The sequence below is a fragment of the Enhydra lutris genome, unplaced genomic scaffold, assembly GCF_002288905.1.
Source record: "Enhydra lutris kenyoni isolate GAN:26980312 unplaced genomic scaffold, ASM228890v2 scaffoldscaffold25, whole genome shotgun sequence".
NCBI lineage: Eukaryota > Metazoa > Chordata > Mammalia > Carnivora > Mustelidae > Enhydra > Enhydra lutris.
In genome coordinates this window covers 20,832,248-20,904,336 of record NW_019154109.1, presented here as the reverse complement: position 1 = coordinate 20,904,336, position 72,089 = coordinate 20,832,248, and the positions used below count along the sequence as shown (strand labels likewise).

General features: G+C 36.9%; 1 protein-coding gene across 5 annotated transcripts; it reads right to left on the bottom strand.

The window, feature by feature from the left end:
* Nucleotides 1-11,552: 11,552 nt before the first annotated feature.
* Nucleotides 11,553-46,595, bottom strand: LOC111151084 (lysophospholipase like 1). Of its 5 annotated transcripts, none has more exons than XM_022508837.1 (6): nucleotides 46,495-46,595; nucleotides 41,283-41,382; nucleotides 41,104-41,130; nucleotides 24,396-24,565; nucleotides 12,887-13,002; nucleotides 11,553-11,874 (listed from the first exon to the last, which is right to left on the bottom strand). In XM_022508837.1, the coding sequence occupies exons 1-6, from the start codon at nucleotides 46,586-46,588 to the stop codon at nucleotides 11,635-11,637; spliced, it is 747 nt and encodes a 248-aa protein (XP_022364545.1). In that variant the 5' UTR covers nucleotides 46,589-46,595; the 3' UTR covers nucleotides 11,553-11,634. The 5 variants fall into 5 exon arrangements, with proteins under 5 accessions (XP_022364545.1, XP_022364547.1, XP_022364544.1 ...); XM_022508839.1 differs by having other exon boundaries at nucleotides 24,396-24,517; XM_022508836.1 differs by lacking the exon at nucleotides 41,104-41,130.
* Nucleotides 46,596-72,089: the final 25,494 nt, after the last annotated feature.

Sequence of the window (72,089 nt, the reverse complement as noted above, 5' to 3'; positions counted from 1 at the left end):
AAGAGATCACAACAGGAGAAGCGGTTCAGGAATGGGCAACAAAGCAATACTTCTCAACGGCTGTGTTGGGTTCTTCACATTAAATTTCATAACAACCCCATTTTACAGCTGGGAGAACAGAAATTGGAGAGATGATGTTTCTTTTTTAACCCCAATCATACATTTGATCAATGTGAACATTTTGCATTGTTTTGAATATATTCAAGGTCTAATAGTCCTATGAAGATATCAAGTAAGATAAAGACTGAACCAGGCTATAAGATTCAGAAATTAGAACCCTGATAAAAACAGTTAATAATCTGAAAAAAACTCTTAAATCTATACAGTGACTTAAAAATTAGGTTGGACTTGCTATTTCATTGGGGCAGAGGGAGAGACCGTTGCATTCTTCTAGCAAAACAGGAAAAATGGAACCCAAAACAGCAGGCGTATGAAATATCTACAAAGGAAAGGAAATGGCTCTGGATCTAAGACATTTGAAATTTATGTGTATTTGTAGCTATACTTTCCGAACGCCAAGGGTGCAGCGTTGCGGCATGGTGAAAAGAGCATCAGAAAGAGGAATCACATTTAAGCCCTCTCAGTTCCTGTAAGTGTAAAATGATAATCTCTGAATTCCCTCCAGCAGTAAGGACTCTTTGATTCTACGGGAGAACTATGGGAGAACAATGCTCAGCAGCTGCTCTCAGGCACACTTCACATTTCACAGGATAATTAAGAAACCTTAAAACAAAACAAAACAAAAACGCATTTCATCTACTATTTGAAATCGATATATTTTTCATTTGCCATTGTAAAACCCTGTTTTTAGACTTAACTAGAGATTTATTGCTATTGAAGTGAAATTTTTAAAGGGAAACATTTATTTGCTTCTGCCAGTCGCAAGCTGTGAACTTTGGTTTTAACACTTCTTTGTTGTTATGTGATAGAGAAACTGGCTTCATGCTTAATGCCCAGGGGAAAGACTTCCGTCTCTCATAGACACCCCCACCCAATTTTTCAATTTCAATAATTTCATTGGCAAAAGAAAGCATACCAGAAGTGGCCAAAATTAATATGTCAAGTAACTAATATGTCAAGTGTATCTCTAGCTACAATTGGACAAGCCAACAACTCACTGGAAGAAATTAGGGTGGGAAGAAAGAGGGAAATAGAAAATGAAAACGGAGTGATTTTTAACTAAGGTAACACTACGCCCGTAAGAGTAGGTAGTGAAACACCAAACCAAACCGAACCAAAACCCCAGTTATTAATTAGTTATAGCAAAAAATGAAGTAACAAGCTATGTTGATATCACTGTTAAAATGAATTTAAAATAAAATGTGAAGGCATTGAAATTTGCTCATCACTTTTTATGACAGAGAAGAAAGAAAGAAGGAAAGGAAGGAAGGAAGGAAGAGGGAAGGAAGGAAGGGAGGGAGGGAGGGAAGGGAGGAAAGGAAAAAATATTCCAGATGCTGTGAACTAAATTATTGGCAAAAACATGTCTCTTATGGGCATTTTTCCCAAAATATTTCTTCAAAACAGGATGTGCACTATTTATCATAGAACCATCAATTCTATTCTCCATATAAAAATATTACATGGCTTTCACAACCAATCCAAAACAAAGGTCTATATAAACTCACAAAGGTAACGCACATAACAGCGTGAGGGCATCACAAAGAAAATATACTTTAAAATAATATTTTACATTTTTGTAAAAGTCCACTCAATATTTCAAATGAAATTTCACTCATTTTTTGAAATACTGGAGTAGTAGAAAGGAATGAGGTTTGCAGGGTGGTTAAACAGCACTTGAAGGAAGTCCATGGAAAGTGGTTGCAAACATATCAGCCAAATCCTGTGGTCAGTTGGGCAATAAATGATCTTCCATCTTTTTTCCTCTTAATGAGGAGAATTTAGGGAAGGGATTATAGGCTGAAGAGAGGGGTCAAAACAACGACCCAAATGCTGTCCTGTTTGTTGCTAATTCTCCTCCAAGTGGGAGGATAGCCTTGGGCCTACCCCTTCAGAATAATGAGTGCTAATAAGTGTTCTGAAGGGTCAGAAGGTTCTGTCCTTTTTCAGAAACAGTGACAGGAATGCACACTTGCGTTGAGTATGAAAGCAGGGAAATTCACCATCCCTACGTGCAGAGACCAGGCCAATCTTTAGAACTATGGCCGATTCGCCTGGAACATGGAGGACATTGGACAGGATGGTCGTTAAGGAGGAACAGAACAACTGGGCCGTCTTATGGTTCAGCCTCTCCTTCAGTCTCTCATGCCAACCTAGATCCATTTGAAGGTGGTGGTAAAAGGTCCCAGAATTTTGTTTTGTTTTTTTTCTGCACTGGGCTCTACCTGCTTTAAGGAAGCTTTGGGCCTCTCGGAAAATTTCCCTGAAATAATTTCCCATGGGAAACCACAGAGAGGGCATTGACTGATATTAAAGCTCTTATTGTCCTGGATTTGGCTTACCATGCTGATGAGGTTGATTCCATGAAGAGTGAGAACCGGAGAACGAAATAATTTTTGCAAGTAACTGCCATGCCTCTCAAAACGGAGACGTGATTTGCTGTGTGGCGTCCTCTTCCTCTCTGCACCCCTGGGAATCCATCCTGTCTCCTTTAACTGACCTCAGCTGGTTTAAGGAGAAAGGAGGCTAGGGTGACATCTCCCTGTTCCCAAAAGGATGAAAGGCTACATTCTATCGAGTGTGTTGGGGAATGTTGGGAAGGAAAGGGATTCACACTGTTGTGGCTCTGGTGGGTACCAACCTCTGAATTACCATTTTACTGGGTCCCATGTGGTGATGAGATGCCCAAATTCAGCTGATGGGATTGGGGCAAGCTCACAGGGGGGAGGGAAGTTAGCATGAACTTGGGGGTGGAGACTCCATGTTAATGCATTGCTTTTCCGGGTTCCAGTGCTGAACGTATAATTGGTATTGGTGTTTTACATGCTTATATGCAATACTCCTAAGTACCAAAGGGGCTTCTCCAGATTGGGAAGAGCCAGGTATAGAGAATACTAATACTTCTGGGGCCCTCCATCTTCAGTGATCGCTTTGAGCTACAAGTCTCCATGACTGACTATGTTGCCAACTGAAGCTTCTGGCAAAGGGGGGTAACCTCCACTCGGTGATGCCCCTTGGGGTTTGGACTCATTGCCTCCTCAACATAGCTACCCGTTTTGCCTCTTTTGAGAAGCAGGTCTTAGTTTGAGAAGGGGCTCTTGTTGAAGCTGAGTGCCTGACCCCTGAAAGAACTGTGACTATAACCTGACATTTCTATTTTGGGGTGGACTGACTCAACCTCAATGACTAACAGAGTCAAAAGGATCCAGTAATGGAAATGGTACATTCAGGAATGCAGCCGGCCTGGCCTCCGAGGCATCTTGGCTCCACATGAGCAGATGGCAGTTGTTCCACTCCAGCACCTGAAGCAAAATCACTGGCTCAGTGAGGCCCTGGGTTCCCAGCGTCTCCCTACAGTGCTGGGGCTTGCTTCACTGATGGTTTGGCTAAGCTGAAATCGGAGGGTGTCCACTGGGCAGCTCCAACCGTTCAGCCTCAGGGCCAACTGTTCAGACCTGAAAATGGCCACAGTCATTCCATTCAGTGGGCAGAACTCAAGCCTGTTCTTACAGCTCTGACAAATCCTACCCTTGGTAAACCTCATTATATTTTTACTAACTCTGAGGTTGTTGCCATGGCCTATTTGGACTATCACTTGGAAAAGTATAGACTGGGAGATTAATGACACCCTCTTTGGCACTGCTCACTGAGGAAACACATAGTGACTGCTGACTGAATGTTCTGGGTCACTCCTGTAGCTGGACCTGTTGACACCGACTGGAATCGAACTGCTGGTTGAGTCTGCCCTACCCAGACTGCCACTGTTGCTTACCCGAACCATCATTATACCAGACATGGTAACCCATCAACCATTCTACTGGGTACAGAGTAAAAGGTTCTGTTTGAAAAGCAGAGGCTACCATTACGTGCCCAATTCTGAGTCCTAACAAAATTTGATCCAGTTGCCTCTCAGGGCAGGTAAACCACACAGCAGGGAGCATTGCCTGAACTTGCTCCCAACACATGAATTACAACTGATCTTCGACCTGTTCTTGGGGTAAGTGGTGCCTTACTGCTGTCAACCCCTTTTCAGGTTGTGTTCCTGTTCCAGTCTGATAAGCCTATACTGGCTGTACTATTGTGGCTTGTGAAAGTAATCTGAGAGATATTTTTGGTTTATATTTCTGGACCACTTCCAACCTGACAATGGTGTGCCTTTTATCACAAAACAATTCAACAATGGGCTGAAAGGTAAGTATTTGATGGACTTTTCGCATTCCCTGCAATTCACTGGGATCTGATCTTCCTGAGCATTGGGGCCTTCTCCTCAAGAACTGACTCAAAAATGTCTGGCTGGGGACGCCTGGGTGGCTCACTTGGTTAAGCAGCTGCCTTCGGCTCAGGTCATGATCCCAGCGTCCTGGGATCGAGTCCCACATCGGGCTCCTTGCTCATCAGGGAGCCTGCTTCTCCCTCTGCCTCTGCCTGCCATTCTGTCTGCCTGTGCTTGCTCTCTCTCCCTCTCTCTCTCTCTGACAAATAAATAAATAAAATCTTGAAAAAAAAAAAAATGTCTGGCTGGCTCTACTTCTGTCACTTTCCTCCAGTCCACATACCTTAGTAAGGCAGTTTGGTCGATGAATGCAACAGTCCTCAAAAAGGGATAATCTCTTCTCTGCTGTTTTATGAATTAGAGTCAAAATGAAAGTGTTGGGAGATTGTATAGAACAGTTTTGAAAATTCAGGATTCCTCCTGATCATTCCTGATTATGATTCATTCTTCTTCTTTTCCCTAATGACAACCTGAGGTTGATTTGTTTGGTCCACTCTCTGGGAAGCTGCTTAACCAAAAGGAGACAAGGGATTCAAATTGATTTTGGCTCACAGATAAGAATTTATTTGTTGCATTGATATGGTCTTAGATCAAAAAGATAATCACTAACTCTTTGAGTACAAGTGCTTACCAAGCCTTGCTACAGTAGTCCATGTGGGGCCAGATTGGGGGGCCCACAATGGGTCTCTAAGTTTTATAAAACGCCCTTGTCCCTCTTGTACCCAGCCCTTCCAGATGAAAGGTCTGGGTATAAGGAGGGAACAACTGGCAAGTAGTGGAATTACAGCTACTGGGATGGGACATAGTTATATATAAATGGAGGGAAAGCAGCAATTCCGGAAACTGAGAATATCTGACCCCAGAAGCTTCTGGGGAAAAAAAGATTTTGAGCACTGTCTTTGAGAATGGCTGGAGCTTTCCTGAAGATGTAGAACAACTTAGTATGGTTTTCCCAAACTGTTACAAGCACCTTAAAATTTAAGTCACTGCTGGGCCTGCCATTTCTCAACAGAGGACTCAAAATTTGATTGCCATTCTTCTTAACATTACTAAGAAGACTTTGGAAACGGTAAAGGATGGCCCGGGTTCTAAATCCTTCCCTTACAAAAAAATAAAAAACACCTATCAACACATCTTTCTTATTTCCCACACCCATTCCCATAGCTGTCACTTGTTCATTTTATGGTGTGGACAAATGCCACCAAGCTGGTGATGTGCACAAACAGCACAGAGTGACTGCCCCCTGGGCATTCTCTATAAAGGCAGGAACTAGACTCAGTTATTGAACAGAACTTGAAACTGTAAGGCTAGACAGCTAGACAGGAATTCACATTGGAGACACTGTCACCTGTGCCCTTGACTGATGGAGGTCCCATTTTAGGAGGGCTAACAATTGTAAAGTAGGTGTTAACTCTTCTTTCTGGAACACATGGTGACTTTCATCCATGTAAGACATTTTCAAGTGTTTTCATGAGTAGCTCATATAGATCCCACATGACTGTAGAGATCGCTCCAAAATGAAGTTACCCCTGTTATTCATGAAAGCTTTCTAGAGAGGATAACCAATTTGCTATTTATGTATAGCCTAAGGGCTCTAATCTTTACAATGGGATCCACTCATCCAATTAAAAAATTCGGTAAGAAATTTGTGCCTGTCTTTAGCTAAAATGCTCAAAGATTACTCCTCGTTTCTGGAAACATTCAGCGCCAATTCAAATCATGGCTATGGGGTTGTAGAGGACACGCTGTCCTAGATGATCTCCTTGTAGACCAAGATGGAGTCCATGTAATTGCTCATATATCCTGTGATGCTTGGACTAATGCTAATGACAAGTGGAAAGGGCAATATAGAAACTTAAGGAGAAGGACAGCTGGCCTCCCAAGGAAAACTCTAAATGGTCATGAGATTTGTTCAGTTGGATGGGACCAGAACCTGGTGGACACAGCTGAGGTCAGTGCTACAGGGGGGCCTCATTCAAGTTTGTAGAGTCCTGTTCATAGCAGTCTTAATTCAGTGTTGTATGGAACAAATGTGGTTACAGCCAAATGGCAGAATTTAACAAATATGACAAGAGACAGCTCATGCATGTAACCCTCAGTGTAGGAATATGCTAAACTTACTTCAGAAGAGTTTACACATGTACACCCACAGAAACCTATTTTTAAGGAGCAAACTGGGACGTAATATTAAAATATGTATGACAGCACATTTCTTCTCTGTAAATACAGTTCTAACTTTTCATGTGTTGAAATTACTCCAAGTCAGTCTTATGAACTGACTTTATGTACCATGTAATCTGAATTTTCTTGAAATATCTGCATGCTTTTCACATTGAAATGTTTGCATGGCTTTGGTAATTCTGTCCTCATATCAAGAAATCCCTTTTATATGATAAAGACTTTCTGCCTAAATACATTCTGGCTAAACGGTATCTGGACATTCTCTTTTACATATCAAAGTACCACACATTATCCATAGCCAAATTGTCATTCTGCTTTATATTTTGCTCTCAGTTCATTTTGTTATACTTCAATTGAAATATTCAACTGCAATTGCACTACTGGGTATTTACCCCAAAGATATAGATGTAGCGAAAAGAAGGGCCATCTGTACCCCAATGTTTATAGCAGCAATAGCCACGGTCGCCAATCTGTAGAAAGAACCAAGATGCCCTTCAACCGACTAATGGATAAGGAAGAGGTGGTCCATATACACTATGGAGTATTATGCCTCCATCAGAAAGGATGAATACCCAACTTTTGTAGCAACATGGACGGGACTGGAAGAGATTATGCTGAGTGAAATAAGTCAAGCAGAGAGATCAATTATCATATGGTTTCACTTATTTGTGGAGCATAACAAATAACATGGAGGACATGGGTGGGGGTGGGAGGTTGGGGGAACAAGGTGGTGAGTATTAGGGAGGGCACGTATTGCATGGAGCACTGGGTGTGGTGCAAAAACAATGAATACTGTTACGCTGAAAAGAAATTAAAAAAAAAAAGAAATTAGCATAAATACTCCCCCAAAAAAGAAATACTCAACTTCCTATAAAAAATACATTTAAGCTCCTTACCACTGATGATGATCTTTCTTATTCCAATTTCAGTTGAGAAAAAATACTACCAATAAACATTTGGCTTCACTTACAGATCATAAAAGTAATAAAGCACACTACAAAAATTCAAACAGAAGAAAGAGTAAAAAGTGCAAGTTTCCATTCACTCGTATCCTAGCTTTCTCTCTCCTTCCTTGCAAAATTCCAATCTCCCCAACATGAAGGTATATAATTCATTGTGATGCTGATTTACATTTTCTTCTTCTTGCCATTTTTCTTCTCCCACAGAAGAAAGGACCACAGCTATTTCAATTCCTTTGCCTTCAAAATGTTTCTGCGGGTAAAGCAACAGCAAGGTTTGGGATGGGACAGGAAAGGAATGACTGAGTGGTTTCCGTAGGAGGACACTTTAAACCCTGGTGTTTCCAGCCTTAGCATATTTTTCTCAGGCTCAAAAACCGGGCTTTAAGAGACCACATGCATATGGACAACAGGGACCTCAAGATTAGTGAGTACTGGAGCCTGGAGGACCTCCCCTGAACATACTGCTCAGGATAACACAATGGATATCTTACTGGCCCAATGGGGAGGGGACCAGAATTGGACTGAAGGTTATAGCCACGTAAAATTTTAGATCTATCCTCCATGCATGGATCTATTTGTGGAGCTGCATTTATAACCATACTAACTAGTACTAGTAATGCCTTGAATTTAATATATATATAACTTAATATATATAATATTTTATATAATATATATTTAATATAATATAATTTATATAATATATATTATATATTTTATAAATATGTATATATAAAATATCATTTAGCCAGAATGTGTTTAGGCAAAAAGTCTTTATCATATAAAAGGGATTTCTTGATATGAGGACAGAATTACCAAAGCCATGCAAACATTTCAATGCCAAAAGCATGCAGATATTTCAAGAAAAAAATATATAACATATAATATTATATTTAATATAATATGTTATGTATATATGATATATATATAATTTTATTTATTTGACAGAAAGAGACACAGCAAGAGAGTACACAAGCAGTGGGAGAGGGAGGAAGGAAAAGCAGGCTTTCCAATGAGCAGGACCCTGAGATCATGACCTGAGCTGAAGGCACACACTTAACCGACTGAGCCACCCAGGCACCTCTGTTTAACTTATATTAAAGACTTTTACATAGACTATATAGCTTGATCTTCAGGCAATAATCTCAAAGAAGAGTATATTGTGGCAGAGGCTGAGGTTTATGCCAGAGTACATGATTAGTAAGTAACAGCCTAAGTATCAAAAAAAAAAAAAAATCTGGATTTCTTTCCTTAGACTCTATCTGGGATGTATACACTTGACACCGTTCTTTTTGCCAGGTGTATGTGGTACTCCCAGGGTAAATGCAGCCATAAGGGGTTTATGTGTGAGTCATACTGTGTATATTCAAGCTGAGACATTTAGAAGTTCAAGGAGTTGAAGGTCGTTAAAAGCTTGGGATAATTAAAACCCTGCACAGTCTTCTGTAAAGGGATTTTTGGATTTTATCAAATTTTATCAGTCTCTTTCTCTCTTCCACCCTCCCTCTTCACATTTAGAGTTGATAACTTTTTTTTTAAAGATTTTATTTATTTATTTGACAGACAGAGATCACAAGTAGGCAGAGAGGCAGGCAGAGAGAGGAGGAAGCAGGCTCCCCAATAAACAGAGAGCCCGATGCGGAGCTCGATCCCAGGACCCTGGGATCATGACCTGAGCCGAAAGCAGAGGCTTTAACCCACTGAGCCACCCAGGTGCCCCTAGAATTGATAACTTTGAATACAAGAAGAGTAAAGGGACTTTCTGCTTATGACCAAGATGGATATATACAAGGACCAGATTTATTCTTCAACCTGAAACAGCTCAACAGCTAAACCACGTGTAGGCTTCCGGATCCCGGACACTGGCAGCACAGGATGGTTCTTACGAAGCACAGATGAGGTGAGGTCTACAGATGCTCAGCTTACTGTGCGAAGGGAGCTTCTGGGCTGCAGTGTGAGGAGGGAGACCCCGAGGGAGCCAGGAGAGCCCGGAGCTTAGAGTTCACAGAGCAGAGTGTGAGAGAGCCACAGATCTACAGAGGTTCAGCCCAACTCCAGCACTAACCATCAGAGAGAGGTGTGGGAGGGGAGGGCAACCCACTGGGAACAGAGGAAACAACCACCGGGGCTCATGTGGTTCGTAGAACACACATGTCCCATGTGTGTTCTACGAACCACACTGTGAAACCTCACAGTCCAGCAAGTGTCAGCTTGAGTACTCACAATGCACTGCTTGAAGAGTGGGGCAAAGTCGGTCCTGGAAAAACAGGGCTCTGGAACCTCCTAAGAAAGCTTGAAGCCTGAAAGGATGAAACTGTTTCTAAGTACTTTCCAGGTAATTTAATTGCACTCAGTGACAAAGCTCCTATTTATAGAAATGCAAATAGCCCACTGCTTAATGAGGTAGAACTTACAATGCTTGGGATCTAATAAAAAAATCACGAGGCCTAGGAAGGAGGCAAGAAAATATCATCCTTAGTGGAAAGAGAGATCAATCAATAGAAACAAACTAACAAATGACCGAGGTGACAGACTCAATAAAGAATAGAACCATTGCTATTTATATCCCATATATTCTAGAAGGAGAATAAAGATATTAAATATAAAATGCAACAAATTAAACAGAACTTCTCTCTCTCTCTTTTTTTTTTTTAATCACAGATGGACAGTACCTTGGATAAAAAGTAAAGTAGGTAGGATTAATGATAAATTAAACATTGCAGAAGATCAATGAACTTGATACACAGTGGTAGAAACTATCCAAAATGAAATGCAGAGTGGAAGACCAAAAAAAAAAAAAAAAAAAGGAAAAGGGGGGAAAAAAAGGAATAAGTACCAATAAGCCTGAAGTCCCCTAAAAAAGAGAAGAGGAAGAGGCAAAAAAATTTTAGAAAATGCAGTGGCCAAAATGTCTCTAAATTTAATGAAAACTATAAATCCACAGATTTCAAAAGCAGAAACTCAACAAACACTTGGCACAAAAAAAAAAAAAAAAGGAGAAAACAACACCAAAGCACACCATAACCAAATTGCTTAAAACTAAAGACAGAAAAAATTGTAAATACAGTCATAGAAAAAAAAAACAGAAAAAATGCAAACTAGAAGATGATAATGTAAGATCTTTACAGTAATAAAAGGAAAAAATACCCTGTGAACCTAGAATTCTACATATCGTTAAAAAATGAAGGCAAAATAAGACTTTTTCAGACATACAAAAGTTGAAAGAATTTAATAGCTGCAGACCTGCATTATCATAAATGTTAAAGTATTTCAGGCAGAAGGAAAATGATATCATATGGAAATCTGGCACTTAAGGAATGAAGAGCGCTGGAAAAAGCAGATATAAAATAATTTTAAAATATTAAGCTTTAAAGGATAATTTAGTGTCACTTCCAGCCATTGATGTAACGTAGGAAATGAATCTATTCTTTCATCTGAAAGAACAACAACAAAAAAGGCAAAATACTGAAAACAAAGTTTTTCAAAGTACTGGACATCGGACAGGAAAGGACAGTGGTCTCTGATGGAAGGGGCAGGGAACAAGGTGAGCCCTATGCCCCAGCTTACTGCCTTCAGAGACCTCGCAGGCCACAGAGTGGAGAGAAAACACTTCATGCAGAGCTCAGAGGACCATATTTACTACTCAAAAGGTCTGCAATCGGAAGGGGAGATGAACCTTGAGAGACTGTGGACTCTGAGAAACTAACTGAGGGTTTTGGAGGGGTGGACGTGGGAGGTTGGGTGAGCCTGGTGGTGGGTATAGTGGAGGGCACGTATTGCATGGAGCACTGGGTGTGGTGCATAAACAATGAACTCTGGAACACTGAAAAGAAATAAAAAATAAATAAAATTTTTTTTAAAAGTCTCCAATTATTTACAAATATATCTGAAAAACAATCCACAGATGTTTGTCTAAATTAATATTTGCCATTGATAAGAGGATGCGACTCTCTGTAGTGCTAAGCATTTCAGTGACTAGTAAATAAATCAGTACACGTGATATTCATTAGTATTTTAATTATCATTTATCAAACTGTAATTTGGCAGTAAAAACCACTTTTCATGGAGACATGACATGTAGATGAGCAAATCTTCCCTGACTCATTCACGTTGCCTTTCCACTTCTCCCGGAAGCTTTGTAAGAATCCATGACTTCAGGTTTTCGAGCTCGGCTCTGCTTAGCTCATGGTAAACACCCGGGAAACTGTGAAACTTCGTGCTCACTCCTAGGGACCTTAACATCGAGTTTGTCTCCTCACCCCAAGAATGAAGAACTAACTCGTCTGCGGCACCGTGGCACTGAAATAATTCAGGGGGCACACCGTCGCCGTCCCGAAGAGCCTGGGAACGGGACACAGAAACGGAAATGTTTAAGAAATTCCCTGGGGCGCCTGGGTGGCTCAGTGGGTTAAGCCTCTGCATTCAACTCAGGTCATGCATGATCCCAGGGTCCTGGGATCGAGCCCCACATCGGGCTCTCTGGGCAGTGGGGAGCCTGCTTCCCCTTCTCTCTCTCTCTGCCTGCTTCTCTGCCTACTTATGATCTCTGTCTGTCAAATAAATAAATAAAAATCTTTAAAAAAAAAAAAAAAGAAATTCCCTAAAGGACATCATTCTGGGAAATCAGACAGGGCAGACAAAGGGCCACTCTACCCAAGCTTTACTGTTCCAAGGGAGAAAAGAGGCGGGCGTGGTGCCGTCTGGGGGATCCAGCTGGTTGCAGGTACCACGGGAGCTACCGTTAGTCCTGTGCAACCAGCAGTGACTCCACAGAGGACTGCCTCAAACATGGCAGAGTGTTTCCTGAAGAAACCGTGTAACTCGAGCAGACACACCTCTTCACGCAGGGTGGAAGGACGGAGGAAGACAGGGACAATTAAGGGAAAAACTACATTGTAGTTTTCATTCCTGTATCCGCCGTTTCTACTGCAGGTATGAAGTTACAGAGCGACGGACTGTATCCCTGTATTAGCCTGTTGCTATGAAACAGGCATCAGGAATGTGAGAGATTCTGTTTTGATTACATTCATGACATAAACAAACCTCGCTACAATCACCCATATTTTTATCATGGTGTAAGGGATACATATATATCATACATACAGATTCTTTTTATTCTTTCACCTTTGACGCTGAGCTTAACAATAGTCTTCCTATGGCATTTCCTGAACATTAATGACCAGCTGGAATTATTATTTAATATGACTATATTAAATAATATAATTGGGGATGGAGTCCCAGCAGTGCTTTGTGCACTGATGGTTACTGCCTAATTAACAATTTCGTCTTAGTTTCAACATGTGAATATTTTATGCTTGTTTGTTTTGTTTTGTTTTTAAAATCTGGAACTTACCTGGTAAACAGCAGATGTTTTATTAAGAAAACTAGAAAGAGCAAATACTCCTGCCACATCTTGATGATTTCTATATGCTAAATGCATTGCCATGCACCCTCCCATAGAAAATCCTCCTAAAGGAAGAAAAAATTCACTTATCAGAAGAAGTTGAATAAATGCGACAATAATTTAAAACAAGATACATCTGGGTCAGGCTTCCATGCATATTGTAAAATATTTGGAGACCTTTACAGAGATACAGTGCTAAAAAGTACAGTCTACTTTCGAGCTCATTAAAAAAATACTTAAAATGAGTAACACTGGTTCATCTAGGTCATCACTGGTAAAGAGACTTGTTGAAAGAGTTGGGGGGCACCTGGGTGGCTCAGTGGGTTAAAGCCTCTGCTTTTGGCTCAGGTCATGATCTCAGGGTCGTGGGATCGAGCCCCGCATCGGGCTCTCTGCTCAGCAGGGAGCCTGCTCCCCACCCCCCACGCCTGCCTCTCTGCCTACTTGTGATCTCTGTCAAATAAATAAAATCTTTTTTTTTTTAAAAAGAGTTGTAATTAAACAAAGAAATCATGCTCATTGACTAAACATATTTATCATAACTCAAAATACGAGTCAGCACAAGTGTTATTTAAACTTCTAATGTCCACTTACGTTTTGCTTATACTTGTATTATAGGAGTCCTCCCACTGCCACCAGAATTAATAACATGCACCTCTCTTACTTGCCAAGCTCCAAGCACCATGAAGAGTGACATTTCTCGTGCCTGCCTTATAAGAGATGTTTAGGGATCTTTTAGGGAAGATAATCAAAAATTTGGTGAGGGGCGCCTGGGTGGCTCAGTGTGTTAAAGCCTCTGCCTTCGGCTTGGGTCATGATTCCAGGGTCTTGGGATCAAGCTACGCCTCGGGCTGTCTGCTCAGCACGGAGCCTGCCTCCCCCCCTCTCTCTGCCAGCCTCTCTACTTATGATCTCTGTCTGTCAAATAAATAAATAAAATCTTAAAAAAATATTCGGTGAGCTAGTTAAAACATCTCTGATTTACAATATTGTTTTGGAAACTGACTTACGATGGTATAATTAAAAGATGTACCTATACAAACTTTTTCAAAAGATTAAAAAAAATAATTCATTTAACAAACTGTTATTGTCTTTCATGTGTCCGAACACTGTGCTAGCCACCGAAGATATGCAGACGAAAATACACAGTCCCGTGCTCCCCTCAGCAGCACACATACTAAATACACAGACCCTTGTCCTCGACGGGGCACCAGGGACATCACAGAATACGGAGCTAAGTATAAGATGTGGGGGCCCAACTTCAGGCTCGAGACCTGGAATGCTACTCCCCTGCTTGAGTGAGAGCTAAAAGGTGTCTTGTTTACATTTTGTGAGAAATAAATATAGTAAGTAAATCACACAGCCACACACTTATGGAAATATAAAAATATATACTGGTGTGGAATCCAGATCTCCTCATTTCCAGCCTCCTGCTTTATTTCACTTAACAAAGTGTAAAGCTGAATGCTTAAAGAAACTATAAATTTAAATTTACTACAATCTCTTTTTACGGATGAAGTGAACCAAGGCCCAAGATTGGGCGACCTGTTTAAGGATGGCGTCCCTAATTCTGGCTGTTAAGCTAGGACTTTTGGAATCCAGATTGTTTATAACAGACCTTAATGTACTCTCCACTATCCTCTAGTATTTATTCAAATAGAACTGCTTTTAAATTTTTTTATATTTTATTTATTTAATAATGTCTAATAATATTATTGGGCAGGGCAATAATATTATTTTGGACGCAGGATACAACGTATGAGTGAAGATTACTGAGGCTTGCGAAGTTTGGATTTTTAAGAAGTACATAATATGTAAATAATGACAATGTACGATGAATATTACATCTCTGGTTTCCAACATACCAGAAAGAAATAACAGGGCCTCAACAGCAGAAGTTCACCATGGATGAGAACCACCTGGAAGGCTCTTTCAAAATAACCCCCCACACCAGCCACAGATGCAGATACGTCTTAGAGATCATGAATGGGCTTGGCAGGGGACGAGCCCCATACACACCTTAAAATTGAGTGTGAAAGTTGCATATATGCATCAGATTCCCAAAAAGGTTAAAAACCACCGGACTGCATTACCTGTGGATGTGTACACTGATCAACAGGACATGCCCCACTTGGATATGCAGAGATTGCTGCAGACAAGATGAGTGTTTTCGGTAAACCCTCATTGCAAGTAAGCAGAGAGAATGTGATTCTTACCGGGTTTTGCTACAGTTCTAGTTATAGACTGCTCTTTTTCTTCTCAAGTTTTTCTATGTGATATAGTACGTGGGTTATAAAGCAAACACTCTGAAATAGAATTCTGACCAAGTTTTAATTTAGCAACTGTAAGTTAGTTCTCTAGATTTTGAAATCCTTGAGGATAAGAACCGTTCTGCCTCCCATGATCACACTGTGTTGCAAGTTTATGAGGAGCTCAGCGAAGTGTCCTCGCCCCCTGTTGCACATGTGCCCAGGAGGTGGCTTCCTCATCTCCTGTGCCCAGTGGTGAGTACACTTCCTGGTACACAGTGGTAACTCAGCAAAAGTCTGTTTAGCTGAGTTCTTAGAAACCATATATTATAGGATGAAAGTAATAAAAAGTTCATGAATGTCTCTTAAATTTATCATATTTAAAGGCACATGAAACTTTTTTTTTTTAAGATTTTATTTATTCATCTGACAGAGATCACAAGTAGGCAGAGAGGCAGGCAGAGAAAGAGAAGAGGAAGCAGGCTCCCTGCTGAGCAGAGAGCCCGATGCGGGGCTCGATCCCGGGATCCTGGGATCATGACCCGAGCCAAAGGCAGAGGCTTTAACCCACTGAGCCACCCAGGCACCCCCACATGAAACATTTTTTAATGTAAAGTCTGGTAGAAAGAGGACCCCAGTGAAATAAAGGGAAACCGAGTTTTAATCCTACGACACTCTAGATGTTGCCTTGGGGTAAATTATTTAAAACCGAGAATCTCATTTCCAGTAAGATTAGATAGTTGGACTAGATGATCTTTAGGGTTTCCACCAAGTTTTTATTTTTCAAAAGTTTTCATTTATTCATTTAAGAGAGAAAGAGAGACAGAGAATGAGAGAGCAAGAGAGAGCAACAGTGAGCACAATTTGGGAGGGGAGGGAGAGGCAGAGGGAGAAGCAGACACCCCACCGAGCAGAGAGCCTGAAGTGGGGCTCAATCCAAGGACCCTGGGATCATGACCTGAGCCGAAGGCAGAGGCTTAACCGACTGAGCCACCTAGGTGCCCCAGGGTTTCCACAAAGTTTTTTAAATCTATTATATACAAATGTTTAATAATCACTTGTAAAAGTCAAACAAAAAGGACTTTCAAAGTTTAGAGTTATTGTAAATACAGAAGTGTACTTTCAGTTTAAGATTAAGAATCTGTATCTCCCAGGATATGACCGCAGACTTCCTTCAAGTTCACAGAACCAATCCTAGCAAATGATTACTTCCTTCATCGCTTCAGATCTCCCCTCTTTTTCCAATTTACTTACAAAATGAATTCCAGGTTGCTTATAACCAAACACACTGTTCACAATAAAACTACAGCTTTAAAATGAGGGGGAAATGTGAGGGAGAGAGAGATGGGTTCCTGGTAGAATGAGAGGTAAAGAACGAAGGAGAGAGAGACACATATAATATGGGAGGGCAGCAGCAATTACGGGTACTTCTGGTCTTCCAACTGCTTCCTTGTAGCAAGACAACATTCTTTAACAGAAGGAATCATGCCAAATCCTACTGGAAACTTCTACTGGCATTGAATTCCTGGGTGGAATTTATCAAGGAGATCTTTATTAAACATCAAACTCAAAATCAGACATTACAATTACAATCAGACAGCTTCTTCTGCTCATGACTTTTATGTAAGTCTGGGACATAAAGCCTTAGCATTCAGTAGTCTATAAGGTTCATGTGAAGAGGGATTTTTGTCTTACTCACTGATGTCCCCTCCCTATGCTTAGAACAAGTGCCTGGCACATAGCAGGCATCTAGTAAGTATCTCATCAAATAAGTGAATAAATATAGGTTGTGGTTCTATAAAATTATATCTATAAGGGGACAAATTTGTATCATCAGGGAATGTGGCTCTTTGGCGATATGACTGGCTATAAAAGTAAAGCTTAGAAAAAAGCAAAAAAGTGTCCCCCAGCCAGATTTCTAAATCTGGCTCCTTAAAATTAAAGATTCCTAGACCCAGCGCCAGACCCTCTAACACAATCTCAAAGTACATGTCTAATTTTTAAAAGCTCTTCTACCTACACATCAAATGTATGAGAATCAGAGTCTTAGAAAAATACCAATGCCTGCAAGGCAGACGATTCAGGATTAGGTATTATGGGGAAGGAAAGAAAGTGAAAATATGGTCTTGATTTAAAAGAAACCGTATGTTATAGATACCAAGGCTGTAGGAACCAAGTTTTTATTTTTTGGAGAAATTCAAGAGCTTGAATTATATTTTTGCCAAATGTACCTAAGGAATATATTAACTATGACCAGTGTGACTAAGGAACTACATGTTTAATTTTATTTAATTTCAGCGAGTTCAAATTTAAGCCTAAATAGTCATGTGTGCTAAGGGCTATCATAGCGGATGATGAAGTTCCAGGTAATTTAAGCTGCATCAATGATCGAAAAAAGCTTCACAATTCATAACTGGAGCAAAAAGAAAACGTTTCATAAAGAGACGTTTCATAAAGACACGCTGAGGCTAGGATCATTAAATGTGATCTTTTAATATGACAGAGATTTAAAAATCACAAGATAAAAGGTGAATGAAACAGATTAGTAAGCAAAAACAACTTAGTTATTTTAAAATCATCCATACTGAGAAAATTTTACAGATTAAATTTCCCCCTCCACCATTTCATTCTTATTGACCAGCATAACCTAATCACTTTGTGTGGTTTCAGAGCCCCCTGAATGAAACCAGCCTAACAAGAACAAAACCAAAGATAAGAAACCATTTTCCATTTGAGACGTCATTATGAACAGATATGAGTGCGTCCTGCAGATTCTGAACCTCACGTTCGATACTCATAATTCATAGTGAAAATGAATGTGCTCACTGAAATCTTATTATTTAAACATTTACTCTAAGCCCCTTACCCAATTATAATGTTGTGAGGTAATCTATTTCTCACCAGTCATCTTTGACAATACAATCACCTTTAGCATCACAACTTATTATGAAAAGGGACTTTGTGTATTTTTTTCTAATAGAAGGAAATTTAACACAAAAGACTAGTTATTTGAATTTAATTTCCATCTAAATGTCTAAAATGCAATCTAAAATATACTATTCAATAAGTAAATACCAAATAGTAAACTCATTGTAGTAATGGTTACAATGTGTATTTATAGTCGCTGGCAAAGTATTAAAATGTCAAGAGTTAACATTTCAACATACATTTAAGATTAACAAGCTGAATAAAACATGTTAAAAAATAATAAACCTAGCTTTTATGAAATTTTTAAATAAAATAAACCAGAAACAATGTATTAAAAAAAAAAAAAAACTATCCTGGGAAAATGAATCTATCTGAAAACAAAATCCAGAGGAAAAAAATACTTACAAATTCAAGTTTACCATCAATTAAACAGAACTTTTAGCATGTAATAAAATCTACCCTCCCTTCAAATTTCAACAACTCTTCCATTTAACTTATATGTTATAGTTATTCAGACTATAAACTGTGATAAAGTCTCAAAAGATTTGGGAATATCTATTTGTCTATTTTCTCTGATATTTACAGGGTAAACAAAATACTTATCATCTTCCAGAAAAAGCTGTTGAAACAGGACTTCCAAGCCTTTAAAGTTCTACTTGTTGTTGAAGAAACACAAGTTGTTTAATGAAGATACACACACACACACACACACACACACACACACACACACACATATATGAAAAGAAAGTAGGAATCTGCTATCATTTCTCAAGTTTTAGCTCAAGAAAGAGCTAAAAGTTTCAAAAGAAACTTGTGTAAGGTCAGGACGAAGGGAGACTGGAAATTTTGGTGCTCATCTTCATCTTGGTCATTGCAATTGTCCTTTCATTTTTATTTTAAATATTATAAAATTAATACACTGATATATATCCAGTGTATAAAGTGTTTACATCATACAGGCAGAAATAAAATGAGTCATCCAAAATTTCACTACTCATACATAATTCTGACATATTTTTAAAGTTCATTTTAATAGTTAAACACTCAATATATAATTTTTATACCTTACTTTTTCTTTCATATCATACTGACTTAAGTCTTTCAACAGAATTTAAAAAAACATAACTTTATTCATTGAGCACACACTCATAATGTTCATTCTATGTGTATATACAGTATTTAATAATTACATAATATTCAATTGTATTAATAGACCATAATTCCCTTAACCATTTCTCTCATGATAGGTATTTAGAACATCCACATAAATTACTCAGGTGTAATTCCAGGATTACTTGATTCTCCCTGCTTCAAAATTCTGACAGTATGCTCATATTATCAAAATTCTTGTAATCTGGTTATATCATTAGTCAGATTCTAGATGTCCTAGATCAAAGTTAAACCCTAAATTTTATCACTTTGTCTTAAACAAATTGTCACCACCTAGTGGCCGAAAAAGGAATCCCATCCTGGTACAAAGGTGACGAAGTCAAAGGATCTGGGTTCTAGTCCCAACTAGATTTTATGTTAGCTAGAATCTCTTTGGATTTTAGGTTTTTTTGTTGTTGTTGTTTTGTTTTGTTTTTAAATATCAGAAATTAGAATAATAATTTCCTGTTTTACCTGTCACAAGGCTCAAAAGAGATACTGTGCATGAAAACCTTATAATTTAAACACTATCTGAAAATAAAACAATATGATGTATAATAATGGCAATTTAAAAACTGTCAAGTGTAATATAAATGTGAACTATTTTAGTACTATTACTACTATGTGTACTTTTAAAGCACAGCAGTACACATGGGAAAAATTATATACCTTTCTTCATTTTGATTTCCCACATTATACAGAAACATACAAGAAGGAAATGAGTTTCAACACTGATATTAACAGAGAGGCAGAATGTAGTACTATGAATTTGCTTACATTCTGCACAATGGACACTCCCCACATTAATAAAACAAGAAGACAGAATAATATAACATTATTAATAATTTTCTCAGGCTACAAGATTTGAACCAACTGATTTATTATAGTAACTATATTATCAACAATCAGAAACTGATTTAAAGTCACTATTTTACTGCTCGTTTCCCCTAACTTTTATCACACCCTCTGTAGAATCATGAGTGGTACAAATACATAAAATTAAATAAATAAGCTTTCTTATGCCTGATAGTCTTAATGTACAGAGTGAGGATTCACAAACGTCTCTAAGAACACACTGGTGTTCCTTGACCATCTCCTCTATCTGACCCCAGCACTAGGACAGTTAGTGAACTTTTTGTCTAGCTCTTCCTATTTAACCAAAGTTAATTTATTTTTTCCATTAAGAAAGCAATATATTTCCACTGATGACTAGAAAATCAAGATTTGTTTTCATAGGTAATGCCTGCAGTGGACTATCATGTCCTTCAGTAAAAACCTTACTCATCTTTGTGTTCCCTAAATCTGTAAACAGTGGCTGTGTTAATCACTGTCATTCTCTTGGACCTACTGCATTTGCCTTGTAGCTGTTCTCCAGGTCTTCAGACTGGCCTGCCCGCCACCATACCACCATGTTGCCAGCATAAGCTTTCTGAAATGCACATTCCATCCCGTCATTCTCTGCATCTAATTCAAAAATCCTTGGGGACTGGAGTGCATACTAAACTAGTATATTCTGAGAGATTCTAACTGTGCCCTTCTTTTCTTCCATGAATGTGCTTCCCTCTTTGTTTACCAGTCGTATTCTTACGCATTCTTTAAAACTCAGCTGGAGAGTCCTCTCTTCTAAGAAACAGTCCCTAACTCTCCCAAAGATCACCTGTTTTTCCTGACTGCTCACAATGCAGCTTGTAACACACTTTCACAATACATCGTATTAGAGCACCTTACTTCTGCATCTCCCTCATTAGGCTGTAAAATTTTTGAAGTTTTCTTGGTATTCCAAGACTTAACATTTTTATTAACAATTTGGAGATCAAATTTAGTATGAGAAGTACCATCTTTGACCTGATCGAGCTAGGTACACTATCCAAAAGCAGTTTGGCAAATATAAATTATTAAAACAATTGTTTTTAAAACTAGGGTTAAAAAAAAAAAAACACTCATCAAAATAAAACCACAGACAACGGATAGGCTCCCACCTACCCGAATACAGAAAATAGTGTTGCTTTACAAAGCTACACCGGTTGCAGATATAATCTTAGAGATAAGGGTTCCATGAGCATATACTGTATGATATTAAATCAGAAATTTTATCCCATATTAAACAAAATCAATAAAGATAACAATTTTTGTACCTATTATCTCCATATTTTTCCTTTCTGATCCTAAAATTCTCTGGTTTTTCCTTTTACAATTTTTTGAAAATAACCCAACCTTACTGTGGTGCATATGTGTGTCTGTAATAAAAATTGTTCAAGATCTTAAGCGCATTTTTCTTCAACTACCCATTGAATCCCTCCTTCATTAACATGTTATGAATGCACTTAAATCTTACTTCACTTAAAATGTACCATAATAGACACACAAAAGTATAAAAACCAGTAGAAAAATATTAAGCAGTAACTTCTGTTTAAGTAATCTATGAAAAAGAAAGGGAAACACAGCATGTCCACCACTGAGCAAAATGAAGACAGCTGGTGGGGAAGGAGCAGTGAGCTACCTGAGTCTCCCGGGGGCGGGCCTAACCCAGTAGGGCCTTTCTGCTGTTTGGAGTGACCCTGGCATAAGGGCTATAAAGATTATTTAATAACAGCAAGAAACCGGTCTCAACATTACGTGCCAGACACGTTTCTAAGATGGTAGGAGTTGACTAGTTCAATCATCGCAACTCTGTAAGAGAGCTACTATTATTGTCATCCAAGCACAGAGGCTAAGGGGATTCTGTACCTATAAAGTCATGAGTCTAGGGTTGCAAACCTGCAGGCCGAGCCCAGAGCCCAAGCTCTTGCTTGTGGTATATACCACCATCAGCTGCAATTATGATTCACACAACGCAGGGGATGCACGTACACACACTCGAACACAGCAGTGACACTGCTTCTTGTGCCACATTTTCAAATAAATGGGTGGTTCGGTTAGGTCCATAAGACAAGCAAATAACAACCACAGCAAAAAGATCTCCACAGGATTAGAATGGTATTTCCTTTCTGCATTAAGAGTTAACCCACGTAAAGAATCCTAGACACAAAAAAGGAGTTATAACGAATATAAATATATTTTTTAAATATATATATAGTTATGATAATATACCATGGTTTTATATAGGTAACTATCTGTAATATATAGTTATATTAATAACGAATATAAACATAACTAATGTTTTATCATAGTGTAAGAGGTCAAGGATCATGTGAATTTGGGGGACATGTTTAATGCTACGGAACCGTTCCTGAAGATTTATGTTCTTTGACTAGTGAAATGACTAACAATACAGGTAACAAGAACAAACCGCCTTGCATCTGCACCTTTGTGGTCTCTTTCACATCTCAAAGTAGGAAAGAAGCTTTTTTATAGAAGTTAATCAGCTCAACTCACAAATTCTAAAAAAATACCTTTTTTTCTTTCCCAGCTTTTTATATTCATAAAACAATGTGTAAATATTTTAATATGGCTTTACCATAAATTTCAAGTTTTATCATTTTATAATATAATCATCTACAAAGCTTTCAAAAAGAAATATTGTTATAAAGTCAATGGAATTCTGAGAAAATACTGACTATATTACTGATCGCTTTATAAACAAGACTATTTCTTAATAAAGTTCTCTTGGTACTTCAGAAAATTAACTAATACTTCCATGACATGGTAAAAAGAAAGCAAAATAAATTCCAGATGAATCAAAGAATTACATGTAAAAAAAAAAAAATTATAGAAAACCAGCAGAAAATTTGAGTATTTACCCAAGTTCTAGAGATTTTCTTAAACTGAGACCTTATTTGGAAAAGAAAAATCATAAGAGGAAAGAGTAACAGACAACTAAGAGAAGCTTTCCTGTGTAAAAATGTAACAAACAAAATTAGAAGGAAAATAACAAAGTAATTACAAATTAATTGCCTTATTTTTAGCAAATTTTTTCAAGACAATATTATCAATGAGGATATAATAAGATGGACATTCTAATAGGGGTGGTAGAAGTATCAATACATACAATTTTTTCATGAAAGGAATTTGACAACATGTATTAGAAGTCTTATACTGCCTCTCAACTCAATGACTAGTTTAGTACTTCAGTAAATACAAAGGAAGTTTATTAATTTACCCAAATCTTGTCTATACAGGATCCCAATGTGCATTTTAATGTTATTTAGAATATGACAGAGATAGCTAATTTGCTTTATATTTTCATCACTAAATACAACTCGCTATAAATTGGATAGTTATATTTGAAAATAAACTTCTTCACGAAAATATGTCCTGTACCATCTACACCCTATCCAACTAATCTCGTTTTCCTATGTATTACAGAAATAGATATTTTAATAGCTTATGTATTTAATATTTTAATATTTTATTTTATATTTGTATTTAATTAATATTATACAATATTTGTATTTTAATATTTCTTTTACAGAAAAAGCAAAGGGCATTAAGTAGAATAAACAGTTTATGTAAAGGTACTTTATATCTCCTTGGAAACAGAAATTGCTTAAGGTATTTTTTTTTGTTTGTTTTTTAAGATTTTATTTTATTTTTTTAATTTATTTGACAGACAGAGATCACAAGTAGGCAGAGAGGCAGGCAGAGAGAGAGGAAGGAAAGCAGGCTCCCTGCTGAGCAGAGAGCCCGATGCAGGGCTCGATCCCAGGACCCTGGGATCACGACCTGAGCCGAAGCCAGAGGCTTTAACCCACTGAGCCACCTGGGTGCCCCTGAAGGTATGTTTAACAGGAAGTTTACAAACACCCTACTCCTCTGATACTAACCACGAAGAGTTTACTTTTCATGAATTTGATATTTTGATGGCATATGCTACCTTAATCATGGCAATAGTTTAAACATATTTATAAAACTTAAGCTAACTAAAATAAAATATTTTAAAAACTAAAATGAATAATCTCTTAATTGAAAACTAAGCATGGAATTCTCAAATTATGTTATTATCAGAAAGAAAATAAAGTTTCATGAGCTGTCATTTAATATTTTTGAAACCCTTAACATGTAAACTCTATTTGAAACTATAAACAGGTCAAATGATATACAAGTGTTGCTAAATAATATTCCAAGTAAAGTTTAATGTATAAGAATAGAGCAAATTGAAAGAAATTTAAATTACCAACATTTAATGGTCTTACCTACTAATATTCTACTCTTCTTGATGCCACTTTTTACTTCATCCTCAATCAAATCTGTAAGCACTTGACACATTACGTTGATTGACTCAAGGTGTTCTGGGCAGTCATTAGATATTTTAAATCTGTCAAACCATACATTGGAGATTCCTCCTTTCATAGGAGTATATGGCCTGTTTAAAACCAAAACAAACAAAAAAAACAAAAGAGGAGAAGAAAACAAAGGGAAAGGGGATGTTATTAAAACGAATGTTTCAATTTCTAAAACACCAATGCGTTGAATAATTTCAATCTCCTCCAAGTTTTATCAGTTAAAGCGTTCATACTGAAAGCAGCCTCGTGCATATTGGACTAACTTGCCTATACTTACACTGATCCCATTAACATTTCCTAATGCCAACTCAAAATCCTTCCCTATTTGCCCCATCTTTTCAGATTCATAAATTCTCCAGAGAATTTCCATGAAAAAAGGAATTATACATAAAACATATAATTATATAATTAATATATATAGAGGGTGCATGTGTTTTGTTGTTGTTGTTTTTTTTTTCCTCTCCTGCTCGATTTGAATGATTGACTGATCAGGTCTACCTTTTTTTTTTTTTTCAATTTGTTTTGATTTACTTTAGTCCTTCACCCTCTTTAATGTAAGATCAATATTTTAGTATTCGTAACTAACTGAATAATGTTTAATATCTCAAGAGTGGGAAAAAATGATTCACCACAATGTTTTTAAAAGGTGGTTAATTTGTAGCACTTAAGTATGGAAAGATGAGTTAATAATTTCAGAGCTTTCTTAATCACATCCAGGTCATCCTTAGAATGAGGGCTCAATTTTTTTTCTTAAGAACTTTTTTTTTTTTTTTTGTCTTCTTAGGAACCTTCAAATGAGAATTTAATAGGGTACAGATAATCTTTGGAAGCACTCATCAAACAGCTCTTCCATACTGTTTGCATCACTGAGGTCTCAAACTGGGTGCCTCACTGGACTTAGGTTTTATGTGATCAGATGCTCTGAACTGGGTGCTCTGTTGAACAAGACCGATCTTACAAGATGCTTTATGTCTACATATGAGGTGAGATGGCTATACTATTAGTGACTCTTAACCCATTCATTGTCTGTTCCTACTCTGGAAAGCTCTGATAAAGTGAGTGAGTGTGTGTCTGTGGCAAGGTATTCCAAATGTTCTGTTTTAATCAATTACAATGGGGTTAAGGGTTCCTGTGTTCATATCCTATGTCAGTAAAGGTCAATGAAGGGGAACGAAAACAATCTTAGACATTCCTGTAAGCAAACATAGAGGTGTAGCAGGATACAGAAGATAAACATGGAGAACGAAGGTTTTCCAAAGATGAGGGATAGGAGGGTTCAATCAAAGAAACTGTTTCCCACATGGCAAAGTGTGTTTTCCCCTTACGTGGACAGTGAAAACAGGATTTATGTCCTATGCAAAAAAGACCGAGAAAACACAACCAGTGCTAAAAGCACCCATTGTAATTTCGAAGGAATCTAAACCAATGATGACCACAGATACAGAATTCCTCCTGTATTTACTACTCTGACCAAATCAGAGTTGGATGTATTCTCTCACCATCCAAAGTCAGCGAAATAGGAGTATGAAATGTACAGGTAGAAGGGAAAAAAAAACGGGGGGCTGAAAGACATCAAGTGAGATCTCACAGTGCCTCCCTATACATGCTCTAGTGAGAAACATGCTTCCTGGGGAAAGACTAAGTGGAACTTCAGCAAACCCAAAGAGCTAGAAGTAGTCAATTCTTATTCTCTCAACCACTGTTATCAAAAGGGACTCCACAGTCTGTGCAGATCTGCCCTTGAGCAGCAGCCACTCTAGGGGACCAAATGGCTGGTACAGGAGAGAGCGGAACTAATTTTTCTGTATTGGTCATACCACTCCAAAATAAATGGACTTTTTGTGCCTGGAAATCAAGAGGATTATATTTGGACAGTTTCTCGGAGAAACTGAAAGCAGCGCTCATCTATAGAGGATCTTGTTTATTTACTAAAATAGAAGAATGTTATCAATATTACTTTGTAGCATCTTTCTAAAAAACAAATTTTCTTCTGGCTTATGAAGATATATGATATTTTGCAAAGACGGGAAATTATATGTGTGTGCTGTTGTGATGTTTTTCGGATAAATTTGATTCTGCGCACCACTCCTCCTCTCCATTGCTCCTCTCTTCTCCCACTCCTCCCACATCCTGCCTTTCATGCTAGGTAAACCATGTTTAGGATCTGGAATATATCCTTAAATTTTTTTTTTTTGCATATACATTAAAACATGCATCTTTATAGGACATTTTTTTAGAGCACTATTTCCTTTTCAAAAATGAGATAGCCTATTTGCTTCCCCTTTGTGCATCATGCTTTTCCCCTTAACTGTAACTTATGGGTGTCCTTCCTGATAGTTTGAACCCATCCTTTTAAATGGCTACATAATACCATATGATAAATATGTCCCACAGTTTCATCAGCCATTCCCCTAATAATGGGCATTTATTTGGTACACGGGTTTGAGCCACTAAGAACAGTTCTGTGTTAAACGTATTTGCATACATGTTTTTATGTACTGGGGCTTTTAGTCCTGTGGAACAGTCCAAGAAACAGGACTACTGGATTGAAAGATACTAATTTTTATCTTATCAGACGTTTTAAAGTTGCTACCATTAAGACTATAAAAATCCAATTTTGTGCAAGAAAAGAGAACATCCTTTTGTCCACAGCCCTTAGAGCAATAGGTGCTAATATCCTTTAAAATACTAGCATTTAAGGGTATCAACTATAGTTTTAAGTCAACTTTCTGGAAGTATAATTTACATACATAAAAGTAAACACCTAACTACATCGGTCCAAGATCTGCCGATATAATCATCTCCACAATGATACAGAACATTCCCTTTACTTCAGAAAATTCTATCCTGCCCCTTTGCCAGCAATTCCCATGAACTGCCCCAGGCAACCATGGAGTGATTCTTATCACTCCGTATTAGCGTTTCCTGTTCTAGAATTCTACATAAATGGAATTACCTATTTGTATCATTTATTTTTTTCTATTGTGGTTTTGCTTTTCCTATTAGTTTAGGAGAGCACTTGGTCTATAACTGACACTTAAATACTTGTCATTTCTATTTCAAGTATTTTTTAACATCATTTTTACATACAACATTACGTATTTACGGTGTCTTTTGGAAAAAAAATCAGATAAAAGACATTGCATTTGATAGAATCTGTCCTTTAAAAGCAACTGAAATTTCTAGGTCTCCTGATTTAAGAGGCTCTTCCTAATCCATTCATTTTTACACATGGAGCTCAAAAATTTCTAAGATTTTTGTTTTCATTTTTAGATTAAAGTTGTGAAATTTCCTGGAATTTATTTCACACATGAAGTGCCATAGGATTCAAGTTTTTTCTCCCATATGGATACTCAATTGTGTCCATACTATTACTACTAAAAGGAAAAAAAAAGTCTTCCACATAGGTGAAATTCCATCTTTGCCATATATTTAATTTCATAGTTCTGAATTATCTAGTTTCTCTCAATCTAGATTTTGTGAAAAAAATGAAGCCCTGATGCCTAACACATACACTATTTACAATAAATGGACTTCTTTCCAGTGCCTCTAGAATGGTACTCGTTCTATGTTATCCTTGGGGAAATCAAGAAAACAGTAACTGAAATCACATCCTGAGCTGTGCTTCAGGTGAAGAACTCTGGTTGAGAAAGGTTCTATTTTGTTCTACTGAAGTATTTCTCTATCCTTGTGTTAGGATCATACGGACTGTATCGAAGTAGCTTCAGAGTGTACTGTCAAGTTGAGTAATGTTAGTTTATCTCTCCCGACCGTCATCAAGACCAGTGTCTTTTTTTCAGACTCATCCTGCCTATCCTTACGCATCCACTCATTTTTATCTAAGAAATTAATCGCGTATTTAAAAATAATTTCAAAAAATTCTCCTTATAAGTCCTTGTGGAGTTTTAATTAATATTAACTAATTTAATAAATAATTAAGAAATTAAATAAATAATAATTTAACTAATAAATAATTAACTAATAAGTAATTGTCTGGGAATTAACATTTTATGACAAAAAACTGGGAGGAGGGGAGATTTTTGCAGACAGCTCTTCCTAGGACCTGCCTAGGGGCTCTTGTGGGGCTTCTCTTGCATTATTTTCCAGGCTTTCAAGGAGTGCAGAGATGATAAAATTCTGCATCAGATTTCTACCAGGACTCCACAGAACCCACTTTCTCCCTCATTCCTGCAGGCCTTCTGACCTCCGAAGCTGCTTGGCTCAAGAGAGGTAAATAAATTGGAATCAGAAGGGGAGAGAACACAGAAAGCATTCAAGCCTCCCATCTCCCAGAATCCCTTTCTCAGGATTAACTTTCTTAAAGCACTCTGAAAATGAAAGCAGGTGCTTTCCACTAGTATTAATGTCAGTGTCAGACAAAACGAAATACGAAAGTACATTCAATTTGTCACTGGAATCACAATGTTCTGAATCAAAACTGAATATGTAACACTCACTTTAAAGCCTGAATTAGACTGTTACTCTTTTTAATTATTTCTACTTTCCTCTTGATTTTATTCTGCTATTTCTCTAAGTATTTATTTGTCTGTCTAACCACTTAAGTAAGGATGATATCATAGGCTAAAATCTGAATCATTCTGGGAACTCAGCCATTAATAGAAAAAAACGACACTTAACTTTTTTGTCTTTGACAGTGCCTTACTTAATCAGACACTGATGCTCCACGGAGGTGCACTCCCGATGTAAATTTCATGAATATAGGAGTTTTTTGTTCTCTCAATTCTCTAAGAGAATTACATTTTGTTCAAAAGAGATAGTTGGGAAAATTTAGTAAGACAAAGAACATTAGAACTTTTGTGTTAAGAAAATATAATCAAGAATGCAGAATTCTCTTAATATGTTAGAATAACCTTTAAAGGAGGCATAAAAATAAGGCTGTTTTTTAAAACAGCTAAACAAACTGGCACATATGTTATACTCATTCACCTTTTCCCTCAAATAAATCACTTTATTAGCTAGTATAAAACAGCTCAGACATTACCACAATAAATAAATATGCTTAGCAAAGAACATCTGTGTGGCTCCTTAGTCAATCAATCAATCAATCAAACACACTGGTAAAATATTAAGCTGGAATAAAATGTCCAAAGCATAAAAAAACAAAAAAGAGTTGACATTCAGTTTGATACCAAGTTCTGTTTTGATCTGTGTTCTTTAAAAGTTGTAAAATCAAAAGGTCATTCATAACCTTTACGATAACATCACGTGGCTTCAGTCTTCCTCTGTGTCATTTCATAGAACTTCCCCAGCAATCGCCAGGTTCCGGCACATTTCCCTCTTGTTTTCCTTCAAACAGGATGGCCTCATTATTGATCTAGGGGGTTTGCATCTGATACCCTCTCTACCTGGAATGCTCTGTGCCACACTTCTGCATGGTAGGGCTTGCACGGATCATTTAGGTCTCAGCTCAAATAGGATAATGCAATATCCTACTTGAGAGAGAGAGAGAGAGAGAGAGAGTGTGTGTGTGTGTGTGTGTGTGTGTTAGCATGGAGGGGAAATACACTTTAAATTGTTGGTTCAAAGAAGTGTATTCCGTTATCCTATTTACCTGTCTTAACAGAATTTATTACTATTTGAAATGAATATATTAGTTGTTCTTATATTTTCCACAGTAATACACTCAGTACCAAGAACAAGTATTTGTTGAATGATCAATGTCAATAATCATTTGTGTCACTGGAAGTAATTTGGGTCAGATGGAAATAAGAGAATATCTAATATTGGTCTATTTTGCTCTGATTATCTTTTGACTTTGTGTAAAATCCATATTGTGATTTCTAGGAAAAGGTCAAATTTTTCTTTTGTTGCTTAAAAGAAAAAATATTTCTAAGTTCTTACATACTAATAAGCATTTAAGTGTGCTCTTTAAAATAAATACCAAAGAAGTAAAACTATTTCTTCAAAAGAGCTGTTTTTAATAGATTCCTTACCAGTGAAGTGTACTTAAAACACAGATCTACTGGTATCAGGAGAGCGATCTCCCAATATTGCTTCAGATAGGACTCCAATTTCAAGTGACAGAGCAAAAATGAATCCATTATTATCTGCACCTAAATCGAAAGTACCTACCCTGTTCTGGAATACATTTAATAAAAAATATAAACATACACTTCACTGGAAAAATAGTAATAAAAGAGTAGAGGCACTATGCAAATCTTATTACTGTTAAATTTTTCAAAACACCAAGAGCAATTTATATCATCATATAAGTTATTAATTGGCTTGTTAAAAAATTTCTATTATTTTTAAAATGGAAATTCTAATAGTAAGTCCAAACCAAGAAAACCTCTAATTACAAATACAATTAAAGTATGCTTTAGAAACAAAAATCTTTATTGAGCACTTCAATTAAATAGTCCAAATTAACAATGAAAAAAATGAGGCAATATTTTCCACTTAAATCAACACGGCAAGTTAATTGCTGACTTTTACTTAATATGCCCCAACTTAGCTGATTAAAAACATCTATTAAATAGGGTTGAGGAAAAGGAATACCTTATAGTCAAATGGCAATTTACAATTTAATCAAAACATACTGACATGCTGTAATGGACCACAACTTGGTAAATATAATAGACTATTGTTCTCCTTTTAAGTTCTTTAAAATATGTATGACTATTGAAAACAAAAATCATAACTGTGTCTTGATAGAGTTTTCAATGTATGTAAATGAAATATGTATGACAAGCATAATGGGGTGGGGAGGAGATAAAGGAAACTATAAGGTTGTATGTTTCCTACATTTCATGTCAAGTAAAAATCTAACTAGGTGAAAGGTTTGATATGTATCTTATAATCCCTAGAACTGGAAAAAAAATAAAAATAGATAGGTGAATGGAATATTAACAAAATCCAAATTATCCATAAAGAAGATGGCACAGGGAGAAAGAGGAATAAAGAGCTGTAGACTTAAAGTCAAACAACATTATCACTAATTACATTAAATGTAAACGGTCTAAACAAAACACTTAAAAGAAACTATCACATTGGTTAAAGTGAAAAAACAAAGCTCAGATACATGATGTCTGTAAGAAACCTACTTTAAATATGATATAGATTGGCTAAAAGTAAAAAGATGAAAAAAAGACATACTATACTACTATTTCTTGTATGTAAAAATGCATTTAATTTTAGTATCTTGTTCTTGCATCCTGCTATCTTCCTAAATTAACTTATTTCTAGTAGTTATTTAGTAGATTCCTTATGATCTTTGTGTAAACAGTCATATCATCTGGGAACAACGGCACTGTTACTTTCTCCTCTTCAACATTATTCTCTTTATTTCGTTGTCTAGCCTTATTGCACTTGTCTGAACTTCCATACATTGTTGAACAGAATCAAGGACCTCTTTCTGGCCCAGGATATGGGCTCCCTGCTCAGCAGGGAGTCTGGTTCTCTCTTTGACCCTCATGCCACTTGTGCTCTTAAATAAATAAAAAAAAACCTTTTTTTATTTTTTAAAAGATCTCCTTCTGTGTAATCTTTGAGGGGAAGCATTCAATATTTCACCATTAAATACGGTGTTACAAGTTTTTATCAATGCACCTTTTATTATGTTGAGGAAATATCACGCTTTACCTAATTAGCTGAGTTTGATGAACTAGTTAAATGCTTTTTCTGTATCCTCTGAAATAAGCATATTTTTTAATCTTTTGTTTTGTTAACACAGTGATTACACTGATGGATTTTCAAATGTTTAACTTTTCGTTCCTGGGATAAACCCATCTGGTCATAATGTATTATCCATTTTATATGTAGCTGGATTTGATTTGCTAGTGTTTTGTTAAGGAATTTTACATATATGGTCATGAGGGTATTGATTTGTAGTTTTCTTGAATGTATTCGAAATTTGTCGCCATCAGGGTTATACTGGTCTCTTAATATGTGTTAGAAAATGCTCCTGTTTCCGGAATTGTGTTAATCCTTACTTCAATGTTCAATAAAATTTACTAGTGGAATTGGCTGGACCTGAAAGTTTCTCGTGTGAAGGTTCTGATAATGAATTCAATTTCTTTCATAATAATGTAGGTATTCTGATTTTTATTTTACTTTTATGTCAGTTTTGTCATTTGTGTTTCTCATGGAATTTGTATCTTTTCTCTAATTGTTCAACTTTATTAGCATGAAGTTGTTCATGAGAGTTCCCTTTATTGCCTTTAGGATTTGTGTTGATATCCTTTATTTAGTTTCATATTTAGAAATATGTTGTTAATTTCCAAATATTTGGGAGTATTCCAGATATCTTATTGCTGTTGATTTCCAATTTCATTTCATTCTTGTCACAGAAAATATTCTGTACAATCTCAGTCTTCTGCTACTCATTGGTACTTATATTATGGTCTTCCTTCTATATACTCTCTTGGTGACTGTCCTACAAGCTTTTTCAGTAGAGTTTTATAAATGTCAATGTTCAAGGTAGTTTTAGTACTATTACTTATCAAATTTTACATCTGCCTAGCTATTCTTTTTCTAAATTGTTCTATTAGATCCTGAAGAATGAGTATTAAAAGCTTCAATTATGATTGTAGATTAGTCCACTTCTCTCTTTAGTTCTGACAGTTTTCTTTGCATGTGTTTATAAGCAATATAATTAAGTACATGCCTATGGAGGATTATTATCCTCCTTAATATTTACTTTTAGCTTATAAATGTTCACTTTTATCTCTGGTAATACCTTGAAGTATACTTTATTTAATAATAATACAGTAGGTCAGCTTTCCTATGTTTACCGTTTATACAGCATATCTTTTCCTTTCCTTTTGCTTTGTTTTGATTAGTCTTTTCCCAAACTTAAAATTAGTATCTCAAATAATCTCAAGTATTTAATAATAAAGACATTTAAAAAGTTGTTTCCAATAATACATTATATATTAACTGAATTTATATAAAAGTAAATTTAAAAAATAAAAAGTCATCTCTCACAAAGATGTTTTTAAAATTCCACTTTAGATTAACCTTAATTTTCCAAAGTAAGAGCTCTCAAATTTTGATGCAGAAAAACTACACAGGGAGGCAGATGACATCCAAACCTGCTTCAGTTTTCAGAGGTGGGAAAGAAGATTCTGTAATTTTTTTAATATAACTATGCTGGTATACTTGAGTACAAATGGTTGGTAGACACTATAATCTACTTACATTAGAAGTGGTGCTCCTTAAATTGCAAATTATGAGCTCCATCTCATACCTGGTCAGTCAGAATCTAAGAGATTGTAACCTAAAATATCCAGATTTTAATAATATCCCAGATAATTCTTACTGGGCACAGTATATTTTAAAAACAATTATCTTCCAGTTTAAAATTTTAATTTCCCATTAACTGTAAAGCTAAAAAAAAAAAAAAAAAAATCCTTCCAATTGGGTACTGACTCATGAACATTGGGGCCAGTATGCTAAGTTTAAGATGCCCCAAACAAAACACATTGCATGTTCAATATTCTCATAGATTCCTACCTTAACATCACTGCCTTCACCTTTTCCCAGATTTTCAATTTTTCCCAGCCTATGCTGTGTGAATCTCTCTTGAATTGAATGCTTGTGTTACATTTCCACCACAGTAACCTAGTTCAGACTTTTATGATTGCTACAGCAGTGGATCTTACCTCTGGCTGCATACAAGAATCAGAAATGAAGCTTTTAAAAATCTTTCTGCCTTGGCTACATCCCAAGCCAATTAAATCAAACTCTCTGGGGGTAACAACCAGATGGAATCACAGATAAAATACAGGACACCAGTTAAATTTTAATTTCAGATAAACAATAAATACTTTTTATTTTATAAAAAAATACTATTTTTTATATTTATATTTTATATTTATATTTATACTATTATAAGTATGTCCCAGATATTATTTCTTTATTTGCTAAATAAAGCTGGCAACCCTATACTCTAGCATCTGTAATACTTTAATCACTGAAATGTATGTACATGATCAGCACCCCATATATATATATAACCTATTGTGAGTTGGAGTTTAACAATTCTGAAAGTTACTGCCTTAGACCAAGGGTCAGCAAACTTTTCCTGGAAAAGCCAGAGTAAATATTTTAGGCTCTGTGGACCATATAGTCTCTTTGGCGACTACTGAAATCCCTTTTGTAGCACAAAAGCAACCACAGATAATAGGCAAATGAGAGAGTGTGGTTGTATTCCAATAAAACTTCATTTATAAGAATAGGTGATTGGCCATATTTAACCCACAGGCTGTAGTTTGCTGACCCTATTCTAGACTATCAGATCATTTCAGATTTCCATTTTGTTATTCAATATATTCATTATTTTTCTCAGTTTTACAACTGCTAGCCCAAATATTCCTTGAAAATACAACCCACACACATAGGCTTGGAAAATTTCTTCAAGGATTATCAGCAATTAATTCTTTGGATAATATTTCTACATCCTGTCCACAAGGATATCACAGATTACTATTAATAACTAACATTTATTTGATACTTATTTTATGTCAGACATCATGCTAAGGATTTACACATATATTCAGTAACATCACATATTCTCAGGACAACTCTTTGAGGTAGATACAATTATTACTTCCATTTTGCACTTCAAGAAAATGGGACACCAGTAAGGGTAAAATACCTTGCTCTCAAGATCTTAGAGCACTTAAGGAGAGAAATCCAGATGGAAGCCAGAGCCTGCTTAATCCAAGGACCGTATTTTTAACCACTGTACCATGATAATTCTATGTATCTTCAACAGCCTACTGAACAATATTATATCTCGAATATTTCCCTCACCTATTGTCTAACACTGTGGCAAAAATGAGGAGTATTACAGTACTGGTTCTTACTTACAATGCATAAAATTTGAAAACTCAAAAAGTTAATGACTAAAGGATTTTGGATATCTAGTCCAAATTGTTCATTTTAGACATGTGAAAATTAAGACCCAGAACTGATCAATTTTTCATTAACAGCCTTCACAATTTTATTTAAAATAAGAATTAGATGACATATTTCTAGAAGCCTTCACTTTTCCTCCTTAACTGAAGTTCTGGTTTCTCCAAGACTCCACATTGTATAGCACGTATCACATTGCTGATTCAAAGTAATCAGAGGAATCACAAGTGATTCATTGCTTATATATAACTATATTGTCACTCTGGATATGTATCACATAACTTTTGTGAATATATAAAATATATATTTCATATATATAATATATAAAATACTTAAATATAAATGGATATTAATATAAATATAAATATATAAAATACTTAAATATAAATGGAATGAAATGAATAAAACATAAATGTAACTATACATATTTCTAAACCTTATATCCATTAACTAAGCTTAGATATAATCAAAAATTAGTACTCTGTTCCTGTTTTAATACTTCCATGTATTTTTCTTCTCAGTCTGTTATATTTTAGAGGTTTTCAAATTATAAAGTAGATATCATTGTAAAAGCAGCAATTTTGTGATTAAGAAAAAATACTTAAAGAATTTTGAGTGTACAAGGAAAAAAATCACATATCTATCTATATATATTTTTACCTAAATACATCAGTAAACTGCTAAGCTGAATTAGTGATACTGAAAGCACTGTTTATTTGATAACTGATAGATAACCCTTAGAAAGCCTCAGTAATAAAATTAGAAACTGTTAAAATAAATTAATGCTACTAAGTGTTTGGTGAAATGGGTATCCTGATACACTACTGGTAATAATGCAAACTGTCCATTCTTAGAAAACAATTTATAAGAGTTAATCCCCTGGACAAAAAGAAACTGACTGTAAGGCCTCTGAGTACTTTCTAGGAATTTTTCCTGAAGGAAAATCAGAAATAGGATAAACAGATATACATAGTGGTAAACTGAGGATAAAAACTAAGTCTACAACAGAATAAATTTTAAAGAATATTCTGTAGCTACTAAAGCAGTTTTCTGTATTTCAACACAAAATCATCACAGGAAGAAATCATCAAATACAGCATTAGGTGAAAAAAAGGAAGAATTTATAATTGTATGTTTAGTATGAACTCACATTTGCAAAACTAAATACACCAGACATTACAGATGTTAAAGAGAGGATGAGAATCTTAACAGTTGCCACGTACTTTTTATAATACTTGTGGTTTACTCAAGTTTTTACTTTTAGTTAGGAAAATGCAAAAGGTTTCCAAAATGTTGTTCCTCTAGGATAAATTTTTATTAACTATATTTATATAAAATCACCACTAACAGTTCTAAAATCTGAGGGCATTAGGGCTGTACTGATTGAATAGCCTGGAAAAGGGATACCAAAAAGAGGCCAGATGGTCAACAGGAGTCATAATACCTACCCACCAAACATAATTTAATGGGAAAAAACTAAGAAACGACCATCTGTGGGACAGAAAATTAGGCCTAAAAATATGAAAACCCTTAAAATGTATTACATTTAATTCACAATGAAATTAAGGAAGCATCGTCACCAATTTCAATAGGACAAGAGAATAAAATATTATTGAACAGTAAACACTATCTAGTGTCTTTACTACTTCAATGCCGCTAACGCCCCTGTATTAAGTAAAAAATAATCTGGAAATACATTAAAACAGCAAGGAAATAGCATATACCAAAAGTACAATGAGATGTAAGATGAACTAAAACTGAAAAATCCTCAGTCAACAGAGATATGGTTCAAATTTGAAAATGAAAATAGTTCAGATCTTGTAATTTTAAATTACATATTAAATACAGTTTCTAATTGCTCTGAGAGTCTGAAACATCTGGAAGTAAGACTTGCTGATTTCTGCACTATTCATAGAACAAAAGAAAAATGATTTCACAGTAATGTTGAACTAGATTTTCTAATATAATAAAACACTGAACCAGTTCTTGCTTGTTATACTTGCCTGTTGTAAGATCCCTCCTTGACATTTGGAAGATCATAAAATCGAAAAGTCTGGAGCCATTGGTAATCCTTGATCAGTACCATTTGATTTCCAATGTGCGAAAGGACCAAAGAAATACAGCAGAGCTACAGAATGTACAACTTACTAAATATCTGACACAAAATAACTTTGCTAGGTCAATTGAGGGTTCTGGTACTTACATTTGAGAGCAAAAAACACTTACAAACTCACTTGATTTGTATATTGACAGCAAATTAACTGGCATTACTATCCTTAATCATACGTGTTTCATTTCACTCTCTTATTTGATGCCTCTCATCAAGGATAGAGGTCTGAGATGTAATAGCCCATGATGCAGATCTATAGATCTTACTTATAGTAAAAACATATATACATATATACTCTTTCTGAAAATTTTTGAAAAGTTCTTGAATTCCTGAATGGGAAACTGCAAAGTTTATTCAATTGTGAGGTTTTTATTTCTTCATTTTAGGAATCTTAGAGCCAGTGAAAACAGGGAAGCAAAGCTTCACAATCCCATGCTCTCAAGAGTAAATTCTGAAGGCAAGTGGAATTTTGTATTTAATGTTTCTGACCTCGAGTAATTAAATCTAAAAATAAAGAAAGCCTAGTACATAAAGACCTGTTCTTAGGTGCAATCTCAACTTCTTTTTGTATTGATTTGAAGACAATGATGCCATTCATACTTTAATTACCTCAGATATTTGTTTTTCTAAAATATAAACAGCTGACCACACTGCAACCTTTTTTTTCCCCCCCTAATGGAGAACCAAGATACTAATCATCTGGTGCGTGCAGGAATAGAGGTGTAATTTAAAGCAGGGTTTCTCAGCCTGGGCACCACTGTGATTTGGGGCTGGAGAACTGTCTGTTGCGAGGGCTGTCCCATGCAGTGTAGGACATGCAGGCGCATCCCAGGCTTTTAGCCGGGAGATGCCCGGAGCCTCTCAGGCTGCCTCTCCTGCCATCCGTGACAACCAAAATGTCTCCCAAACACTGCAAATGTGCAAATGTTCTGAGGGAGAATCATCCTTGCTTGAGAACTATAATTTAAATCATCTCATCATTAAAAAATAAAAAAAAAAAAGGAAATCTTACAAGTTCAAGCACTATAACCCATGAGAAATCTAAGTGAAAATGATGATTTGATCTAGGAGAGTCTCCCTCACACATTATAAATGTATGGGACCTCCTTTTTTAAAAGTCTGAAATTACATTGCCCAAAATGGTAACTCCTAGCCACATGGAGCTATAAAGCATTGCAACCTATAACTAGTTTAACCAGTTACTAAACTTTTACTTTTATTTTATGTAATTTTTTAATTGAAGTGTAAGTAACATACAGTGTTCTGTTAGTTTCAGGTATACAACATGCTTCAACAATTCTATACATTACTCAGAGCTCACCCGATATATGTAGTCACCACCTGTCAAATGTTATTACATTATTGACTATATTCCCTATTCATCTCTGTGACTTATTTATTTTATAATTGGAAATTAGTACCTCTTAATACCATTTACCTGCTTCACCTATCCCCCACCCACTTCCCCGCTGGCAACCATCAGTTTGTTCTCTGTATTTAAGAATCTGTTTTTTGGGGGTGCCTGGGTGGCTCAGTCATTTGGGTGTCTGCCTTTGGCTCAGGTCATGATCCTGGATCGAGCCCTGCTGTGGGCTCCCTGCTCAGTGGGGAGCCTGCTTCTCCCTTCCTCCCCACTTGTGCTCTCTCTCGCTATCTCTGTCTCTCTCTCTCAAATAAATAAGTAAAAAATCTTAAAAAAAAAAAAGAATGTTTTTTGGTTTGTTTCTTTGTTTGCTGGTTTTATTATATTCCATATATAAGTGAGATCACGTGGTATTTGTCTTTCTCTGACTTATTTCACTTATCATAATACCTCTAGGTCCATCCATTTTGTTGCAAATGGCAAGATTTCATTCTTTTTTATGGCCGAGTAATATTCCAGTGTGTGTGAGTGTACACACATACACGCACCACATCTTTATCTGTTCATTTATCGATGGCACGTGGGTTGCTTCCATATCTTGGCTACTGTAAATAATGCTGCAATAATAAACACAGGAATGCATCTATCTTTTCAAATTAAGAGTTTCTGCTTTCTTTGAAGAAATAATTATTTATTTAATATAAATTTAATTGATCGATCAGCATCCAAATGGAGAAATGTTGCAAATGTAAAATATATACCAGATTTCAAAGATTTAGAATGAATAAAAGAATGTAATTTATCACTTTATATTGACTACATGTTGAAATGAAAATATTTTGGATATAATTGGTTAAATAACACATATTTTAAAATTAATTTACTTGTTGGTTTTTCCTTTTTTTAATGCGGTGTCAGAACACTTAACTTTACATGTTAGCTCATATTACATTTCATTGGTTCGCATGGTCCAAAATGTTTCATGGTCTGTTCAAATACATACTGATGATGAAAATATATAAGACCCCAAAGATACCATGAATTCAGTAAAATATTTCAGTGATTTTATATTTTACTGATATTATATTTTACTTAAACACAACAGCACCCACAAATGATACTGAGTATCCATGGAGATTTTTGGATTCTCAGAAATATTTTGGGCCTAAAGTTTGAAATCCACTGGTCTGGAACATGTATCAATACTGCTGATAATATAAAATTCATAAGCTGAAAGCATTAATTCTAGAATCTGTTTCCAATGATCTTCCATTCAATTTAGACAATTATGTTTATATTTAGGCTGAAATGAACTTATCTTTCCCATCTCCATAGGAATACCACTGTCCTTCTCCTTCCAAACTTCACTAAAATGAATAGCAAATGACAAGCTCTTTTGACATTTCAAAGGCATTTAACAGAAACAACACAAAAATAACCCCTTGGTCAGTAGGTCTTTTATTTGCACTACCAAACTACTAAACTCCTTTAAAATTATATTAACTTTTTTAAAAAATCTTAAATTTTATGACAAAATTATTTTATTGTTCTACCTCTTTCAATTCTATCAACTAAGTAAGTAAAATCTTACTTACTTACTTACTTACTAAGTAAGTAAAACCTTAATGGCACATAAAAAGGTCCTTGAAGTTCTGGTTCTGATTCTCCTTAACACTAAGTTAACAGAAAAATAAGAACAAAATGCCTGTGTATAAGCACACAGAATAATTAATAAGGATAAATCAAGAAGAGATAATGGGAAATCAGAGGGGGATGCAGAGCTCAGTATATAATTTTGGTTACCCAAAAAAGGATTTGCAAACCCCAGTTTAAAGTATGTGCTCAGGATAAAAGCCTATGCAGATGCTAACTTAATAATTATAAAAAGCAGTATGACTTCAAAACTATACCAATCTCATGACTGTGCATTTTATTAAACACATTTATGGGTTATATAATCTAAATATTTATTAAGTAGTCAATTCCATATTCCTATTATGGTTTACAGATTCAAAAAACTTAACATTGTTTTTAAATCTTTTTAAGTGTAGAAAGATGCCACAAAACACTTTGCCTGAGATTATGAACTCTGGCATAACTAAATTATTAGAAAGCTTATACTTGTTGGGAGCTATTAGCTTCTTTTTGGGGTAAACGAAGGGAAAAAAAGAGAATTTGAAAGATGAGCAATGTGCAGGGCCAGAGTGCTTAGGACAAATTTTCAGAGCTTCAGGGAATGTTTTACAAAGAGGAAAGAAATGACTTGCCTCACAAAACTTGGACCCACTGTGGAACTGGGGAGAAAAAAAAGTTCTAGAAAGAAAGGTACCACAATTCAAAATACTTTAAATACAGAATGAAGTTTCAAGAACATTTAGCTGGTGTATCTGTTTATGTACATTCTATGCCACAGTTACACTGAGCAGTGAGATAAATTACTACATACCTGGGAGGGGCTGTTGGATAAATAATTTTTATGTGTTGGAATGTTAACTCTTGATTTAAAACCTGCTGGATCCATTTTCTCAATCCTTGTCCAGAATCACCTGATGGATCACAAAATATCAATTAAGACAAAACATTTTGACAACACAGTGTATTTAAAAGCATTCTATAACTTTCATATCACACAGAGGCTGGAACAAGGAATATAAAAAAATCTCCATATGTAAAAATAACTGCACAGAAGCCAATTTATCAACATGAATTAATTGATCAGGCATTAATAACTAAAAATAATTTAGAAAGTTTTACTCCTAACTTCACCACTGATCACTTTAAAGACCTTGTTCAAGTTTGAGTTTCAAGTTTCCTTGTTTGTTTAAAGGGTAAAACAGGCACAAATAGATGAAGTAAATTATTTTCCTAAAAAAATTCTGTATCTGATTTTAAACACTGTCGTTTCTTATCTTACCTGTAAAAATAGTAAATTTCTGAAGCAAATATAAACTTTTGTAGATGGAACGATCTAAAACAATTTTCTTGGTTAAAATAACAAGATCTTTCAAAAGGGGTATTTAGCAAACTTTATTTTTAACTTGAAGAAATCTAAATTTAATTTTGATAACAGGTTTATGTGATGTAAAATAACGATTATACATCCCAAGGCTGAAAAATAACCAAAATCAAGAATTAATGTATAATTAATAACCATAAAAACCATATAAAAAATAACCAAAAGCAAGAATTAATGTATGGATATTTCCATTAAAAAATGGAAGGAAATTAGGTCCATGTTATATAGTCCTGAAGAGGAAATTTTAAAGGTAACAACTTTTAATTTTTTAGATCAGCTCATTAGACATCAACTCAGAGTCTATCTACGGAATACCTATTACTGTGTCAGGCACTGTGTTCACTGCTAGAGAGGCAGTGATGGCAAGATAAGGAAGAAAGAGTCCCTCCTCTCACTGAGGACACAGTTTACTGTGAGAAACACACACAAGTCAAATAATCATACATGAACATGAAAGACAAATATAACCACTGTGAAGATGAGACACTTGGTGCTGCCATGGTTTACTACATTCAGAACTGACCCAGCTAAGGAGTTCAGGAATAACATTAGAAGATAAGCTCTGCAAAGCAAAGTTCAGTTTGTATTTTAGCCACTGAGCTATTTGTTTATTTAATGCCTAGATCACAAATGACACAAACTGACCCAGTTTTCAAGACCTACAGGATGGTGAAAAGTGAGCCAAACAAGAAAAGAGCATTTTGGACAGAATATGGCAAATGCTAAGATCCTTTACAGGATGGAAGAGGAGGACATCTAAGAATGAGGGAAAGAGTGGTGAGCACAAGAAGAGGCTGGAGAAACTGTAGGGATGTGGCAAATCCTAACAGCGTGGAGTTACTTTTTGGCAGAAAGGTGGCTGTCTTCTAAGGGTCACTCTGGCAACTGTGTGACGACAGAAGGGACAAAAGTAGGTGTGGGGAGATCAGTTAGGAGGCGACTGTCCAGATGACAGATGCTTAAATTAGCGATCTAGCAATGGCATGCACGGGAATAGGTTTAAGGATACTTAGGAGAGAAAATAAATAGGTATTGGTAATAGATTAGTTATAAGGGCAATGGTGGAAGGTTTCAAGGATGACAGCAAGGTTTCTGGCCAGGATAACTGAGTGAACAATGGAACTAAACACTGAGATAGGAAACACATGAATCAACAGGTCTACACTCGCTATACTGCCTACAAGGTCCTCTACCTGGGGTTGAGCAAACTATAGCCAACTGGAAGACAAAAGCCCAAAGCCTTAAGCTATGAATGGTTTTTATATTTTTTAAAGAGTTGCTAAAAAAAAATAAAGAAAAAGGAGAAAAAGGAAGGGAGGCAGAAAAGAAAAATGTGAAAGAAACCATATCTGGTTCACAAAATCTGACATGGCTGCTACCTGACCCTTTACAGGAAGTTTGCTGACCCCTGCCTCCTACCACCTGCGCCAGGATCCTCTGGATATCCTGGCCTACTCCTCTCTCTCAGTCAGGGAAAGTCAGGGAAAGTCAGGGAAAACGCCTGACTTGCTGTTCCCATGAATGTCAGGGAGCCTACCTCAGGGCCTCTGTCCTGCCTTCTCCCTTGTCCGCAACCGTATAACCCAACACCCACATGATTCACTCACTCAGGTCTAGCTGCTGAAGTACCACCTTCATAGTGAGGCCTACTCTGACCACCTTAGTTAAACTATCACCCCCAATACCTCCCATCCTCCTTGTCTTGCTTTCTCTTTTTTCCACAGAACTCACTACTATCCACTATATAGTATTTCCTCCAATGGAATGTAAACTCCACAAGAGCCGGGACTTTTTGTTTGTTCCGTTCATTAATACATGCCTGGAGCCTAGAACAGTGCCCTGCACAGTGGCCATATAATAGATATTTCCTGAATGAATGGATTATTAAATGAGCGATTATGAGGCAGTTGGATAAACATGTACAGAACTCAAAGGAAAATTAAAATAGAGACACAAATTTATGTTACCATATAGAGGAAAACAGAATCCTCAGGCATATGTGCACATTATCCTGCAGAGAAAAATGCAAAATGAAAAGAGACCACAGAACCAAATTCTGAGAAGCCCCAACATTAACAGACAGAACAGAATGAGACTGGAAAATCAATTATAAGGAGTAAACAGGTAGTAAGTACCAAGAAAGTGTTTCAAGAACATCGAATGTTGCGGATGGTTCAAATAAGAAGATGACTGAAAAATGTTCCCCACGTTTAGCAACACAGCAGTTACCAGTAAAGTTACTAGTAACTTCACTCAGTGCCAACTCAGTTTGCTTTGATTTACTGCATGGGGAAAAAGCAAGATATGCATAATTAGGGTCTGTGTGAACCTTATAGCGCAGTTTGGGAACTACAAATTAAATTTGGGAATTACAAATAATGGATACCATTAAAAGAAGTGCCATAATGTTCTAAAGGAACATACAACAGAGTGAATTAATCTAAACTGGGAAGCTGAATGAAGCTAATTAAACTATTACTTGCTTTTATCGTCCTGAAAGAAGGTACCTATTTGGTATTTTAGGTGTAGGAATGGCTCAAATTAAGTTGGCTATCTATTACTCACATTCCTACACCTTCTTCTATGACTACCATACCATAGCGGTAGCCTAGGAGAGAACTTCAGCCTTTTAGGATTAAAAAAAAAACAAAAAACAAAAAACAAAAAACAAAACAAAACAAAAAAACTGCCTCTGAATATACTTTTCCAACCTTGAAAAGCAAAACTTAATGCTACAAAGTAACATCCATTCATCCATTCACAAGGCCCACTTTTTAAAAAGCCTGCACTTTATTCTAAGAGCATGTAACAACTATTAAAACTGGTTTGTCTGTATTTAGATTAACCAGAACCCAAACACCTATAATATAACCACATATAATAAGTCTAATGTAAAATCATACTACTAGTATGGGTTTTAAATTTACTGCAGTGGAGGTCTAACTATGTGGAAATTGTATTTCATTTGCATAATTAGCAGAAGAATTCTTTGGATAAACTCTGTTCCAAAGTACAAAAGGAAAAAATATATATTTGGGGTTTATAATTTATAAAAATATAAGTAATTTGAAAAGAGTAAGGATGGTACTTTAAGCAAAGTGGCCCACGGGAAAAAAGAAAAGTCTAGGAGTATTTCCTAACAATATTACAAAACAATTATTTATTACAAAAGCTACAGTATCTGGGAATTTCTGGATGCTTATAAATGAACCCCCATGGATCCCCAAATAGTACCAGGAACAGTCTCTTAGTTGTAAGGCTTTGGTGTCCTCCTAGACACCTCACTTCACCATTCTAAATATATTTCATTAGCGAAGTCCTTCCTGTTAAACATCTTTGGTCCATTTCTTCCCTATTTCCAAAATGAAACAGCTTAGCTCAGAGTTTTTCCACCTTACCCTTCCGGAGTCAGAGAGATCTGGGTGTGAATCCTAACTCCACTACCACTCACAGCAACAGTCAAGTGACCTTGAGCAAGCTGTTCAACTTATCAGGGCTCATTTTAAAAATGAGAATACTTCCCATAACTGCCCATTTCCAGGTCTCCACCTTGTACCTTTCCAATCCCCTCCACTATATTCAACTGCAAGTCTCAGCTCAAAGCCCATGTTCTCAGTCAAATTGGTAAAATCTCAGCTCTTCTTCTTCCAAATGCCTTAATATGCCTAACCACAGTTTTTTTCCTTACAATTCTCTTGGCAGTAAATCATGTACCATCTTGTGATCTCCCATCCACTGCTGACTCAAACTAATTGAATTGTTTTTGTTTTTAACTTTAGGTAGGCGCCCTGAGGACACTGGCTGCATCTCATTTCTTTAAAAAAATATTTCCCAAGAACTTACCCTAGGCCAAGCACTAGGGATGCAGAGACTAAAATAAGGGTCCTTACTCTTGAGGAAGGGAAAGTGAAGTGGGAAAGACAGGCTTAAGTCATTACAGATGAGTGTAAGGAAAGCTATACAGAATTAAGCACACACACCAGTAAGGGCGGGCAGTGGAAGGAAGGTATCCGCCCTGGGGACTGAGAGTGGACTCTGTGCTTTTATCTCGGGGGTTTCAGGACAGGAACGGGAAAGAGGAAGAAGAAGGGAGTAGCAAGAAAGAGAGGAAAGGGAGAAAGTACTCCAGCCCTGCCACAGCGCCTCGCAGAAAGGACATAAATATTAAGTTAACTGTCTCAACTGTCCACAGTGGTACGAGAGACTGGAAAAATAAAGTGGCAAATAATCTAAGGCGGTTGAAAATCCCGATCACTAATAGCTGACGCTGGAAAGTACTAAATCATTGGTGTCTAGTAGAAAACTTACCTTACTAACTTGCTTCGTTTAAACTCGAGGGAGAACAGTGAGGGGGAGGGGACGGTAGCAAGGGTTGCAATGGAGAGAGTGTTGCGGATGGACGGATGGCCCAGTGGTGGGACGCAAGGGCCATCAGGGAGCACGATGGGCCCATGATCGAAAAAGGGAATACACGGTGGAGAAGGCCCTGTGTCCGCAGCCGCGGGGTTAGCGAGGCGAGGGCCGCCCTCCCCGAGTCCACTGAGCCCTGTCGAGGCCCAGCGACTCCTCCAATAGGGCAACACTAGGGGACCCCAGAGGACGATTCCCAAGCAGAAAACTAGGATGTAAAACTGTAATCCACCTGAGCCGTGCAGGAAGATCAGAGAGGCGCTGTGCCTCCCAGCCGGCGACACGATGCAACGCTGCAACCGAACTGAACCCGACACAGACGCCATCGCTGCGGCCCGAGGAGTTCCGTGGGCCCCGCCCCTCCGCTGCCCCGCGGGCCCGCGCCCTTAGGCACGCAGAGGGCGCGCCTGGGTGCGCGCATGCGCGGTGGGGCTGGTACGGTCTGGCCTTTGAGTCCGGTCTGAGGCATCTCTTGCTTCCCTGTGAGTCTGGTTTTGCAGAGGGTTGTTTTGTGCAGGTGTCAGATTCGGTAAGGCTAGTGGGTACATTTATTTGCTGCAGGATTTTTAACTGCAGCCCTGAAATTCAGGATTGTCTTTTTATTTGGAGAAATATTGGTGTTATTATGTTCACAGTTTAACAAATAAAATCATATTTTACCTTCCACTTTGGGCCTTGAACCGGATGTTTGTAGCTTTTTATACACAAAATAAGACTATATAACTATATTATATAACTATATAATAATTGTAGTTTTAAAAAATAGTTTACACAGCAGATCTAAGGAGGTACGTTTCACACCCATTAAGTTGATTGTTACTAGAAAAACAAAATAAATGTTGGTGATGATGTGCAGAAATTGGAACCCCTGTGCGTTGCTGATGGGAATGAAAAATAGGGCAGCAGCTGTGGAAACAGCTTAGTTGTTCTTCAGAAAGTCAGATGATTACCATATGATCTAGCAATTCTACTTTTAGTTATGTATGAAGAAATGAAAGCAGGAACTCGGACAGATATTTGTACAGCAGTGTTCATTATTCACAAGAGCCAAAAGGTAGAAGCAGCCCAACCAGCCATCAATGGATGGATGGAAAACAAATGTAATTACGTACAATGGAGTATTATTCAGCCTCAAAAAGGGATGAAATTCTGATGCATGCTACAACACACATGAACCTTGAAAACAGTACACCAAGTGGAATAAACCAGACACAGAAGGATAAATATTGTGTGATTCCACTTAGATGAGATACCTAGGATAGGCATATTCCTAAAGACAGAGAATAAAGTAGCAATTATCAAAAGTAAACAGTAAGGGGAAATGAGGAGATGTTTCGTGGGCATAGGGTTTCTGTTTGGGGTAACAAAAAATTTCTGGAAATAGTGATGATGATTGTACAACATTGCGAATGTACTTAGTGTTACTGAACTCTACACTAGAAACTCATTAAAATGGTACCTTTTATGTTATGTAAAATTTATCACAATTTTTAAACTACCAAAAATGAATGGAATTATCTTCTATATAAAGACCTAACCATAGACATCTTTTAATAGGAAGGACTGTAGACCCAGGAAATGGCTCTTTCCTCATGTAAAACTTATCAGACAACCAAGTAGATCTTTAAGTGCCATTAAACACCAGTCTTCTGTTCATTGTAGTTTGCATCATGTTTAAGCAATTCCAACTTATCTTTTCTTTGTTGATGGTACTCACCCTACTCCCAAGTGACTAAGTTGCTTAACATCATGGCTCAGTTGCCAAGATAAGCTCTATTCTATCACAGTGTTGGACCAATGTTGTCTATGGGAATGGTCCTACACCCCCTTAGTTCACCAGATCCAAAAGGAGCTCTGAGTCATTTCACTAAAGCCTCTAGATCTTCAGCTGAGAGTACTGAGAATGAAGTCATTCTAGAGGACAGACTGGGGTGGACTGACCTCTGATAACCAATTCTTAAAAAATACTTCTATCGGTAGGCCTGTCTTCCACACATGAATTCTGGATCACTTTCAAGAGCCAGGGGAGAAGAGGGCAGTGTTATCCTAGGAGAAACCACTTGGAGATATGCCAGGTAAGGCTTGAAGTTCTACTCTTAGAACTCCATTACTGCCAGAGAACCTGGCTGCTCATCATCTCATGCTTTGAAAAACAGCAGAAAATCAGAAACATAACTATTTGCTAATATAGTATAGCTAATACATACTGTTAATACTGATACTACATAGCTGAAAATCATTGGGACTTAGTAAGTGCCAAGTGTTGTCATAAGTAAGTTTCCATAAAATTCTGTACTATCGGTTTCTGTTCTTGCCAGTGAAGCTCAAAAAGGTAAGGAACTTGGCCCAAGAGCAAAGAAGCTCAAAAAGGTAAGGAACTTGGCCCAAAGTCCAGGTCCCTAACTGTTACACATTTACACGTGAGTGCACAAAAATAAGACAGGGCATGCCCCAGCTATTTCATTTCAAAAGCAAAACAACAACAACAATAAAACCCAAACCCCCAAATACTTCTGGGATTTGGACTGTAGCCCTTTAGAGTCTCTACTGATTAGGAGTTCTTACGTTATTTGAGATATCCCCCAAGTCTCCTGGTTTATTTCTCTACCTGAATGAAAACCATTTTGGGCAGATAGAAGAGCAGTCCTGGAAGTCTGGGATTCTGAGTTTCACCTAGAACTTGAGTCTTCCCAGATTCAGGATCCTTATTAGGATAAACCAGATTTTCCCAAACCTAATCAAAGTGCTCTTTTATTTCCAGTGATTTAAATGCTTGGCTATTATTGCTGTTCCTTTCATCTTTATTTATAGAACAAACAGAAGGTTTTAGATTACTATATTTAGAAGTGCCATCTGGTAGGCAAACTATTGAACAAAAATGTTTTGTTCCTTTCATGTAACTACATTACTTTGAAATGTAATTAAGTTTCAGAATGGTTGTTTTCTTCTTTTATGGTGGATCTTTTGCCCTATTGAACTGGGGGAAATTCTTCCTGGTAGATTTTTATTCATGCATTCTTTTACTCTTTGTGTATCTCTTAATATTTTTGTTGTTACTCATTTGCTTTTTAGACAGTCATTTGCCCATTATTGATGTACTCCACTTTTGGTAACTTTAGTGCCTAAGAAAAGCTAGCAAACAAAAGAAAAGTTAAAAAAAAACACCTCCCATTTTGTAGGGTTTTAATATCTACTGGAATCTAAAGATATAAAGACAAGATCAGAATCTAGTTTGCTCTTCCACTCTGTGTTTAGAAACTCTTCAGGATACACTTGTTGACTTAAAAAAAAAAAAAAGATTGAAAGACCAGTCATTGACAATAGTAGTATGTTTGGTACTTTCAAATGATTTCAGTTAAATGAAGTTTCATTCATCATACAGACAATGCACAGTTATGCATCTTGTTTTTCTGGTTCTTGAGCATCAAACTGTATCCATTCCATTGGTTAGTTTTTATCTGTTGAATTATTTAAAAATACAGAGAAACACATGGATGGAAAAAACAAGTACACGTTAGACACAATGTCTCAGCATTAGGTAATTTAAAAAATTTTATAAATTAACAAAGAAAGGTCCTTTGTATCTTCCCTTTATCCATTTATGAAAGAAATACTAGAAAAAACTGAAAGGTCCTGAATTCTTACAAAACAGTAAAACTCAACTCTTTAGAAAGGAACAGTTGTATGAGTTTATGAACTTTAATATAGCCATTTCTTCAGTTCTAGGGAGCTTAAACTTGCATTTGTTATTCTAGACACAGCCCTTCTAGGTACAGATAGGAGGAGTCCCCCTACTTCTACTAGATATGAAAGGCATAGTTGGGGTCTTTTTAGAGCAGATAGGTCACCTGGGACATTGTGAGCTGGACTAAGGCAGCACTGGGGAGGTGGGCACACGAGACTTAGATAATGACCACATACAGTTTTGGAGCCTGGGTATTTATCACTTCTGCTGCACTGTTAACAAAGAGATTCCCACCAGTACAGTGTGCAGGCCCCGGATGAAGACTGCAGAAGTTCCTCCTTTGAGCGTAGGCTGGGTGGTCAGCATCAATACCGGGACGCCTGCCCGTGTTCTCCGCATTGTCACATGACTTTTCTATAGGAAAAGGATTGTCTCCCTTTTGAGCACCTCCCATGACCAGTTCTTATATTCCCAAGCTACTCTTTTATTCTCTTTTCTCTAAGTCCTTGTAGTTGTCTTGGGGTCCATCTATAGACCTTAATACTGCCTGGGTACTCTACAATCCATTCCTTGCTCTTCTACCACAGGCCTTGATGGAGAGCTCTTCAAAGTCACAGCAACAACTATTGGCAACTCCTACCCAGATCCTGTTTCCTTGAGGGCAGTGAAGGTTAAATCTTCAAATCCTCCCATTTGCTGAGGGGACTCTGTTGCATTCCATACATCTATTACAAAGAAAAGGAAGAAAAGCAAAAAGAGTAATTTCCCTATCAATATAGTCTGAGCATCTATATCCTGCTATGTGCAGTGAAGAGGAGTTGAGATATATACATTATCGTAATAGTATGTAATAAGAAGATTTTGAAATGATTCTAAGGAGTGTCTGTTCCAACTTCAGGAATTATAGGCTGACGTTAGACCGGCCATTGGTCTCTTGAATGTGTTTCTTCAACTGTGAAATAAGGGAATAGGGCTTGATAAGCTTATAAGTTCTAGGTTTGATGTTTCTAGGATCCACGAAAGTCTAAATATGGAACACTTGGTATTTTTGTAAATGTACCTCTGATATTTAACTCTCCTCATAAAATTATGGCTCAACACTGTTAATTGTTCTTCACAAACTCCGTTTGGTAGTACAGAAAGAACAGCCAGTATGATTGTCCTCCTTCCTTGTGTGGCCGACTTCAGCATGCTCACTCTCTCTTCTTACTCTTTCATTGTCGGTGAGTAAAAGCCAGTGGCTGCAAAAGAGTTGAAAAGGCTCTTTAAAAAAATAACTAGATAATAGAAATCAGTCTCTGCAATTTAAAAAGTAAGTGTAATTTATTCCAAAGTGGATTCTTTCAGAATATGTACGTGTAAACACAAGTGTGTATATCTATCTGTCTCTTTATCTATATCATTGACCAATAGAAAATATTTTATGTTAAGTATGACAGTGGATTTTCTATTGTCATATCTGTATTTTATTAAGAAAATAAAAGAGCTTTGTAAAATTCTCCTTAATTTACATTCTAGAAGCAAATAGCATTCCTTTGTATTATTATACTTTCTGAGAATTTACTTTCTTATAAAATGCTGGCAAAATGTCAGGATTTAAGAGCAAATTTTCATTATATAGGTTAAAAATAGATGCAAGTGTATATATACAAAATAATTGAAAGCAGGGTCTTGAAGAGAGATTTGTACATCCCTGTTTATAGTAGTGTTATTTACAATAGCCATCAAGAGATGAGTGGACAGATAGACAAAGTATAGTATATACATACAATGGAATACTATCCAGCTTTAAAAAGCGGGGAGGGGCGCCTGGGTGGCTCAGTGGGTTAAAGCCTCTGCCTTTGGTTCAGGTCATGATCCCAGGGTCCTGGGATCGAGCCCTGCATCAGGTTCTCTGCTCAGCAGGGAGCCTGCCTCCCCCTACCCCCTCTCTGCCTACCTCTCTGCCTACTTGTGATCTCTGTCAAGTAAGTAAATAAAATCTTTAAAAAAAGGCAAGGAAATTGTGTCACATGCTAAAACATGAATGAACCTTGAGACTATTATGCCAAATAAAATAAGCCAGTCATAAAAGGACAGATACTGTATGTTTCTGCTTATATGATATATCTAGAGTAGTCAAGTTTATAGAAAGAGAAAGTAGAAGAGTGGTTACCAGGGAAAGGGGAGGAGTTATTTAATGGGTTCAGGGTTTCAGATAGAGCTTCATATTTAAGAGATGAAAAGGTTCTGTTTTACAACAACGGGACTATACTTAACACTGGAGTGGTACACTCATGAATGGTAAGGATGGTAAATTTTGTTGTTAAATGCTTTCTATCCCAGCAGATAAATGGATGAAAGTGACAAAATAGGAGTTTCAAACAGTGGATTATTCAGAATGTTAATTTAGCATTCTTTATACATTTTCATTTGTATACATTTGTTTCATTTGCCTTTACAGAGGTTAACAGAGTAAAGGAATGTGAGTGAGAATAAGGATCTTTATTAAACTGTATTGAAAACCTGAAATCCCACAAACAATACTGAACTAATTATAGACGAAATTGTCAGTGTTCTGGGAGGACAGGTGCAGTGGATTGGAGACAGGGAACCTAAGTGTGAATCCTTATTCTGCTGGTCCTGTGATCTCATAAGTTGCACTTTCTTAAGGGCAAGAACTATTTTATTTATCTCTGTATTCTCTTGAAATACCTACAACAGAATTATAACCATTACTTATTGGAAATTAAAGTATGCTTTTAATTGAGTTATATTTTGAAGACAGAGAGTGTTTGAAGAGTGAAACTCTACACTCTTTCAGGCACCTGCTTGTCGCTGGCTATATTGGCAGGAGCTAGAGGTGGGCAGGCCAAGATTTGGAGAAAACCAGACAGGGCCAGGGTCAGGATCACAGTATTGGGACTGGATTCCACCTTTATTTGGGAAGCAGGATTCTTTATAAAACACAGAGCCCGTTATCCAGAAATTTTGTGGTGAGAATCAGACAAAACTAGGACATGATGCTGAGTGAAAAGAACTAGGTCAAAAAGGACAAGGAAAAGAAAGAGCCTTAATCCAGGACAATCAGTTGCTTAAAATGTGACATGTGTGATTGGAGCACTGAAGTCAACCAGCCCATGAGGAGAGGATGTTGTTCTATAGCAAGTCTATTGATTTGATGGTAGTGAGGGTGGTGAGGGCATGTTTGTGGTGCCCTTTAAGATTCAGCTTAAAGTTATGGACCATCTTAAAAGAAAGGGACAGATATTAACACATAGACACACACACACACACACACACAGTTCAAATGCACTTTATTTATTTTTTTTTAAAGGTTTTATTTATTTATTTGACAGACAGAGATCACAAGTAGGCAGAGAGGCAGGCAGAGAGAGAGGAAGGGAAGCAGGCTCCCTGCTGAGCAGAGAGCCCGATGCGGAACTCGATCCCAGGACCCTGGGATCATGACCTGAGCCGAAGGCAGCGGCTTAACCCACTGAGCCACCCAGGTGCCCTCAAATGCACTTTAAAGGTATCATGAACCCACTAAAGGACTCTCTAGAAATGTGTAAATCTCAGGCATGACCTTGCTTCAGGCTTCTATATTTTTGAAGGCAACAACACATACAATTACTGGCACAGGTTCATTCCAGTTCCCAACAAGCAAGACTTTTAAAGGCCCCTTTGTCTTAAACCCTCAACCAAACCAAAGCAAGGCCATTTAGCTGGTCTAGCTACTATGTGTCATCCCGTTTAGCTGGTAGAAGAAAAATAATTAGCTTCTATAATGATTGTCTCCAAAATTTTTCCACTAGATGCCTCATCAGTCAAACATTTCTACCAAATTTCTTATATGTGCATATTTATTTGTTTGTAAGTTTTATGAATGTCCTATTTAGCGATATATTCTGTACATACAAAGCAAATAAAAGTAGAAGTTTAAAAGCATGGGATAAAAATAAGATATCAAGAAGTTTTAATATTTTCTTTCCACATTCCGGAGGATTGTCTTATCTTACACACTCTTGAGGTAAAGTTAACCTATTTAGAAAATACTATTCTTTAGTTTTAGTTCTTTAGTTTTGTTCTTGCAAATCCACACATGGAAACAAGGAGCAAATGGGATTATTTTTATAGTGGTGCCTCATTTTAAGAAAGTATGATACACATGTCAAACTCTAAATTTACAAGATCAATTAAATATGGTATAATTTCTATTTGACCGAGTGCCTTTCTTTGAACTTCTTGAAGGCGAACTGGATTTTTTTCATCTTTATATTCCCTATACCTAGACTATATAAAAGGATTCTTCACAGAGTTTTTGGGGTTTTTTTTTAAGATTTTTTTGTAATACCTAATAAAAGGCTTGATCTTACAAAATCAGTTTTCAAAAAAACTCTTAAGTTCCCTATTTCCAGAGACAGCCAGTCTCCTATTTTGTTCTCTTTTTGGGGGGCGGGAGGAGGCTTTAAAAATTTTTTTTTTCATTGAAGTATAATAAACATAAAGTGTTATGTTAGTTTCAGGTATATGATATAATGATTCAACAATTCTAGACTTTTTCAGTGTTCATCAAGACAGGTGCATTCTCAAGGGGCGCCTGGGTGGCTCAGTGGGTTAAAGCCTCTGCTTTCAGCTCAGGTCATGATTCCAGGGTCATGGGATCAAGCCCTGCATTGGGCTCTCTGCTCAGCGGGGAGCCTGCTTCCTCCTGTCTCTCTGCCTGCTTCTCTGCCTACTTGTGATCTCTGTCTGTCAAATAAATAAATAAAATCTTTAAAAAAAAAAAAAAAAAAAAAGACAGGTGCATTCTCAATCCCCTCTCTCTATTTCACCCATTGCCCCCTGGCAACCACTAGCCTGTTTTCTGTATTTAAGAGTCTGGTTTTTAAGGTTTGTCTCTGTGTTTACTTGTTTGTTAAACCTATTCTATTCTTTCATCATGTTGAACTTGAAGGATTCTTCAGATCAGCTGTGCTGCCTCTTGCCCTTGTGCCTTTGGCCATTCTGATCTCTTGGCAAGGAGATAGTAGCTAGCCTGTGCTTTTTCTTGGCTACTTGTCTTTCAAAACTGAAGGCCACGTAGCCAAGTAACCACTATCTTCACTTCCTTTAATTGTCTTCATTGAGCGCAAGTGCCCTTTCTCCCAGCTCCAAGAGTAAGCTCAGCCACCACTAACCCAGCATTTGCACATCTGACCCTTTACTTTTCTATCTTTCCAACTTCCCACTCCTAAACTGTGACCCTAAAAAGTAGTATTAACAAAAATAAAGAGCTTCCATTTAACGTTGCCACTAGGCTATGTTCTTTGCCCTTATTCTCTCACTTGAAGCCTGGCTGTAGTGATGCGTGTGTGTGTGTGTGTGTGTGTGTGTGTGTGTGTGTGTAAGAAAGAGTTTTCACTTAATTTTCCCCATATTCATATACAAGTTTATATTTACATGATCATTATAGAATGCATAGTAGACAAAGGATGTTCACAAATCCTATTAACTACAGCTGTGTCAATAGGGAACCTACAGGATGAATGAGCAATCTACTCAATTTATATTTAAAAAAAAAACACATTAAACATCAGCTTTCAAAACTTTTTAAATGACAATCTCAACTTTTGCTTCAGTTTGCACCAGTGATGTTCTTTGAAAAACTGTTTATCAGGGTAGTTTACTTCTCTCTTCTAACAATTTGTATATTCTTCTTACTAGCATTGAAGTCTAAATGGAAAAACATTAATAATATTTTGTTTATGAAGACAAGTGGGTTGACTCTAATAAAAATATTGATTCATGTCTTGCTTCTCAGTGAGAAATGCCACCCATGAAGCCTGCTGGCACTTGCTTCTAATAACAATATAATTTTGAGAAAGCCAGAAAAAATACGTAATTCACATGCAAAAGTGTGAATTATTTATTTTTCTTCAGCCAAAAGAAATGTAAAGTGCATCAGTGTTCAAATTTAGCTGAAAACAATTTAACAGCAAATTTTTACTTAGAAGTTTATAAAACATGAAAAGGGCTTGTTGTAGCTTAACAGACTGTAAGAATGTATATCCCTTTCTATAAAGCATGAAAATCTAAAACAAAAAAAAGTAAAGTGTTAAAAAATAATAATTAGCTTTCATTTAGTCAGCTATTTTTTCTTTTAAAAAATGAGTAGATTCACGTGTGCTATACAGATTTAAATCTTCCTCTCCCCCACAAAAATAGTATCGTATTTATGTAGGTTTTTTACATCATGCAGGTGGAGCTTGTAGACAAAAACAAAAGTGTGTTTCATTGTTAGTAAAATCATTGCATAGACCAAGTTTCCCTGTCTTGCCAGTCTCCGCAGAAAGGAACTCTGTCTAGTCACATGCTTAACATCTGGAAGCCAACCAGGGTAACAGCTACCTCCAATTTGTGCCTATTCAGAGAAGGCATACCAGGAATGGAGGTAGAGAAGGTGAATCCCATGTTTCCTTTGACACATACAACATAGACTCCAATCTCATTGTCTGAAGCCATTCAGTAGACCAAGGTGAAGACAGAAGTATCAATAAATCTGTTTTTTTGTCTTAAAGCAAACTTCCAGAAAACATAAAAATGCACAGCAAGGGGCACCTGGGTGGCTCAGTGGGTTAAAGCCTCTGCCCTTGGCTTGGGTCATGATCCCGGAGTCCTGGGATCGAACCCCACATCGGGCTCCCTGCTCCGTGGGGAGCCAGCTTCCCCCACCCCCGCCTGCCTCTTTGCCTACTTGTGATCTCTTTGTCAAATAAATAAATAAAATCTTTAAAAAAATGCACAGCAAATGAAATCTCTTGATTATTTCAATTCATGCAGGACACGATTTTGATTTTGACCTGACGTCCCAGCCGTAAACACAAGATACACGAGTTTTTTCCAGTTGTACTTTTTGGATAGCAGCAAGTTTCTCTCATTAAAGGGACTTATTTAGGGACACATGGGTGGATCAGTCAGTTAAGTGTCACCCTTCAGCTCAGGCCATGATCCCAGAGTGCTGTTCCATGAGGAGTCAGCTTCCCCCTCTTCCCCTCTCTCTACTCCTGCTCATGCTCGCTCTCTCTCTCTTCCTTTCATTTGCTCGTTCTCTCTCAAATAAATAAGTAAAATCTTCAAAAGGGGGCGGGGATTTATTCATTTTTGAGTAAGGAAAACCGGAGAAGGAAAATGTAGAATGTGATAGTAGAAGTTCAGCCAGACTCTTTGTACTCAACAACAACCATTTCTTAACTGTGTTCTGCAGATCTCTGGGATATTTCCAGTAGGGTCAATCGAAGAAACTTCTCCAAGGACTTCATTTAAAAGATTCATATGAGCTCCAAAAAAACCCCCCAAAACACAAGGCAAAACCCAAAAAACAGGACAGAAATACTGTAGAGAACAAAATACTTTTTTCTTTTAAATTATATCACAAGTAAAAAAAAAAAAAGAACATTCTTTACTTTCAAAGTTATGCTAATCATGGCAATTATTTTGGGATCTGAAGCTTAAAATGAAGCCCTTTGAAGAAAGAACTTTAATTTGTGGCTATGGCTGTTGTTCTTAGAGGTTGTCATTGTTTATAATTATTGTCTTTTTTGACCTGTGATTGACTAAATCCTTTCTTCGAAAGATGTCCCCACATTCCACATTACTACATTCCAAGTTGTTCTGCTGAAGTTTCCCACCTCCACATTGTTTGAAGAAGTGCTTTGTTGCCTCTGTCAGAGTGTTTCTCTCAGGACCTGCTATTTGTGGTTGACTCACTTTACCCTCACGAAAGCCTTTTGGGTATTTTGTGCCTAGCCCAGTAACATTGTATCGTGATGACCATCATTTAAATTCAAGTGGATGAAAAAAATCTCATTGTAAGTGATACAAAATTGGTGATTACTCACATATTCAGGTGTCTCAGATTAATGTAAAATTGTCCAAAATTCACAACTTTCCAAATTTGAACAGTCCAAATCTTAAAAAAAAAAAAAAAACAAAAAAAAAAACAAACCAAAGTGTAATAATCCTCTCTTCCAGAATGAAATGAGAAATCAGTGCCACCTTCCTAGATATGTGATGTGGTGATATGGTGAACTGTCTTCTCATTTTTAGTCATCCTGAAAGTTTGACCAGATACCAAAACTTTAGTAACTATTACCCAAGGATTGGTAGTAGAAACTTTCCTTAAACTTAACCAGATTAGGTAAAATGTTTATAGTACTGATAGATTGACAAATCCGTATTCTTAAAGACTGTATATTTTCCTGTTTGTATCTCAGATTATATAGCAGCAAGATAATGAGAAAAAAAAAGATACATATTATGGCCATTTGCTTAATCGTTAGAACCTATTATAATTAACAAAAATCCTTCTTGTTCTTACCATTTTGGGGTATGTAATTGTAAACTGAGCAGTAACTCAGTAGTAATAATGACAGGGTAATAGATTCATTCTTGAAAACCATCTGCCGTTTGCAGAATTTGCCTTTGTTTGTGAGGAAAATACTCCAGTGATGACTTTTATTGAATTACGGAACATAAAAATGGTAAAATGACTCAGCTCATGTAATTGTAGGTTTCAATTTACCCTATAAAATATACTCAAATATTTTGGGGAGTTTGAAGGTCACTTTTCAGTGCCTTCTTCATGTAATTACACATTTTAAAAGCTGTAATCAGAATTTTCTCATTTCATCCTATTATTTATTAATCAGCATATGATTTAGACTACTCAAATGGTACTTTTCCCAAATGTTAGGTATGCTTTTTAGTTTTCTCCATTAGTACTTTTCATCTTTACCTGGGACTACAGTAAGTATTATCTGATGCTATGAGTTATTTGATTATATAGAATATCCATAATGCACTATGCTAAATGCTGTTGATGAATGACAGATACGTAAGATGTCCTACCCTTCAGAAGTTTACATTTAGTAGAGAGACAGAAGGTGAATATATTTATAAGATAAATACTAATAACTACTATAAAAAAGTTGAGGGTAAAATTTTAGCAAGATCAGAGGGGAAGAATATGTTTCTAGGTGTGGAAAATCAGGAAGGAATAGGTAGAATAGGCAACCACAGTCCTCTAAATATTATAATCAGAAATTCCCAGGCACTGGACTCTTAGCAACATGTAGAAGCCTGACCATAGGGACTTGAGCTACCTTCTCCTCCCTTTTTCACTGAAGTTCAGTCTACGTCTTTATAAGGAAGGAATGTTCCTGACAAGGTACCCTCTTGCCTCTCTTTTTTTGCGAACATTGTTCCAGTTCTATCAGGGGGATTTCTAGTCCTCGAATAAAGGGATTTCTTCTCATGATAAATTTGGGATATCTGTTGTAATGGCAGAGTTCTCATGATTTAGTGAGCTTATATGACTTGGAAATGGTAAATGTACAATAGGTATTTGCTGACTAAGTACCACATGGATGGCTAGTGAGTGATGAGTGAGTAGGTAAATGGCCATCAGCTAGGAAACAAACCAGCCCAAGAAAAACAACTCGATCCTGGTTATATTATTTAATGTAAATGACACAAGCGCACTTAGCCTCACTCTCTGAACTTTATTATAGTTACTCAATAAATATTTGTTGAATGTGATGGTCTGCAAAATGCTCATTTTGTGCATTCATATTATGGTATTTATACTGTTGGGGAGAACTCAGTCTCCTTGTAGGAGGGATAATCCTGTTTCACTACTGGGTAAATAGATCATTATGCAGTGTTTCCAACAGCTTTCCTAGAAATGACCCCTTTGAGGTTCAAAAAGGAACAAAAAGTGATTAGATTTTATAAACGTTATGCCACTTCTTATTACATATAGTATTCAATAAAAAGAAAATCCCGCAAGACAACTCTGTTTGCCCCATGGGTCTAATACCATAAAGTCTCATTCTTACAGCATCTATATTTTGGCATTTGTTTGTCGAAAATGGGGTGGAGGTAAAAGTAATCTTTTTGCCAGTTTATGTGATGCCATAAAGCAGCATTTTTCATTTTTCAACACTTATTAGCTCAGCTCCCCAGCTGTGTAGCACCACGCCCTGGTGTGAAATTGAGAGGGAGAACTCTGACAAGTTTATATTGGCCTAAATTTATAGCTTTTCTTTAACTTGGGGGAAGGGTGTCTTTTTTTCTTTTTTTTAAGAGGACATTATAGTTGTAAGATTTTGTATCCCCAAACTTCTATAACATGGAAAAATGTCTTATGAAAATGATTATCAGTATAAAATTTGGCTTTCTTTTTTTTTTAAGATTTTATTTATTTATTTGATAGATTACAAGTAGGCAGAGAGGAAGGCAGAGAGAGAGGAGGAAGCAGGCTCCCTGCTGAGCAAAGAGCCCGATGCGGGGCTCGATCCCAGGACCCTGAAATCATGACCTGAGCTGAAGGCAGAGGCTTAACCCACTGAGCCACCCAGGCACCCCAAAATTTGGCTTTCTTAAACAAATGTTGACAGCTATGTAGTTAGGGGACAAGTGAAACAGAAAGGTAATTAAAAGTTAACCAATTAGTTAATGAATTGATTGATTGCTTTTATATCGTGCAAAATATAGATGGCTCAGGGCCTTGCTTGACAAATATGCTGAAAATTGTGAGTCAATAGAGAAATATACAAGCCCAGACTCTACTTAAATAGTGGGATTTTGATGTAATTATTAATATAAGCACTTCAAATCTTTATTTCTCTTGTTTTCTAGAAAGCAGTTTCAAAAAGACAAAGTAAGTTGATTTCACAGAAAGTCTGCAATGACTGGCACAAATGGGTTAAAACAATTACTGTGGTATGATGTAGCACATTAAAACGAAATGATTGACTACAAGCTAAAAATTTGAAGATAAACAACCTTAATCCTTGGCTGCTTCTTTCCTGCTCTCACACACACCCTAACACATGACAAACCAGGGGGAGATTCTTAAAGCATTTTTAAGATCCATCTTGAGTTAGACAGTACAAGTAAACTCAGATAAAGCTCTCAGTATTTATGTTGTGCGAAAGGCTTAAACGTCAACACAAAATCAGGCTTTCAGTCTGCTATGAAGTAGGGCTTTACATTCAGAAGGTAGAGTGGAAGAACAGCCTTTACACATCTTAAACAAGGTTTGAAAAAAGATCCTCAAGTTCTCCCAGCCATGATGGGAGGGGAGAGCCATGTGTTAAGACTTGCAGGATGCCCAGCTGGCACGGACAGTGAATAAGCACCTTCATGTGCTGTCATAGTAAACTGGAAGCAGCTTTAATTGGCTTGATGGTTTTGTTTGCACATGTAAAATGCAAAGTAACAATTGTAAATCTTTGAAAATAAGCCTGAAAATCCAGGATCATCTTCAGTTAGGTGAGTTCCTTTAATCCTCCTCAAATTATTATTCCAGTTGGAAAGCCAGGACACTAGACACTGCAGCAGACATTGTAAAAGTGACATTAATTTTATAGCCAAGTGAAAATACTTTTGCCATAGACATAAACATGACATCTTTAAGAGAGCTCACTGAAGCCCAAATGCCATCTTTTAACCATGGCCATGAGATACAACTGAACTGCCACAATAGGGAAATGAAGCAGGTATGTAACCACTGATGAGGAGAGACCTTTTTGGAGTAGAGGGAATTGCATCTGGAAAGAGGAAGAAATGGTTTCAAGATGGCACCTGGTACTTTGAACAATGGCAGAAAATAGGAACCATCTCTCAAATAAAAACCATGTGGGCAGGGGCGCCTGGGTGGCTCAGTGGGTTAAAGCTCAGTGGGTTAAAGGCTCAGGTCATGATCTCGGGGTTCTGGGATCAAGCCCCGCATTGGGCTCTCTGCTTGGTGGGGAGCCTGCTTCCCCCTCTCTCTCTGCCTGCCTCTCTGTGTACTTGTGATCTCTCTCTGTCAAATAAATAAATAAAATCTTAAAAAAAAAAAAAAACCATGTGGGCAAACGTTATACACTGGTCTTCTCAACAAACCTTTACAAATAAACCTTATTTTACCTTGGGAAGATAAAAGACAGGGTAGTCTTTAGAAAAATATTTCAGATCAGAGTTGATTTTCTTAAATAAAAAAGTGACATGGTCATGTATGTAACAAGGTAGCTTTAGCAACATGAATAACTTTAGGGCTGGTATATTGAGTAGATTGAAAAAGGGAGGCATGCTTTTGAAGGAGGGACTCATTAGATGTCTTTTTCAGTAGACTGGGGAGATTCAAGAATTACCTGAATTTAGGTTTTCAGGATGGGAGTGAGGGAAGATTGGAAAGGTAGAATGGGTTAAGACTTGGTTACCTACTGGACTTGGAGGTGTGGGATAGGAAATAGTCTCAAATGACTATTTCCAAGTATTTTGGAGAAGCTATTAACAAACGTAAAGAATACAGAGGACCAAGCAAGTGTCAAGTGAAAACAATGAGTTCAACTTCCTGTAAGCTATGTGAAATGTCAGCAGAAATTCTTTCACTTAGCATAATGCCCTCAGGGTCCATCCATTTTGTTGCAAATAGCAGAATTTCTTTCCTTTTTTATGGCTTAATAGCATTCCTCTGTGTATATATGCATGTTTTTGAGAGTAGTTTCAGTAAAACAGTAGGATAGGAGTCAGATTGCTGTGGCTCAGACTGGGAATCAAGAGTAAGGAACTGAACATGGTTATTCCTTCAACAAGTTTACTTGTAAAGCCAAGAAGGCCATGGGGACATTTTAAAATAAGGGAATGCTAGGGTGCCTGGGTGGCTCAGCTGGTTGTGTCGGATTCTTAATTTCAACTTAGGTCATGATCTAAGGGGTCATGAGATTGAACTCCACGTAAGGCTCCATGCTCAGCGAGGAATCTGCTTGAGATTCTCTCTCCCCCGTCCCTCCCCCCACTCATGCTCATGCATGCTATCTCTCTCTAAAATAAATAAATAAATAAATAAATAAATAAATATTTAAAAAACATAAAATATGGGATGTTTTGAACATGTTATAAATTGACAAAAGAAGCCAAAGGAGAGAGTGAAGTAGAACAGTGGAACCTGAAGAAGATGGAAGGGGAACGGAGTGGTAGCCGTGGAGAGTAGGGGTGCTCGTCCTTGAAGACTAGGAAGAAATTTAGGCAAATCCGAATGTAATGATAGTGACACTGAACAAGATTATACCTTCTCATGGCCATTTGTTAAGAATGAAAGGAAAAGGGAACAGGTTAGGCGCTTAAGAATCCCTATAAAGGCTTAAAAGAAACGGAAGATGAATAATAGTAGAGAAGATTTGCTAAGATTGGCTAAATAGATAGAAATGCATACGGAAAATTTAAAGGAGCTAAACTACATTGTCATCAAATTTGTACTAGTAGCTTCTGAAAAGAAACAGAAGAAATAAACAATTTATTAATCAGTATTGGAGATAGCAAGGCTGAAGGTTAAGGTGAGGTGAGACTATAGATTAGATTGATGAGAATGGGATACTGTATAGGCTAAACAAGGAAAGAATTAAGCCAAGAAAGAGCAGATAAACTGGGAAAATAATAAGAGGATAAAGCCTACAGGTCTCCACCCAGGTGTCTGAGCCAATTTAGTTGAGCGTGAGGGAATGTGAGAGATGGAAGGCCAGGAAGATATATATGTATTTATAATATATATATAATATATAATATAAATATAATATATTGTATAATATAAATATAATATATATTATATATAATATAACATATATAATATATAATATATAATATATATAAAAATAATATATATAAAATACATATATATAAAGGGCAGGGGTTAATTATTTCAGAGATGGAAAATTACTGTGTAGAGTAGTGTGAGAAGACTCCCTCAGGAAGCAGGACTGAGCAGGGACTTTAAGAGTAAGAGGAAGTAAGAGGTAAGAGGTTAAGAGGAAGGACATTCTCTACCCAAAGTTGAAGAGGAACCTGGGATTGAATGAAAAAGTAATCATGAGGCCTGGAGAAGGAAGAGGTACAGCTAGAAAAGAAGTCATGTGGACACTGACCTGTCTGGAGCAGTATCTGTGTTGGAGTTTACAAGAAAAAGAGAGATGGGCACAGCATTGTAGAGGGATCTGAAAACCCATTGTGGGATTAGTGCTTTCATCTAGTGGACAATGGGGAGCCAGAACAAAATATTAAGCAGGGGAATGCCATAAAGAAGGTAATGTTTTAGGCATATTTGCCTGTGGGAGGGATTCCAGTGGGGAGGATTCTGCCTGCCCCAGGGTGTCATGGAGAAGATTCGGGTGACAGGAAATAGGAGATCTGAGAGCTGGAGCTGTGACCCAAATGGGCACTGCTTCGGTTAAGGGATGTTGTGACGACAAATTAGATACAGGCAACACACTGAAGGAAGCACAAAAATGGTTCTGAAGTTTTCAGGCCAGGCCACCAGTACACAGTCCTACTACTGAGGGACGTGGAGAGATGGGAAAGGAGGGACAGAATGGGGATGGGAGAGAGAGGTATGTGTACAGAGGAGAGAAGCTCTGCCCCAGTGCTTCCTGTTTGTGCTGTGAAAATTAAATTTCTTATGGAGCCACAGGATGTCAAAAGCTTATAAACAGAGTTATTTTTATGTTATTTCCTTTATTAAAACTGACATGGGTACACTATTGAGAGATGTCAGTAGCAGGCATCAGCCTGGCAAGAAGAAGTCAGAAGTTGGGTGGCTCCTTTCGTCACTTGGAGCAAAGACTTCTGGTGAACAGACTCTGTTAATGATGGCTGTGTTCCAATTAAAAAACCCTTTAAGGGAGAATAATATGAAAAAGACTGTTTAATCACACCTTGATTTTTTTCATTCACAGCTGCACACGGGTAGCAGGCACCATGCTGGGAGTACTACCTTTGATTGCAAAGCATAAAATTTTTACAGGCTTTTTTCCCTAATAAGTGAAAATTTGGGGTCTCGTCTATGTTTCATTTGGGTAATAATCCAGGAAAAAATAGTCCAAAATGCATAAATGGACTCAGTTAAAATATGTTTAAAAAAATCATCTTTGATGGTTCTTAGTTGTTTAGGTTGTGGAAAAATGTGGATTAGTGAATATTTTAAATGAACTTTACTGTGTAATAGATTTAAAACTGGGCTAGATAGATCAGTAGTAACCAAAAGTAATGAAAATATGTCTTGAAATTGCTGTTTGATGGCAGAAATATGAGTGTTTTATTATATTCTTGGAATTAGCTTTTTCCTAAAGTATTTCCTTTAAGTTTATTTTTGTAGGACATGTTTTTTAAGCTCATGCTCTATTATAATTATGTAGAAGTATTCTACACAAGGGAAAAAAGTCTCTTGACAGTAAATAGATTTTGTTCTCATTATTGGACCATCAAAAGTGGAAATAAATGTTGCCAGTAATGGCTTGTGTTTTCTGTATGTGAAATATGATTAACATAATTTTTTCCCCAGGCAGAGTATGATTTACAGAATTTTAAACTGAGTCCAGTATTTAGAATCTCTGATTCTTTGGTGAACTCTAAAGTCTTTGACATACCTGGTGTAATTCTTTATAGAAAAAGCAGTAGGAAGGATACATTAATTCCTCAGGGCTGCTGAGGAATATTTGATAACAAATTATCACAAACTGGGTTGCTTAAAAAGACAGTTTATTCTTCACAGATTTGAAGGCCAGAAGCCTGAAATCCAAGTGGGCGCCATCTTCCCTCCCAAGGCCCTAGGGAAGAATTCTTCCGAGATTCTTCCAGCTCCTGGTGGCTCCTGGCAATCCTTAGTGTTTCTTGGTTTGTTCTGCAACACTCCAATCTCTGCCTCCATCTTCCCATGGCATTCTTTCCTACATCTCCATCTCCTCTGTGCCTGGGTATCTCTGTGCCCAAATCTCCCTGTCCTTTCTTTGATAAGGACCCCTGCCTTTGGGTTTCATGTTAAGCCTAAATCCAGGATAACTTTATCTCAAAATTTTTAAAAAATTGCATCTGTACAGGTCCTATTTCCACAAAAGGTAACATGCCGAGAGGACAATATTCAACCTACTACAAGTGGTCATGATAATGTCTCAGGCTTGCATTATTTCATGCCTTAAAAGTTGTCAGCCAGACAAGTTGTAGAGGGGAGGTCCTGCTTAGGTCCTCTCTAGGGTGATTGGCTAAAAATGTGGAGACCTCAGGATCTGAAACAGGAAGTGGTGTGGCAGTGGAGCCATTCCTTGGACTTTGTATGACATGGCAGAATCAACGGTCTTATGGCCTTGCATGTCTTGCAGCATCTCCTGACTCTCATATGCATGGGAACAGAATCAGCAAGTTCTACCTCGATATCAAAACCAAATCACCACCTGCTAGACTAGACCACAGAAGGGGTAAAGCAAGAGTGGGAAGACCAGTCTAGTTGTTAATTTGAAGCATTTGTTTCTTAACAGATACTGTTAATAGCCCATTGCACCTGTACAAAACGGGTTTTCTGACTGACCCTCACACATATCATTGAGGTCGGTGGGTGAAGTGGGATTCAGAGACATGTGAAAGAACATGCTGCTCATCATTGAGTTTGACTAGTGAGTCATGAATACATGTTTGGTGTTCTCGGCTCTGGCTAGGAGGTCCCTGAAACCAGAAACAGAGTGAAGGTCTGCTCACTACTGGTCCAGTTCTAGTAACTATATCATACGCCTTATGAAATAGTGACCATGTCCCTCTATTGGCCTCTCTGAGCCTCAGAGAATGTAATAGAATGAGAATAATAATAGCAACTCTTTCATAGGCTTGTGATAAAGAATAAATCAGGTTACACAAGTTTAGAACAGTGCCTGGTATTTCAGTTGATAAGTATGTATATAATCCTTAATCTCAGGAAGATGATTATTATTATTAATACTAACATACTTGTGTGGTACTTGTAACTTTTAAAGAATCTTCATACAATCCTTTCAAAACCTCTTCAATCTAATCAATACAGTTAGGCTAGAAAAAAATGGATTTAAGAGAACTTAGGGGACTTACTTGGGTACACAGAAGTAATGGCAGAGTTGTGCACTGAAATCTAGTTTACTTGACCTATAGGCTACACCTTATATGTTAAAGGAGTGGGGGGAAGTTGGTAGATAGTAGATTTATACCAGGCTTTAGTGATATGGGAAACTGAGCTGAGAAGCATCCTGTGTAATTGAAAATAGACTGATTTAAAAGTCAGAAAATCTGTGTTTTAGCCTCTTCTCTGCCATTTGAGCTGGAAAATGTTGTCCATGCTTTTGCAAAGTGTACTGACTCTTAATGACATGAATCCTAACTCCTCAAATCCATGTGATGTATTTCAAGTGGTAAAGTGCTGAGTTGTAACATGCAAATCCCTTCTTCATTTGCTGAGTTTGCACTACAGTCTGGCTTGCGGAGCAAATGTGTTTGTATAATGTGTTGGTTGCCATGTGTCCAGGAGATGTTCCCATGTGCTGTTGTTGATGTAGTGGGAATGGGGCTTTTAAATGTTGATACTATGAAAATGGGACTGGACTTGGACAGGTGCCTGAACCAGACCACCCATCATATTTATTTTGCTACCAAACAGGTCAAACACATTCAGTTGGAGGGCTTTGAACTTTCTTGATAGTGAAAAATTCACGTTTCACTTTGAATGCATTGCTGAGTTACATTGAAATATTTATGCTGAAAGCGTATCTTTTCAAAGACTTTTCCCCTGTGTCAAGTTTGTGTTTAGTATTTGCTTTTAAAAAATCATCCCACCTTGTTGAGGGAAAGAGAATACAACTTTTCTTCTCTCTCTCTTTTTAAAACCTTACCATGGGAATTTAATCTGATCAACGGCATCCCTCAGAAGAATGATCTACTTTATGTGCTTTCCTGTGTTTGTTCACCAGAACTAGTGACCAGAATCTGGCTTATTCCCATTACTTCTTGTCCTATTAGATACTTTTTTATGTGATTTGCAGGAAATTCTCCCACTGGAGACTAGCATTATGCTTGCCATAGAGCAGGCATTCAGAAAACTTGATGACTAGAAGTGCATGTCCATCTCAATGCCACAGGTAATTCTGGGTCTTAGTTGTCTTCTAAACCTGTTCCCCTTGACTACTGAGATCAAGGTTCCTCATATATTATTGAAAGTAAGCAAAACATCAAGTAGCTGCCTCAGAAGGACATACTTGACATTATATCCCTCTTGTTGATGACAGTTGGGTATCACAACTAGACAGAGAAGAAAGTGAATGGATCTCAACCCTTCCTATTCAGAGAGGACTGAAGTGTATAGTGCCTATCAGCACCGCCTCTTGCTGTACAGCTACCCTAACCCAAGTCAATGACTTTTCCCAACCCCAGGAAACTGCATTCTGTCCAAGCTGGTGAGAATGACTTGGTCTGGAGTCAAAATTTCCATATTCCTTTCATTTTGATAAATCTCAATAATGTGGACCGGCATCAGGCTTGTAATAAGTTCCTTTCTCCCACTTTGTAATATGTCCACAGTGAAGAATATATTATGTTTTTTTCTAAAATTACATTTTTATTTATGCTCTATATGAATCTTTAATTCCACTTAGATATCTCGTCTTTTGTCTAAACTTCCCTGTAACTCCTGAACTTTCTCCCACACTATGAACCCACATCCCCTGGGTGACAGCTCATACTAATATCAGCCAGAACCAAACTCCAAGAATGACATATGTTGACAGGGGTGTAGTGGGTGTATGAGGAGCTAAACAACTGCTGTTCAGGCAAAGGCTATCAAATCGTATCTGCACAATGGCTTTTAATAGCTCACAGTCACCAAAGAACATCATTAGTTTTTTCTCAGTGAGAAGGCTTTTTTTTTTTTTTTTTTTTTTTTTTAATGGCAGAACAGTGATCTCTTTCTCCCTTAAACTCTTTAGAACTTTTTTCTTCCCCACCTTCTTCTGTCAGGCAGTTTAACCTAGTGGTTAAGTGTGTAGACCTTAGAACCACATTGCCTGGGTTTGAAGCTAGACTTTACCATTTATTATGTGACCATGGGCAAATTACTTAACCTTTTTTGTGCCTCTGTTTTCTTGAAATGGACCTACTAACAGTACTTTATAAATAGGGGTCAATATGAAGATTAAATAAATTAATCTATATAAAACGTGCTTAAAATAAAGCCTGGCATGTCATAAATAATCATTGCAGCCATTATTACAGTTTACTTTCAATTGGCTCCATACCCCTCCACCATTACAATAAGATCCCTACTCTTAGATTACCACATTGACACTGCTTTTGGTCAGTGGTTTCCAAATGTTACATGCCCAGAATCTTTTGGTGAGCTTATTACTGAGAGACTCAATAGGTTTGACGTGGAGCCCAGTCAAGTACATTTGCATAAGGTCTCAAAAGTGAGAATGATTCAGATGGTCCACAGAGTACATTTTTGGGAAAGCTGTTCTAGATTTTGGAAAGATACTGCTCTCATCTTACACATTCATTCACTTATTCAATATATGTGTTGAGTGCCTGATCTGTGAAAAATCTCATGCTTGGTACTTTGGAGGATCCAAAGTAAATTAAACACTGACTTTTCTTTTCAAGAAATCAAAGATATAATGAGGGAAATATGTCACATACTACATTATCTTTGAATTTTAAAAAGAAATGAGTGAAATGTGCTTCATGTGACTCATAGTTGATCAGTGTAATTTAGAGGGTAGAACTTGTTTAGTTGAGTGAACATGACCACTGACTTTCTGAACTCACAAGGGATACATCCAAGAACCTCAATTTAAGAACATGAATTGTAAGAATTTGAGAAAATGGCTTTGTATAAACCATAAAGTCCAAAAAATTCTCTATAATAAAAATATGAGGACACAAATAGTGAAGGTCAAGAAGAATACTTAACTAAAGCTGGCTCTAAATTTTGTTACCTATTTTCTTTATTCATCTTTAACAGGTGAGCCTTCATTTTCTCCCAATTTATGACCATTAAGAGCTTTCCCTATGCTATGTGGATAAGGTATGCCCATAAACTCACCACCAGGAAACTCCTGAGATAGAGACCTTGTTGTATCTAACATGCAACCATCTAGTACAGTAGAATGGAGCTGTTCCTGTGGCCTCATTCTAAAGGCTAGAATAGAAGATTTTTAATTTTTTTCTACTGCTACACTCCCAGCTCTTGTTTATCTTTACAACCAGCTCAGTTGCAAGTCACTGTGAGTTTCAAGTTAATGGTTTTAACAAGAATGTGTACATGTGACTAGCATTTTGCCAATAGGGACCTTAGGCAGTATCTAATTTAATATTGGAATTTCACATGGAGATTTGGAGAGACCTAAGTGAGTTGTCCAGGGGAAAGCAGCTAAGTGGTAGCAGGTCTGGACCTATGCTTCAGATCCAGAATGACCAGTCCAAGATTTGTTTTAATGTCAGTCAGCTCCAAACATAATTTTGATTATGCCTCCCTGTTAGTCGAACAAAACAAAACAAAGGGCATTTTGATCCTGTTCTTTCAATGTCTGTGTATTTATCTGTAAAATGTATACATGTACTACATAACTAGCGTATTCTTCACATTATACAGTATATTTTAAAAGAAAGTTTTAAAAGATGGAGTTAAAATATATATAAAATATATATTTAATATACATAAAATATATTAAACTCTCTATATATTAGTATATATTCTATTAATATATATATCTCCGAGTAACTGGGATCTGACAGCTCTTGGAGGAATATATACTAGATATAATTTATTATATATACATGTATATGTATATATAACACGTAATCATACGTATTTATATATATGTACTGGGAATTTCTTCCTCTCCCTCAACTGGAAGGTGAGGCCATTTCAGACTTTTTATCTTCATAGGGCAGAATGATCTATGCAACTAGGGGAACAAAAAGTTCTTAATGATTATAGGTAATGGGCAACACACTTCCTTCTAATGCCTTGTTTTCTACAATACCTTGGGCCAGAAATGTTTCTAAATGAGTCGCTTAGTACCCATTTGCCCACAGTTTTCTTTCACTGTATTTTTTTTCCTGGTAAGTTAAGCCGCCCTAGTTTGATAAATGATCAGGATCTTTGCTTATGAAATTTAGAAGGTAGATTTTATGCTCCGTGTTGAAAAGCACTCTTTTTCTCTGCAAATACCACACATATCTGTTTCATCTATCTCTAATTCCAAAGTGAGCTGATGAAAGGGAGCTGTTTTTCTCCTTAGGCATTTCCTTCGGATTATTCTGATTTCAGTATGTTAATCTTCTGTTTTTAAGTTTCTTCTACAGAAATTACACATATCTCATAGCCAGAGATTTTTGTTTTTTTCCTAGTTTGCAATGAGTAGCTTAAGGAAAGAAATGCCTCCAGACCTAAGAGCTTGTTTCCCAAGGAATCCTTAGAAGTAACAGGGAAGGTGTGGGGTTGGGTAATGGAGTAGTGGGGGTGGCGGGAGGGAAAGTAGACATCAGTATAAGTAGATTATCTCTAATGTTTTACAGAGGTAAAGGTCTTTATAAATACAAAGGTTAAGGTCTTTATAAATACAAACCACAGGGTAACTGGGATCTGACAGCTCTTGGAGGAATGCCCGTGAAGAAGAAGGAGGAACAGGAGGTGTGGTTGCTAATTTCCAAAAAACAAGATGTCAGCCATTTTAGTGAGAAAAATAACCCCCCACGGGGTGATAGACTAATGGCAGAGAGCAACTAGCCAGAATGTTGGGACTAACCATTTTTCATTAAATACTCATAGACCTTTTGTGTATGTTTTTCCAAGCTGGGAGAGAAAGAAGATGACTGTATCCCTGTGCTTTATCAAAGATGCTGGGGTTAGTCTAGAAAACCAAGGAATAATTAGCGCGATAAAACTAGTCATTAAATAGATGATTTTATACTTTTTCCTTCGCATCCTGGAGAGAGTCAGGTAAACATTTCTGTCTCTTTCTCTCCCTACATAAATAAGCAAACTGTAGTGGGTGGATCCTGAGAGATTACAGAATTACACTGCTGGCTACTCTTAATTTTCTAACGAGAGAGAAAAGACTTCTTTTCTTTGGACTCCCTTGATGAGCAGGCACTCAGGGCACTCAGGGCACTACCTAGGCCTGCAGAAACAAACACAGCTGACGGGGTGTCATCTAGTCCTGAGCTCAGACACATTTTGCACCATCAAAGGCTTATAGTCTCTAAAATAAAAGTGACACGAAATAGAGTAAACTATCAATATAATTCCTCCCAGCTGCAAGATTTGGAGTGAGGCGCCGTCAAAGGCA

Excerpts from the sequence above, each read along its gene's own strand:
- LOC111151084 (XM_022508837.1), bottom strand. The coding sequence starts at position 46,588 with ATGGCGTCTGTGTCGGGTTCAGTTCGGTTGCAGCGTTGCATCGTGTCG. Across the intron at positions 13,003-24,395 it reads GAAGAGTAGAATATTAGTAG|GAGGATTTTCTATGGGAGGG; the intron begins GTAAGACCATTA and ends TTCTTCCTTTAG. Across the intron at positions 11,875-12,886 it reads AAACATCTGCTGTTTACCAG|GCTCTTCGGGACGGCGACGG; the intron begins GTAAGTTCCAGA and ends TCCCGTTCCCAG.